Here is a 57,941-nt window from a genome sequence, read left to right on the forward strand (position 1 = left end):
TAAAAAATCCAAATATGTATCTCTCCCGGCAGGTGGCGTGAAAGTAGATTGCTTCTTATTGAAAAAAGGTTCTTGTTTATATTCATTTTCTGTTGATTCATTTTTTTCACTTTCGAAAAACTCTTTAAGTCTAAGGCGTCTAGTAAATTTGAACGAATTTTCAGCTAACTTAATTTTGTCATGACTTCGCGATTTAGGACAAAATGATAAGCCTTTACTTAACAGTAAATAATCAGTTTCCGTAAGTTTTCTCGATGATATGTTTAATACTGTTTCTTTACCTTTCGAAATTTGTTGTTTCCTTCTCTTCTGTTTTTTCCATTTGTTTCTGTTTGTCGCTCGGATAAATCGTCTGTTCTTTTTACCAAATCTTGCACTATTTTCATTAGATTTTGTACAGTCTGTTGGAGATCTTGGTTGCATACCCCCTGTTTTGTGGCCTCTGCATATGTTTTTCTTGTGCCTGGGGGCTTGAAGTTTTTTGAATTTTCTACATTCAAATCCTTAGAGTTTCTGCGTTCTGGGTTTTGAACTTGGTCTTTCTGTCTTTCATTCTGGTGCGTAGGAATAACTATCTTTTTGTTTACCATGTTTGTTTTTTTTTTTTTTTTTTTATATGTAAGTGTTGAAACTTAACTCTCTTAAGGCTGTACGTAGTATTACAAATTTCACTATTGCGTTAATTGAGAGAATGTTCTTTCTTTTGGTTCTTACGTCATGCCGACAGATTCATCCTCTCTATCAGATTCATTCATGTCCCTCTTTCTGTAGTAAATCTGAACACACAACGCAATGAATATCAAGACGTTCAAAGTTCCTCCTAGTCCCATCAACATTGCAGAGTAAAGAAAGCCAAGCTTGAAATCTGTATCTTTCTCCGTTTCAACCCATAATTCATATTCAGCGTGTACATCACTTGCTGTTTTACCAACTACTACCAATGCAAGAACACCTGGAAAAAAAAACACATTTATGTTAACTTTCTCGGCAAATTGCAATGTTGACCTTTTTGCAGCTGGGATGAAGTAACAAGAGAAAAGTCATTCAATTGTGCAAGCATACATGGTCGTAACAACTCATTTTTTCTGTCATTACTGGATTGATTTTGAAATTATGTGGCTTAATGTTTTGGATATATTAAAATGTATCGCGCGCACGAGTCAGGTCTCCAGCTTAATTAAAGATTAAGGTCACGTTTGTACAACCACTGTATTAATATCATGTAAATATTATAGATGGTGGTTTCGGGTCCATGACTGGCATTCATGATGCATAGATGTTTAGCAGATTGATATGTTATGTCGCACGCTAAAACAAAAATGTGTATACCAACAGCATAGGTCGCACTTCACTTGAATGAAAATTTTCATTTAAGCTGAATTTCATTACAAACTATACAACCATTGTATAAAATAAATATGCTCAAAATGAAAGCTTTTCAACAAATTGCAGAACCTAAAAACGCATTGGTTTTGGGAGCCTTATTTCTTAAACATGCATATATACGAATAAATATAATTTAAACTATATTGTGTGAAATGTGTTGTTGTAATTTTTGAAATGCGTGATTCAAATTTTAAGTTGTTTCTGTTACTTAGTTACCAGCAGCAAGGGAAAAAATCACATTTGTAGTCGCCATTGATGTTATGTCCCCTTGAAGCCGAATTTTCCTTAGATAAATAGGCAACGTGATAGGAACGGAAATACTGCTCACAACTGCCAAAGTCGCTATCAGTTTATATGTATCGAATTCTGTTTTATCATCTGCAAAAAAATAAGCAAAACAATGTAAATATATTTAAATTTCAGTATAAATTGATATATGGTTAAACAAACATTGTTTGACAGATCAGATTTTTTTTTCAAATATATGCCTTAAATTATCATAGTTCGAAATGTTATTCATAACCTAATGTGATCTGTGTAAGACTGTAAGTGCTGATTAACTATAGTCATGTCGAATCTAATTGATGTTTTCAATTGAAAGGTTTCAAACAAAACCTTCTTCACTCACTATAAGCCCGTGAAACTGTTAACCCGTGCATTTACTATACAGAAACACTCTGACTGGTGATATTTAAATACATGTAATCCATTTCAAGTAAACATTGGACAAGACAGAGTGTAAATTATATAGATGTTAAGTAATAATGCTCTTACTTGGTAATAAATAAACCAGCGATTATGTTAGATATGACTTTGACCCCAACCTTTTTGAATATTAAAAAATATGTATATAACATTGTAACATAGAATATCATTAAACAACTCAAACGATTTTAATCAGAGGGACTGTCGCGGCTCTTTGTGGCTTTGAGTTAATTTTGACATAGTTGGGGATAAAGACTCTAAGCGACGCGGACACTTTACATTTTGGGTAAACGTGTGGGGTCTTTTATCCCAGCTGTGTCAAAAATGACCCAAATACTACATGAAAGTACTGTGACTGTCCCATTGATTTTAATCAATTACCTTTTGACCAGAATAATGCGCTGTTAATATATCCAATTTCACAACTATCTGTACAAAATCTTTGATACCAAAACCCCATGCCGACAGAAAAAGACACATTACTGTCACTCGTCCCTGAAAAGACCAACCAACCTGGTGTGGCATAACCAACCCCTTGCAGTATCCCGGCTATTATCGCGACAACTAATAGCACTATAATTATTTCAGTATTCCTGGAGACGAGTCTATTCACGCGATCACGTTCGTAATCCATTGCCTTAGCGTAACAATAACTTGCAGTTATGTGCAGCTGCTATGAACCAAAAAAGTAAAATTTCGTTAACATTAACTTGATTCATTATTTGGTTGGTGACGCGTTGTGTATTATGTTAATTACAGTAAGTATGTAACAAGTTGTCATCTTGTGTAGGTGATTGATATAAATTACATTGCAACATGAACTTTGTTATATGTACGTATACTTTGAAACGTAACGCCATTGACATATAGTTTGTGTTTCATTAATTCGTACACTAATTTATGTTTATACATGTGTTTGCTTAACAAGCTTGCTAATCAAGATTTAACTACAATTAAACTGGGGTTCCATCTTTACCAGTGGGTGTATATTTATTCTTCCGTTGAAACTATCAAAGTGCTATATAAAAAAAAAAAACTGGTTGTTACTTTGATAATATTGGTTGTCCTTAATTATAGTGGGATACAAATCATCGATCTCTTGATAGAGAGGCAAGAACCTTAACCACTAGGCCATTGTGTATATATATTCTAAGAAACATATAAAACACATCGAGTATAAACATTCTGCTTTGTTTTTGATATGCATTAAATCTAACGATATACTGTGAATGTAATTACTAGTAGCATTACGACAGGGGCAGATACATGTAAAATCAGTGATTAAAGTAGATTTAGCGTTAGTAAACAAAAATGTACATATATATTTGCTTCATGCACAGCAATTTAATCAAACACAAAAAGAAACTGCGTATGTTTCTTATATACTTATATTGGTCATAATCGTTTAAAAAATTAACCACGTTATGCACGCGTGTTTCTCAATCAAACAATGGCTACATCCGGTCACTTTCTGTTCAAATTGTAGACTGACGGAAAGAGCCGAAAGCGGTACTGTTCTTGAGTTCCAATATTGTCCAACAATATTGACCTGGCACTTCATTAACTTTCGTAAAGGTCATATGAATAAACATTGACCAGTATCTATCGAATATATCGATATATTTGCTAACCTCACTCGTCAGTGATGTGTGGTGTATTGGTATAGATGTCGGGCTACCGATCTGATGGTCTCTGGTTCGATTCCTTACCAACACCACGTTATATATTTTTTTTAATTTACTTGCAAGAATTAATAAGGAATCGTTTTACTCAGAACACCTGACTTTAGAACACCTTTTAATTGATGTTTTATATACAATTACTTTTTATTCCATTACCGTATCTTTCTTTCAACGGTTCTTTTTGTGACATTATGCAATCGTATACATGTATGCTTTAGCGCATACACGCTATAAACGCAAATATATATTAAAATACTACATAGATAGTACACACAAAAAAGGGTTGTAATAGGTTTAAGAGAATGGCAATTTTAAAATTAAAATAAAATGAAAAAAAATAAATCGCTAAAATTGGGTTCGAACCTACCTTCTTCAAGTGAACCACCTTTACCAACTGCGCTAGAGAGATTTTTTAATTTACACCATTTTATTTTAACAATTAGATATTTACATTCATATCGTTTTACAAGTAAATAGTAACGGTTACGGAATATACCGACTACAGGGTCAAATGCAAGAGTGCCAGGTCAATGTTGTTGGACAATACCAGTGCACTGTATAGATAAAATAAAATGCGTAAATATTGTCTTCAGGGTCAGAATGAGAATTAGAAACACTACTGAACACGAAACATTCATTGTGGCGACTTTTTGAACGTGTTCATCATATTGAAGAATTGATTATGCTTGTATTACTTATGCAACAATAACCCAGTTGATGCTGGTTGGTAAGTAAGAAAGTAAGTAAATATTTTATTGTAGTGACAAGTGTATGACAATTTACAAATAACGAAAATTAATAATTTAACATAACACCCGCTCCAATTGACCAATAAGTCACATAACACCAGGCCCAATGGACCAATTAGTCACCTTAAACATATCTACATCATTAATAGTTCACATTTTTATTATTATTATTATTTACCAAACTTATATAGCGCCCTTTTCATATACATGTTCAAAGGCCTTTTTACAATGATATAAACTAATAACTAATTACAGCAATACAATTTAAAAACTAAAACAGCATTCACATAATAAATCTACTACATAATAAGAACAAAAATATGAGACAATCAATTAAAATGTGGTATTTACCGTTTTACAATGATATAAAAACTAATAAGTAATTACAGCAATACAATTTAAAATACTAAAACAGCATTCACATAATAAATCTACGACATACTAAGAACAAGAATATGAAACAATCAATTAAAATGTGGTATTAACTTAGTCGTTTAGAATTAAAATAATTGAATATCGACAACATACGATTAAAATATTCTAGCGAAATTTCTAAAACACTAAATTAGAAATAATGTATTTTATAATCAACACCTTAATTATTTGTAACTGTCTTAAAAATATTAGCAGAATTAAAACAAATTGTAAAATTATGGTTGATATCACACAGTAGTCACACAGTTTTCTAAAATCACTGTCTCAGATTTTTCACGATAAAATATAGGCTTGTTTGAAATAGTGTGTTTTAAGTGCACGTTTAAAAGAACACAATGAGCTCGAGTCTCTCACACCAGACGGCAGATCGTTCCACAGTTTCGGAGCTGCATATTCAAATCGTCGGTCGCCAAAGGTTACAGTTTTACTCGTTGGTACCACTAAAGTAATTGCTTTGTTCTGAGATCGTAGATTCCTTCGTGGTTTGTAAACACATAACATTTCTTCCATATATTCCGGCGATTTTCCATTTAAAGCTTTGTAGGTATGTGTTAAAATTTTAAACTGGATTCTGTATTGCACCGGAAGCCAATGTAATTCTTTAAGTACAGGTGTAATATGAAACATAAAATTATTATACTATACACATCATCAATATTGCAGTATAACAATGTACATATCTATATTGAATTGAATTTACATTAAATTTTGAATCTGAAGATATTCGGGAAAAAACTTTAGTATTTTGTTATAAACAAAAATATTTTAAGATTAAACAATGTTTATTTAATTTATTAGAGTTGATTCCGTCGATGTTGATGCACTGGCATTTAATTTTCACACGAGTTTTCCAAAACTGGCAGGTCTCGCTGACTGAGGACACGTACAAGTCTTCAATCCGAAACAGCAACTGCTACATGGAAAGAGGGTGAAATAGTTTGAGGTATATTCTTTATCATTGACAAAATCGTGCAATTGACTTCAAAAATCCAACTGTTATCGCAAGTAGAATTTCCATTAACACTTTTTGCGTATTTTACAGCCCCCGCCCTACTCCCCACCACACCAACCATCTTTATTTGATGAAAACGTCTTTAAAGAAACTGTTTTTCAAATACATTTACACATGTAGGTCATTTTGTAGGAAGTTGGAAAACTGAAGCTACAATATGGTGTCATAAAAAATATTTTGGTATGAAAAGAAAAAAAAACGATCCGTCAAACTTAACCTAAATGCCATGCATTCACATTAAATTTTGCGTTTGAGAAAAAAAAGCTCCGTTTGAATATTTATATAATCATTAAATAGGTACACTGGTTGAGATCCAAGGGCTTCTATAGATATAACATTTGGGAATCTTACATAGACCAGAGATTTATAATACAACTATGTGCAACATCTACTTGGCTATATGAAACATAAGAGAGAAAAAAATATATATACTCAAAATTAAATTGAAAATATGAATTTCGCTAATGAGATTCATTGCCCGATTTGAGTAAAAGGTTTATGCCATTTTGCACGATAGAAATTATTATTCTCGACAAATGAGGTGAGCGAATGATTAAAAATTTTGCATACAATTAAGTTATTGATATAGACCTACAAGAAATGTAAAAATGTAAATGTAAAAATATCTCGAAAAATATTTCAATGGCACTCCTGTCGTGCAAAAAGACCACTGCAATAATTTATATAAAAAGTAAAATGTTCGATCTGGACTTGGAGCGTCTTTTAAATTGAATGTTCCACATGTCTTGACATAGTCTTTGTCTTAACCTTGGACATAATTATCTCACAGTCTTTAAATAGCAATTAGATCTATGTCCCAACTGGACAGTCTGTATTTTAATTTGTTTCTAAAAATTATGATTTTTTTATTTGTTAAATTGTAACATTGACCAGTGTGCATCTTTGTTTATTTAATGTGATCTATGGTCTATGATGTTACAAAACAAAAAGAAAGACAGATGTAGTCAGCAGTTAACTGCAATCACGGATTTATAGCGAGCTCGACGAGCTGGCCCGAAGGGCCTGCTCGCAAAGCGAGCTTTACGGTAACGCGAGTACCTGCTAAGTGATGGTTTTGAAAACTTTCGTTCGAAGTACCGAATTGGACACATCGCAACTTTTCGAATTACAAGATAACGATAAAAACTGAGGAATTGTGACTGAAAACGGATGTGTAGACTGGTCACCTGCGCACTTCTATGAGAACCATAATTGGACAGGGAACCAGAATAACGGAAGCTGTGTATAAAATATCGAATGACAGTTTTAAAACGGAAAATGTAAAATGAAAATTGAACGCTTATTTTTAACCGACTTTTCCCGTACATAGGTTTTGCCGGATTTCATAAAATGTACATTTACCTCCTCTTTTTACAACAAACAAAACATTCTAACACTATCGGAAATTCTTCTATATAAACAAAGAAGGCCAGACAACAATGCACTCGCCGTTCTTATTATCTCCCTGTGTATTTTCATATTGAGGGCGCCATTTTGTTTGAAAAATCTGATAAATTAAAAAAAAAAATTGTCGAATTTTGATGTGAAATCTATCTAGAATGAAATAAAATGGTCTAACTAAGAAAATGAATCCGAACACCAATATCTTTTATTCAGTCGTTAACGCTGTATAGACGTTTAAAGTATTGTTTACGTGACGTCACAATGTAGCGCCAAACAGCACGTGCAAAACAAACAAATCAAGTACGCTATTTTAATGTCGCAAACGTGTTAAGTTTTACATTTATTTCACTTTTAATAATCTTTATTTCGCTTGAAAAATTATAGAGTGAAATAAAATAACCAAACAAAGTTTTATCAACGTTTTCAAATTTCGTTATCTACACGTAAGATTTAACGACAGTTTTTTTCATACCACTGGAACAGCCTTTATTTTCCATGCCACTGGAACAGCCTTTAAAGAACGTTTCTATTGGAAACTCTGAGGCGAAAACAAATGAAACATAAAGTCCAACATTTTAATAATAATTTGGATTATTTTGATTTAACCTAAAATAGCTTAATTATAAGGTTGAATGAAGTTGACCTTTTCAATGGGTTTTTATTAGTCGAATTTTGTTTATGGTCTACGTCAGCAATAAACATCTTTTTATTGGTCGCTTCTGATTTTGGCGGTAAATATTTTTGTCCATTTATTTCCTGGACATTTTGGTCATTCTGTATTTCGTTGACTAAGAGATCACATGTGTTAAAAAATTAAAAATTTCTATTATGTTATATGAAAATTGGTCAATTCCAGATGCTATTTTCTCAACGGACGCGTGTTTCACAGGATGTGGTGGTTTTTACAATGGAAACTATTTTCATTCTGATTTTCCTGTAAATATTTCTAATCAAAAATTTTCTATAGCAGTGTTAGAATTGTTTGGAATTATTCTTGCTTTAAGACTTTGGTCACATGAATTTAAAGGTAAAAGGATAGTCGTTAATTGTGATAACGAGGCTGTATGTTCAGTCTTGAATTCAGGCAGAGCCAGATGTTCAATGTTACAGGATGGTTTGAGAGAAATTTGTTTTTTAACAGCTAAATCTCAATGTGAAATAAGAGCTGTTCATTTGTCAAGTATGGATCGAATCTCTGATTGTTTGTCTCGTTGGTCACAGCATGATAAATTCAAAGATGAATTTTTCCAGTTAACAACTGGATTTTATTTAGAGTATTGTGAGGTGGTGGATCAAGATTTTGTTTTTGTTAATGATTGGTAATTTTTCTTTTCCTTGTTTTTTGTAGATCTACAGTTGAAGACTCTCAAGTCTGAGTTGAAACTGTCAAATATTTCAGCATATGCTGAAGGTAGTAGAAATAATTTAAAAATTCAGTGGAAATCGTTTATTTTATTTTGTATTTATTTCAATTATCTTATTTACCTGCCACTACAAACACACTTCAATTATATTCTAATTTTTGAGTCGTTCTTTTAAATCCATGAAATCAGTGTCTAGTATTCGTAATTATTTAAGTGGGATTAGAACTGTTCATCAGTTACTAGGATTTGATTTAAATGAAATGAACACTTTTTTGGTTAATTTTACTCTTCGTGGCATTTCCAGATTGAAATGTCACTGTGTCAAACAAGTCTAACCTATAACTCCTTTCTTACTTCACAAAATATTTTTGGCCTTAGACTTCAAAGATTCTGAGAATTTGATTTATTGGTGTCTATTCCTTGCATTCAGGAATAATGTTAGTTCTGATTAAATTCAGATTCTTGGAGATTGGCATTCCGACGTTTACAAACGTTACATTTCACTATCTATAGAGGATAAGTGTAAAATAATTAAAGATATTTCACATATATTTTATGTTTAAAAATATATATAGTTTGGCATTGTATTTATCAGAGTTTTTATGTTTTCAGAACATGTAAGTCATCCACCACTGCGCAAGTGTACAATAGTCTCCGACTCCATAGCGAAAAATGTTTCTGGAATTTGGGATACCAAAATTACAGCTTTTCCAGGGATTAATATTTCAAGATTAAGTTTTAGAATTTCTCAGGGTCAGGTAGATTTAAGATCTTCATTCATTATTTTACATGTGGGCACCAATGATGTTACTGGTCCCCGTTCAGAGGATGAGATTATTTCATCCTTTAATGAGTTGATATCTAACGTTAGACTTCAATCTACTGGTAGCATTATTGTATCTGCTATTATTCCTCGGCCAATTGATTTTGAGTCCACTGGTAATAGAGTTAAAAATTTAAATAATAAATTAGTTTTATTATGCAAATCCAGAAAGGTTTCATTTATTAGAACCTTCAAGCCGTTTCTAAAATGCGGTATACCACGTCGTGAATATTATGCCATTAAGGATGGGGGTTTACATCTAAATCTTGAAGGGACCCGGCGTTTAAAGGAATTCTTTATTAATACTATTGCGCACTTAAAATAATAAGTGTTGGATGACACTTACAGGAAAGATTATGTATTATTATAAATAATCTTAAATAAGTTGTTAAAATTAAGTTCTATTATTAGGAGATGCTGACTTTATGCCTTTGCTTGAGACACGTCGTTTCTCATGAAAGGCTTAATCTTACAATTCGGTATTGGCCGGCATTGAAGGTTATTACTACTAAGGAGATAATATGCAAGTCTCTTAGTGGGTTATTTTTTGCTACTCATTTGTCTTGATGAATAGTGAGTTTTATTTTTGATTCAGTTTTCTTGAATCTAGTAATGATTTGAATTCATTTACTTTAAATTATGTTCTTTGTCTTTGCCTGAGATACACTGTTTCTCAGGAAAGGCTCTATCTTGCAAGCTGGCGACGGCTAGTCTTGAAGGTTATACTACTAAGGAGGTAATAAGAAAGCCTCTTAGTAGGTTTGTTCATAGTTTGTTAAGTGTATTTATATGCTCTTGCTTACTTGTTTGTTATTTTGGCCGTAGGTTTGGCTTTATGGTAAATATTACTCTTGTAGTAATCATTATGATCACAAATAGACGTTCAAGCAATTTTTGATGTGAGTTATAAATGTCTTAAAGGCATAATATATGTGTTCTCATACAATGTTTGTATGAATTTGTTGATGCTCACTTGTATAAGAAGTAGATGAACTGCATATGTGATTTATGTTATAGATACAAGTACATGTGTGAATTTGATTCATGTGATCTCTCAATTGCCTAAAATATATATTCATATGACTGAAATTTTCTTTTGTTATTTCTTCTGATTGAAAACTGATAATTATATTTTTTCTTGACGTGTTACAATGGAAATATATATTAATTCTTTGTGCATAATAATGCACGTTTTTCGTTCAAATGCTTTGTAATTAATCACTCAGGCCTATGGGCATTCGTGATTATATTATTACGCATTTGATACTACGCATTTGAACTCAAACCGTGCATTATTCTACAACAATGCACTCAGAATTCCAAAAAAAACAAAACAACAGAAAAAATAAAGGGGCGGAGCCGATTCCTTCTTTCTTCCTGTAAATTAAGGTAATTCACGTAGCACAAATGATAAAATACATTAATTTTATTCATTTAATAGGAGGGAACCAGAATAAACGGAAGCAGTGCATAAAATACCGGAACGGAAAATTTAAAATAAAATTGAGCGATTATTTCATACTATTTCACGTTAAAAGTACATCGAGCTCGCTTTGAGGCTTTGCCTTTTTCATATTATTACATAAATCCGTGCTGCAATGTTTGCAAAGAAATGCTTTATCGTCAAAATTTATTTAGTAGCCTTTTACAATTCTTGAGTAATTTTCACGATTTGAAAATAAAATCTGGTCACAATAAAAATTCATGACGTCATAGCCCACGTGCCGACTGGCTACCGCCATATGCAGATAAATAATCTGTCAAATAATAAAAAGCAGTACAGAAATCTCTATGTTATGGTAGCCCATTAAAGTAAAATGCCTACATATTTTCAACGTCCGGAAAACGCCCTTAAAAGGGCTAATGGTAAAGTTCTTTATGAGTTTGAAAAGGAGCTTGAATAAGGGTGACATCTTGCATGATTTTCATGCTTCCTTCTATAAATTCACCATATTCTTTTAATGAAATAAGGTTGCCCATCTTTTTAAAGTCTTTCTATCACAGAATCTCGCCAACTGCGTGTGTGAGTGATACAGCAGTTCGAAACTCTAGGATCAGTCGGTCCAGAGGTCAGTCTGAAGTTGATATTGATTGGTCAAGATTTTGAAGATACAGAAAACAATAGCTCATAAGCTATATTTCGACTGGGACAAACATATTCAAATGTATTAACAAAAGATTTACAGTGTGAGACACAAAAATCGCACTCAAAACACCTTAAAATAAAAAAAGATCATCTTTTATTTGTAAGTCCCATTACATTTAGGTTAGTCCAACTAATTAGACTTGTCAAAGAGACACCGAGATAATTTTGGACGGGCGCTGTCTTTTTTCCAAGTCCAACCACGAACTGCATTTTTATGCACGGACGCTTCCCAATTAGAAGTTGTTGGGAGCGAAAACTAGAAAAGTTTCAAAGAAACGGTATACATTACCTGAACGAGAATCGTTTTTTATGCAAGGTTCCAAATTATCATACTTCAAAGTCGAACAGAAGTCTAAATATTCCACTTTAATTTTTTAATCGTTGAATCAGGGTTTTACATCTCTTTGAAATTTTAGGGGTCCAGTGGATGCACAGCCTAGAAAAGTAGGGGTCCAGGCCTGAATTTTAGGGGTCCAAAATTATATTCACTATAAAAGACTATGAAGACCACTCTATTTTGCTTAAAATCGTTTATTTACCCTGTAAGAAATATGCATGTATACTTGTACTGTTTTCATAAGAAGTATATGATTTCAATATCTTTTTATCACTAGGTTTTTTATAGCATTTTAGTAGCCCTTTACAATAATATCATGTGCTATTTCCAGGCTTATAAGTTTTGAGTGGCTGGAATGTCAAGTTTTAGTAGCATATTTTGTTATTGACAAGGTGATTACACCAACAGAGCTGGAAATTTTGTACTGATATTATTGTAAAATATTTTTAGCTTGAACAAGTAAACACACAATAGATATCTTTACAGACCAGTCAGCTAAATATGTTGCGTTTTTTAAAAATATCATAAAACAAAAAGGCTGACAAAACCGCTTTTGCACCTCCCCATAAGCTGGGACATACTTGATGTCCCAGTCATAAATTAAGTTCGCCGAAAACCATTATATTTATAACACCAACGATAATAACATACCCAGTGACTTAATTTCTAACACTTTTTCATATAACACTTTGCAAAAAGCACTGGATTTTTTATTTTCGCTGTTCATGTAACAAAATACAATCGCCGAACTGGCTTAGATCGACATTGGATACGCTAACCAATAGTAATTGCTTGTTATAAATAGTCCATCTAAATATAGCAATAGAAAAACCAAAAAAACAGCTACCAAAAATAGATTTTTACGGTAAAACGTCATCAGTTACTGTAGCTTGCACTATAAACGTCAATCAATTTCTGCAGCAGGGCACTTGCAAATAACATGCGCAGTAGATTTCAATTATGTTAACTTCCGAATAAACAATGCAAGCATTAGGTTTAAATGGAATTTTATGAGCTTCGAGAAGAAAGAGATAAAATCATGTCGGGTCAGAAACAATAATATCTATTGTCTAGAATTATTTTTGTGCGTACACTTGGACGCAAGTGGATAACTTATATGCGTACATGTCAAAATTTATGCGTATAGGGACGCAGGATTCTGCGTCCCGTAAAACCCTGTTGAATATTATTGAAAGCAGCCATATTGGAAAGCGGTGTCATGGTAAAATCCATGGTGTAACACAGGTATCGGCGGCAATCGATTGTATTTGCCAAGCTTTATTATACAATTTGTTTATGTTATTTATATGAATTATTGCAGGAATAACTCTTTTATTCACACACAAATATTTCAGCATTAAAAAGAGAATGTGAAAAGAAAATTCTGATAACCTTACTTACAAATTAAATAGTTTATGATGTCAGATTCATACTGCATTTAAGTCCGTTTAAATTGTCAAATTAGATATTATTAAGTTGGATTTTTTAACATCTGGATCATTAGGTGAAATTTCTGAACTACCTTTTTTATTTTATAACCCTGCCATGATTTCCCACATACGAAAATACAATGTAATTGTAGGTACATCTTAATGAATTATAATTATACTATACATGATGAATCAAAGAAGAATTTCAATTTATATTACACCCATATCAATATCTAGTTTATTATCTTTTAAACACAATTGAGGAACGGTTGTGAAGGGGAAGAAGTTCAAAACAACCAAAAATAACTTTAAAATTCCGAAAAAAAAAAATCTTAAAAATTTCAAACTATAAAATGGAATTTCAGACAGTCCTCAGTAAAATACAATTGTCGCACAGATTTGACGGGGTTTATGATAAAACGCAGCAAGAGGAAATTTAGTGACCGTTATTTAGACGTTGAATAGCATAACAATGTAAGACAGATGGGAGACATGTTAGAACGACTGTCGCAAAAGGACACCAAAACTCTGATACCCATTTTAAAAATTCCATGTTTGTCTAGTTCCCGTTGAACGGCACCTCGAATGTGTCACATTGAAAAGTTCCATGATTACCGCCGTATTATGTACATATTTGTGGATGTTGATTAAAAATTTCAACATTATTTATGTTTAAGTGATCAATTTCTGTTTAAACCGGCGAAAGGGAGCCACTTGCACCTACCAGAGCCGTCTTTGGCACTCCTGTGTATTTATGTTTCGATTTTGCAGTTTCAGGCGTTTTTGGTGGTTTTTTTTTCGAGGGTGGATACATGAATGTGGATAAGTTTTTTCTGTTACTTTACATTTCTTTGCTTGCTTGCCGAATCTTGTATTGATAATCATTATCTGTTTGTTACGGTTCGGTATAACATGTATACAATATGATAAACAAGATGAACAAGGAAAGGCGGCGTTCAATGAACGCAACTCCCACACGACCCAGGAACATGAACCATTGGCAAGGAGCCCAGGAGGATTCTAAATTAAAACGGGACAGGGCGCAAGGGAGAGCACGGTCAGGCTTATCACTAAAATGTAACTGAGAAGGGAAATCAAAGAAATAAATAAATGAATGATTAATAGGACCACTAAGTTAACGAGCACATGGGAAGGGGATAGGAAATTCGGGGAGGGGCGAAATAAAGAAATAAAAACTAGGGGCAAAGGGAAGATACTTACCAAAGACGAGAAAACAACAAGGGACACAAACAAAAGTGTCACCAAAACAGTATGAAACAGGACCACTAAGTTAACGGGCACAGGGAAGGGGATAGGAAATTTCGGGGGAGGGGGCGAAATAAAGAAATAAAAACTAGGGCAAAGGGAAGATACTTACATAGACGAGAAAACAACAAGGGACACAAAACAAAAGTGTCACCAAAACAGTATGAAACAACAAGACATACACCTTATACATTTATAAGTCTTAATCTGTTCATTTGAAAAAATCTGATCTTCTCAATGACTTTTTTTTAATATCCTCTACTTAAGATTTATTTCAATTAAAATATGTGACCCTTCCTTTATAGTTACAAAGCATATGGCTGGATCACAATAAAGTTCCTTTTTAGTAAATTAATTAAGTATGTCAAGAAGACATTTAACTTTAGGTTTAATATGGTATTATACATCGGCAATCGGTGAAAAAGAGCTCTTGAAATATTATTTGTACAAATACTGAATAATTTGAAGTGTATTTCAAATAGTTTCCTTCAATATTTCTTTTACGTTCTTAATTGTCATATAAATATGCATGTATAAATAAAGTCAGTATTTTATCCGAGAGTGACATTTGGCAGTCATTAGCAGTAAACAAGAAGGCAAACCACCAATTGATAAATGTTGAGTACATGTATTGAAATATTTAAAAAATATTAAACAACAGTACTTGTACGGAGCCTATTTGCGACCATTGCATTTTAGGTTAAATACAATGATACTTTTCAATAGTATTTAATAATGCACACATTTATTAGAAAATGATGAATAGATTTATTTCCCCCCGATATTTTGTTTAATTTAATCTTCATGCGTAACCCACACTTACCTGCTAGACACACTGGTAGCTACTACCAGCTTTCACGGAATCGATTTTTTACGATGACGTCATAACATGTCCGCCGAAGATAGAGTAGACAGTACAAATTTGAAATAAATCGCATGAATGCGTTAAGACAGGTACAATCTAATATTTTTTCTAGGAGAAGTTAGTCCTAAAATTTATATTCTATTGATCTTTAGAGGTAATTGAAGTTACTTTTAGGTTTAAGCAGTAAAAATCAATCCAAACTATCGATAGTGTTACCGGTAGATTTTCCGTGCGTAAAAATTACAGTTAAAATTAGGCGTAACGGTTTGACAGTAAGAAAAAAAGTCTGTAAAATGGGTCAAACCGATCACGCCGAATTAATTAGGCTACATTTAGGTTAAAGAAAAATTCAGAGCCACTCGTTCTGCAGGACGAGCAGCTTCAATTTTCTAATCGCCATGCATGATTTTCATAATAAATCTTGTTGATGCAATAGACTGCTAGAATACTCATAATTAGTTTGTTTACATTTAATGATCTGTGTTATGTGTAAATCGTAAATTTTATATCTAGAGCGTTGTCATCACACATATATCCAATTAACAATGCGTTTAGAGCTTTAAAGAGTGTGTGATTTTACTTTAAATTTAATTTAAAAAACAAAGTATGTGAAATAAACATTGCTGTTTTACAAAATCTTTCTACAAATCCAAATGAGGCTCTCGACTGTGCGGTATTCAAATGCCATGGGCTTTGTATGTAAGAATCGGCATATTCCTGAATAGTTCCATTTATTGCCATACTTGTTCAAATTTCGGCTCGCATTGGCTGTGATCTTGTTTTTATATAAAAATAAAACCATATTTGAATGCTGTAATAATCAATCTTCAGTATGCTTCTTGAAAGGTGGTCTGATTGTCAATTTAAAATTGTTGTACTTGTTTCAGAATTTATTGATGTGGGAAAGAAGCAGAGAGCTCTTGATGCCTTATATGATGTTATCAAGAGTAAGAAGCATCGAACATGGCAGAAAATCCACGAGCCAATCATGGAAAAGTATTTGGAGCTGTGTGTGGAACTTCGTAAAAGTCACATCGCCAAAGAAGGTCTATACCAGTACAAGAACATCTGTCAACAGGTATGTCATTGTTAATGAAACATGCTACATCAACCCTCTCGAACTCTTTGCATAAAAGTGTGTAATTCAGGCTTAAAATTCAAGTTTAAAATTATGTGTAAAAAAAACTAAATAATTGACAGCTATATGAAATTCATAATTAGATATGTGTAAAATTCATTTATAGTTATATTACATGAGATACCATTTAAATGATAGGACTTTTATACTGAGATAAAGAATTTGATGTTTGGTATATATAAGTAAATTGTGATTTAAAGTTATTTTCAGGAAACCTTTCATCACCTTCCAGAGGTGTACTAAAGATTAAGAGTATAATCTTTGGTGAAAAAATTGAAACAATATTTTTTGTAAAAGGGGAAGAAAAAACTTTAATGTAAATTGAATTTTATGGGGACTGTGATTTTATAGAATTTTCATGAGAAAAAGACGCCTGTTAACAGCCCCTGCTATGGAAGGGAAAAAGCTTGTTTAATATATATCTGTGTGTGCTTTTTATGCAGGTTAATATCAAGTCTCTGGAAGATGTGGTCAGGAAGTATATTGGTCTCGCTGAGCAGAAAACAGAGGAAGCTAGGCAAGAGTCTCATCAAGTTGTCATAGACGTAGATGATCTTGAAATGCCCGACACTCCAGAAAGGTAAATAAACCATTTTAAATGCCTTTGCCCGCTCATCCTTAGAGTTATAACTTGTACCTATTCTGTAAGATTTATGTGAAGTACAAAATATTAATCATTGTGCTTCTATATTCAGTGTTTTTATACCCCCGCACAACAAAGTTGTAAGGGGGGTATACTGGAATCAGGTTGGCCATCCGGCCGTCCGTCCGTCGGTTTTTTCTTGTCCGTCCAATAACTTAAGATTCCTTTGACCTTTAGTCTTCATATTTAGCATGGAGGTTAGTCATGATTAGTAGATGACCCCTATTGATTTTGAGGTCACCAGGTCAAAGGTCAAGGTCACAGGGGCCTTGACTATAAAAAGCTTGTCTGCCCAATAACTTTAGATGCCTTTGACCCACAGTCTTCATATTTGGAATGGAGGTTAGTCATGATTAGTAGATGACCCCTTTTGATTTTGAGGTCACTGGATCAAAGGTCAAGGTCACAGGGACCTAGACAAAAAAAAGCTTTTCTTCTCAATTGCTAAAGAATGCCTGTCGGCAGTGAATTGAATTTGACATTTTCACATTTGAATCGTGTAGAATACATAACTTAGCGATGCACTGGCTTAGTAACCTCAGATTTGGCAGGGAGGTTGTCCTTGAGCTCTAAATGGCCACTGTTGATTCTGAAAAAGTGGTATGCGGGGGTATTCTCGCCATGATAGTGGCAGTTCTAGTTTTTTCAGAGCTTGGGGGAAGCAGCCCTGCCCTTAATTTTGGGGGAAAAATTACACGGTATATTTGCAAAAAAAACAATTTTTGGGAAAACTCTTTATGATTTTCAAGAATTTTTCTTTAGGGACCAGCCCTATAAAGGCCCTTACTATAGAAGGGAAAAAAACCCTGATGTTGTACACAGTTTATATCTTGTCTTCATAATATTTGTCTCATCATTATGACATGACTTCCTGACTTTATGAATTGACCTATCATTGATTAATTATACTGACAGTTTGTTGTTGAAAGCTGTAAGTGGTGAAGATACCCAGGATCGTACTGATAGAGCTATACTTACACCATGGGTTAAGTTTCTCTGGGAATCTTATCGTCAGTGTCTCGACTTGCTAAGAAACAACTCTAAAGTTGAAAAACTTTACCAGGATATTGCTCAACAAGGTAACTATTAAAAGTTTAAAACTGTTTAACAGTGTAAGAAATTAGGATTTGAATCGACTAGTCTGGTCGGACTACCCGACTGGAATATTCACTAGCCCAAAAGACATTTCACTAGCATGATTCATTTGTTCAAAACAGTCGTTTATATTGCCTCTGAAAATGCAGTAGCCTGGTCGGGCTTGTTACTGTGAAAAGTTGGTAGCCCGAGGAGAAATTTAGTAGTCTGGGACTATAGGACTTCTGCTAATTTCGAACACTGGTTTAATTAGCTGAATGTGTTCTAAGTAATTTTAGTGCTTTTTATGCCACACCTCCTATCACTATTCTGTCCGTCAATATAAATGTCTCACACATGGATACTTAGGTTGTCGGGCTCTAACCCATAATTCCTAGTTTTGGAGGCAGATATCTTAACTATTTATTAGGCCATTGCTTCCACAGTGATTCGATTGAATCATTTTAAGCTTTAAAATGTATCTATTAATGATAATACACACTATCTTAAATGCATCAATGAATATTCATGAAAATACGACTTTTTTTATTCGTCACAAATCTTACCATTATTATATTTCTAAACTTTTCAATTCTGTTTGAAATTTTTGCAAGGGAAACTGAAAATTTCAGGGGAAAATTTTTGAAAAATGTAAGTATTTCAGCTTTAAAAAATAATATATAAGGTTTTTTTATAACCTTTTTAAAAATTCATTTAATCTTTTTTTGGAAAAAAGGGTAAAAAAAAAGAAAAAAAAAAACAAAAAAAAATTTTTTTTGTTTTTTTTAAAAGTGGCTCTCCCTTTTTAAACAGTTTAAATTTAAAATTTAAAAACAGTAAAGGAGAAAAAAAATGTAAAATTGGAAAACTTGATAAATTGTAGTTTTAAAAAATGGAAAATTTTACCCAAACTTCCCCTTAATTTTTCCCCATTTGTTTAAAAATTTTGGGTTTTAAAAATTTGATAATTTACAAATTTGGGAAAACAAAATTTTGGGGCATGTGACAAAGCTCAGCATAAAAGACCCGCGCAACCTAACACCCTGAGCTCAGGGCCCTTTCCCCCTTTAACAGGCCGTCAGCTTTATAGTCTATTAAAAAAAAGGAGCGTGGGGAAAGGGATGTAAACTCCGGCCTTTTAAATCTGTTTTGTTACTTTAAACCCTTTGGGGGCAGAGGGGGGGTTTCCTTTATTTGGGCGACATAAGAAACCAGCCACTAAATTTTTCCCCCCGCGTTTATCGAAAGGAACTTAATGGGTTTTGAATAACTGGATTTTATGCATCTTTTTTTGAAACCCGCCCGGTGGGGAGTTTTACCAATTTGGTTTTTGCTTTAAGTTTGTTACAAAAAAAAAATTAGCCAAAATCATCATTTCCTTTTTTGGGGCCCTTTTAAACCCATTTCTGTGTTGGCAGGCCATAAGTCTAACCAAACAAACATTTCAAATCTGTAGTATTTTTAGCTCACCTGTCACAAAGTGACAGGGTGAACTTTTGTGATCGCTTTTCGTCCGGCGTCCGTCCGTAAACTTTTGCTTTAAATGACATCTCCTCATAAACCACTGAGCCAATTTCATCCAAACTTCACAGGAATGTTCCTTTGGTGGTCACCTTTAAAAATTGTTCAAAGAATTTAATTCCATGCAGAACTCTGGTTGCCATGGCAACCAAAAAAAAAATTTTTAAATATCTTCTTTTAAACAACCCTAAGAGCTAGAGCTTAGATATTTGGCATGAAACATCTTCTAGTGAGTGTCTACCAAGTTTGATCAAATAAAAGCCCTGGGGTCAAAAATGGCCCCGCCCCAGGGGTCATTGATTTTCCCTATATGCATATAGTAAAAAACTTAAAAAATCTTCTTTTAAAGAACCAAGAGCTAGAGCTAAGATATTTGGCATGAAACATCTTCTAGTGAGTGTCTACCAAGTTTTGTTCAAATAAAAGCCCTGGGGTCAAAATTGGCCCCGCCCGGGGGTCATTGATTTTCCCTATATGCATATAGTAAAAAACTTAAAAATCTTCTTTTAAAAGAACCGTAAGAGCTAGAGCTTAGATATTAAGCATGAAACATCTTCTAGTGAAATGTCTACCAAGTTTGTTCAAAAAAAGCCCTGGGTCAAAATTGGCCCCGCCCCAGGGGGTCATTGATTTTCCCTATATGCATATAGTAAAAACTTAAAAAATCTTCTTTTAAAGAAACCAAAGAGCTAGAGCTAAGATATTAAAGCATGAAACATCTTCTAGTGAGTGTCTACCAAGTTTTGTTCAAATTAAAAAGCCCTGTGGTTATCAAAATTGGCCCCCACCCCGGGGGGGTCATTGATTTTTCCCTATATGCATATACTAAAATCTTAAAAATCTTTTTTTAAAGAACCATAAGAGCTAGAGCTTAGATATTTGGCATGAAACATCTTCTAGTGAATGTCTACCAAGTTTTGGTTCAAATAAAAGCCCTGGGGGTAAAAATTGGCCCACCCCGGGGGGTCATTGATTTTCCCTATATGCATATTACTAAAATCTTAAAAAATCTTCTTTTAAAAAAGAACCATTAAGAGCTTAGATATTTTGGCATGAAACATGTTTTCTAATGGGTGTCTACCAAGTATGTTCAAATAAAAGCCTGGGGTCAAAACTGGCCCCCCGCGGGGGGGGGGGGTCATTGATTTCCTTATATGTGTATAGCAAAAACTTAAAAAATTTCTTTGAAAAAACCCAAATAGCTAGAGTTTAGATATTAAGCATGAAACATCTTTAAGTAAATATCTACAAAAGTTTGTTCAAATAAAGCCCGGGGGTCAAAACTGGCCCTGCCCAGGGGTGTCATTGTTTTTTAACTATGTGTATGGTAAAAAACTTTTTAAAAATCTTCTTTTAAAAAAACCCAATGAGCTAGAACTTAGATGTTTAGCATGAAACATCTTCTTATGGGTTTCAAATAAACAAATAAAAGCCCCTGGGTAAAAATTGGCCCGGGGGTGGGGGGGGGGCTATATACAGGTGAGCGACTTCAGGGCCATCATGGCCCTCTTGTTTTCTAAATCGGCTTTATTTAAGCTCGGGGATATGTGATTTGTTGAATTGTTCAATATAAAAGACAATACACAAGAATTTAATAACTTTGCAGCATGATGTCATTATACAAACATACATAAAAGTGCATTATTATGCCCCCACTTCGAAGAAGAGGGGGTATATTGCTTTGCACTTGTCGGTCCGTCGGTCCGTAGACCAAATGGTTTCCGAGTGATAACTAAAGAACCCTTAGGCATAGGAACTTCAAACTTTGTATGATGATTGGTCATGACCAGCAGATGACCCCTATTGAATTTTGGGTCAAGGGGTCAAAGGTCAAGGTCACATTGACCTCTTAGGTAAAAACGGTTTCTGATCAATAACTAAAGAACGCTTAGGCCTAGGAACTTCAAAATTGCTATGGTGATTGGTCATGACCAGAAGATGACCCTATTGATTTTGGGTCAAGGGGTCAAGGATCAAGGTCACATTGACCTTGTAGGTAAAAACAGTTTCTAATCAATAACTAAAGAACGCTTAGGCCTAGAAACTTCAAACTTGGTATGATGATTGGTAATGGCCAGCAGATGACCCCTATTGATTTTGGAGTCAAGGGGTGCAAGGTCAAGGTCACATTGACCTTGTAGGTAAAAACGGTTTCCGATCAATAACTAAAGAACGCTTAGGCCTAGGAACTTCAAACTTGGTATGATGATTGGTCATGACCAGTAGATGACCACTATTGATTTTGGGGTCAAGGGGTCAATGTCATATTTACCTTGTACTTAATGACAGTTTCTGACTAATAACTCAACAACTCAAGTTGCCTTGATATTTTTATATTTAACTAAAAATGCTGTTGGTATACACATTTGAAGGTCTTATGTAATAAAACAACTTGGCTGTCATTAATGAGGCCTACATGATTCATAAAATTTATGCAGATATTATTTTATTATTATTATTTTACTGGGTCAGAAGTCATGCATAATAACCTGATCACATGACTAATTGGCTGCTGATAGGGGGCATACATGTTTTACAAACATATCTTGTTTTGATTGTGATACAAAGGCAAGTCAGTGTCAAGATACATACTCCTTTTTTTACCATACATCAACTTTACTAATACTTCATGGTTACATATTCAATATAACATGGTTTTATTTTTGGGCAATCATTTTGAGACATAGTACATGTATTTTCATATTTTTTTCTTTTTTAACAGGAAGCATTCAAAGCAGTTGAAGATATTCATGGATTGATCTGCCTGTCTAAGAAGAACCCAAGGCCTTCATTAATGGCCAACTACTATACAAAGCTCGGTCTTGTGTTCTGGAAGTCTGGTAACCCACTATTCCACGCATCCACTCTTACCAGACTGTATCATCTATCCAGAGATCAGAGGAAGAACCTCTCACCAGAGGAACTGCAGAAGTAAGGCTTAACATAATACTTAATAATTATGTCTCCCCCACCTCGGGGGGAGACATATTGTTTTTGCCCTGTCCGTCCGTCCGTCCGTCAGTCCGTCCGTCAGTCCGTCCGTCCATTCTTCGTTTCCGGACGATAACTAGAGTTCCTTTTGACCTACAGCCCTCAAACTTCATAGGATGATTAGTCTTATAGAGCTGATGATCCCTAATGTTTTTGGGGTCAGTAGGTCAAAGGTCAAGGTCACACTGACCGTTGGTCAATTTCTCGTTTCCGGATGATAACTAGAGTTCCTTTAGACCTACAGACCTCAAACTTCATAGGATGATTGGTCTTATTGAGCAGATGATCCCTATTGTTTTTGGGGTCAGTAGTTCAAAGGTCAAGGTCACAGTGACCGTTGGTCAATTTCTCGTTTCCGGATGATAACTAGAGTTCCTTTTGACCTACAGCCCTCAAACTTCATAGGATGATTGGTCTTATAGAGCAGATGATCCCTATTGTTTTTGGGGTCAGTAGGTCAAAGGTCAAGGTCACAGTGACCGTTGGTCAATTTCTCGTTTCCGATGATAACTAGAGTTCCTTTTGACCTACAGCCCTCAAACTTCATAGGATGATTGGTCTTATAGAGCAGATGATCCCTATTGTTTTTGGGGTCAGTAGGTCAAAGGTCAAGGTCACAGTGCAGTGGGGGAGACATGCGCTTTTTTACAAAAGCATCCTCTAGTTTACTAAATGTGTTTTTCTCATTAATTAAGTTGATGGCTAATCTCTCCCCAGAATAACTACAGAAGTATAGCTTTAATCACCTAACATATGATTTATAGTCAATAATTTACTTGATGTGTTGTTCTCAATAATTAAAGAGTTGGCTGTTACATGCAGAAATGCCTGTTAGTTTCAGCAGATTAAATACTTGGGTATTTAATTGCCTGCTGGTATATGACTGAAATGCTGCTATAACAGGGACAAAATCTGACTGAATAAAAACCACAGAAATAAAGAGGATTATGGTGAGTTGACTTAAGGTTATAGTAGGTTGGCCTAGGGTTATAGTAGGTGGTCTTGAGGTTAAGGTTGGCTGACCAAGGTTATTGTAGACTGACCCATCTAGTTACTTTTATCCTCTGACAATTAAGCTGGAAAGTTGCCATATGACCTATTCAATGTTGATGAGACATACAACCACAAAAAAGGCTTGTTACTTAGCTTTTTTAGCACTGACCAATGTTGATTATATATCTGATAATATCTTGTAGTTTTAATCATCAGTATAAGATAAAACTCATCTTGCTTGCAGGATGGCATCTAGAGTATTGTGTGCCACTTTGGCAATCCCGATTCCAGCAGCTAGGAATGCTATCGATACTTTACTTGAGATGGGAGAGGAGACAGCGGAGAAACAAAGACGTCTGGCTTCACTCCTAATGTTACAAAGTCCACCAAAGAGACAGGGACTTGTTTCTGATCTGGTTTGTACATTGTGTAGTTATAAAATTATTGATGTCATCATCTGTAGTAAAAATGAGGGGATTACATAGATGTACATTGTCTTACTATGTCTTGAGAAAATACACAATTTATGAAAAAAGAATGAAGATATTAACTTGTCTCTGTATTTATAGGCCATATTATACCAGGTCCCTCAGTTTTCAATTTTTCATTGGTAGAATGTTATGTTGCTAAGGTTAACCTATTAAAATTGAATGATATTTAGAAACAAACTAAACAAACGAAGTGTTTGTTACTTTTTAATGTTGGAAATTTCGGGTCATTGGAAATTTTGAATATGCAAGCTTTGATTAAATTGTTGAAATTTGTATACTTCGAATTCAATGTAAACCAGTAAGCTCTGATAGAAAATATTGTGTAAAATATGCTGTTGATGTTTTCTTTTCCACAGGCAAAACACAGTGTACCACAGTATGTTTATCCAGAGTTGAAGAATTTGTTTAACATTTTGGAGGTAGATTTCCACCCTCTGAAGCTGTATGAGAATGTAAAACCATGTATGGACTTTATTGCTCAGAATGATGACCTAGCCCAGTATGTCCCAGCACTGGAGGATATCATTGTTACACGCATTCTTAAACAGGTATTTATTTTGAAGAAAAAGTCGAGCTATCATGATCGGTGTGGCGTCATTGTCATTGTGCAAAGCCCATTATTCAAACATCTTTAAAGTTATAAACATGAAACTTGGAATACTTGCTCATCGTGGCAAGGTGCAGTTGTTAGACAAGGGCATAATGGTGAATTTATGCTAATATATTATAAATAATGGTCATTGGGCAGTTAGCTTAGTCTGTTAGTTTAAGATACAAAGTTCTGTTAGTATTTCACAGCCTGTTTGTGATGAAAAAATGTATTGATGGGCTTCTGGTAAATCTGCAAAGTTCCCATTTATAAACATCAGCTTATACTTAACATTGTTATGCAATATATTGTGATGTAATTTTATTAAAGGGGCGTCCGTGGCTGAGTGGTTAAGGTCGTTGACTTCAAACCACTTGCCCCTCACTGCTGTGGGTTCGAATCCCGACAGGGACTTTGGATTCTTTCATGTGGGGAAGCTATCCAGCTAGCTTACGGAACGTCAGTGGTTCTACTCAGGTGCCCATTTGTGTCTGAAATAATGCACCGAAGGGCACCTGGGGTCTTCCTCCACCAGTAAAGCTGGAGCGTCGCGATATGACCTATACTGTGTCGATGTGATGTAAAACCCAAAACAAAAAAAATGTTGTATTTTATGATTTAACCAGGTATCACAGGTGTACCAGACCATAGAGATGTCAAGATTTGCTGCCCTCGTACCATTTGCTACAACGTTTAGACTAGAAAGACTTATTGTGAATGCCTCTAGACAGCTAGAGCTACAGGTTAGTTTCTTTATTTTGTACTATATAATAGATCAGTGCCATACTGTAGTAACACAATTAATTGATGGAACATGTAATTTGTTACAATAGTGTTTCATTGAGCTTGATTCAAGATCACTTGTGGAGAAAATCTGGAAATAGTTTCTATGATTTTAATTTTACTTTCTGGAAACACAGATTATAATGAGAAAACAACCTCATTCCCATACTTTGCTTTATTTGTATAATGAGTTGTGCCAAGTTTAAAGTAAGAAAACTTTCTGTTGTGAGTTTGAGGGTTGTCAAAGTATCAAAACTGATCTACTGACAGTAGCTGTCCTGGTGAATGCATGTTTTTTACAGTCATTTTAGCTGCGGTCACTCTCAGGATTAAATAAATTATGTAATTTGACATTTGTTGACAAATGTTTTCAAGTTGTAATTTTAAAATATAATGATGATGATGGGTACAAAGGTCTTGAATTTAATCAGATGTTTACCAGTTAGTATTTGAGACAAGTTCAGAAAAGATGAAAGTGTGATATTTTGTTTATCATTTGAAATATAATTGATTTGAACATTTAAGAATTTGCAAGTAAACATTGAAGAACTTTTCATTGATTAAAGGTACGAATTGACCATAGAGAACATTCTTTGAGTTTCGGTACAGACCTTGGTGTGAGCCAAAAAGAGGAGGTACCGGAAGGTCCGTACATACAGCGCATGCCTAGTGAAGTGATAAGGATGCAGTTGACTCATCTGGCAACAGCCTTGCAACAAGCTGTGAGAACACTACAGCCCAGAGAATCTAATGTAAGATTTCCTTCTTAATTGTGATTGATTAATACATATACTGAGACCTTCTTTCAAAAATCATTTGTGAACAACCAAAGCTAAATCAATATTTTTTTCAAAATTTTGTTCATAATTGTTTGGAAAAATAACTTCATTTTTGTGACTGTATATATTTGTTTGAAATGAGTGTATAATTTTAACTATATTTATAGCTTTAATCTCTTGCCTTCCTTGTCATGTATTCTTTGTTTTGTCAAAACAAATAACATTTGTCATTATATAAATAAATATTTTCTGTTTTATAGAACCTTATGGTTCAGTTACAAGCCCAGAAAGAGGATATGAAGGCACAGATCATGAATAATTATAAACTGACGGCAAAGAAGGAGCACACTCGTATATTGCAGAGAAGATTGACCATCGAGCAGAGAAAAGAACAGCTAGAGCACCTCAATGACCAGAGAGTACGTATAGTCCACGAAAAGTGGTTCTTATTAGCATTATGGAATGGTGTTGGGGTCTGTTTCAGAAGGGAAAATATTAATTGTGTCACAATTACTATGTAAATTCCAAATTTTCTTACCTATATAGCTTCAGTTTGTATGACTCTGTTAACAACTTAAGCTTTTTTGACAGTTGCAAATGTATTAATGTTTAAAGTGTTATATCAACCGATGACAAATTGTTATAATCATGTTTATATACAAGGTTTATATACAGTTTGTTGGCTTATATTATATAGGAACGAGAAGAGTATGAACAGCAAGAAGAAACCAAGAGAAAAGCTATCGAGGCGGAGATGGCAAGACTGGACCGTGAAGCTAAGGAGAGAGAACGTCAGCGTATCCTCGCTGAACAACGTGACATACAGAAAAAACATGCCCTAGAGAGGATTGAACAGCTGAAGAAGTCAGAACTTGGAGCCAGGGTCGTGCAGAATATCGATGAAGAGGTTAGTGACCTACATGTAGATAAAGTAGAGCCATTTACAAGTTTTGCATTCACTGTAGCCTTGTGTAATTTTTTGTGCAAAAAAAAAAAAAAACACTTGAGAATTAATGTCTCCCATTTATGACAAGAGTAAGTTTAACCACAGGAAAAAGAAATTACAGAATTTTATTAGTGTGTTGGTCTTTAAGTGTCAATGTTAAACTGGCAAAATATAATATAGAAAATTTAAACCCTTCACAGTTGCGTTGTTTTCCTGTTATATCATACCTGGGAGATTTTTTAACAGGAAGTGACTTGGTCATGTAATGCACATAGATTTAATACGAAAATGGAATAAAATGTTTCATAACAAAATATTCAGTTGTCATTTAAGTAGGGTAAGGTTATATTTATAAAATTTGCAACCCTCTTTGTCTTTTAGAATGGGTAAAACTATGAAAACATCAGTCTGTAAATGCAAGAAAAGTATGGTGTTCACTGTTCTCTTTTCAGTTAATTTTGAACATTTCCCCTTAAATGATGAATGGTTTCATCAAGATTAAAAGATGAATAAGTATATTTAAGACTATTATGGTGGTAAGGGTTAATGGTGTGAAAACATTACGCATACTGGGGTTGTAGTACACCAACATCAAGTGTATTTTGTGTTACAGGACTTAGCTAAGATGGATGTTGATGATATTATGGCTAAACAAGTTGAACAGCTGGAGAAAGAAAAGAAAGATCTCAATGAAAGACTTCGTAACCAGGAGAAAAAGGTTTAATTTAATTTACTTTTATAAAAACGCTTACAAAATAAATAGAAAGGGGCGTCTGTGGGGGAGTTGTTATGGTCGTTGACTTCAAACCACTTGACCCTCATAGTTGTTGGTTCAAAGCCCAACAGGGACTTTGAATCTTCCATGTGCTAGCTTACTGAACATCGGTGGTTCTACTCAGTTCATACCTGAAATGATACATGAAAGGGCATATGAGGTCTTCCTCTACCGGTAAAGATTGGAAGTTGCCATATCACCTGTAATGTGTTAATGTGAAATAAAACCCCATAAAAAAAATTAAATTGGTTCCAAATGAGTGTTCATTGTTTGCGTTTCAAATTTTCTAGATTTAAACTAAAAGCCTCAACCAATATGATACAGTTTAGGATTAGAAAATTGAAGAATAGATGATGTTGAAAAATAATGGAAAAGTATGTGTAGTAAGCCAAATTATCATCATAATGCAGCATTACATCATAAAGGCTGTTTTTGAAAATGAAAGTAAAAAGTTCTGCACAAGAATTAAAAAACAGTATCAAGTTAAGGTGTATGTTAGTTTAGTGTGGTAAAATTTTGCTTTGATTTCTAACCAGAAAAATTTTGTTTAATTTTAGATTGACCATATGGCTCGTGCTAAAAGATCAAAGGAAATACCATACCTTGAGAAGCAGTACGAAGAGGAAAGTGTACGAAGCAGGGAATTCTGGGAGCAGCAAGAGATTACAAGGGTAAAGTTTCACGTTATTTTTTCAGTCTAGAGAAATTTTGATTCTTTTTGTCAGCATTACTCTTCTTTTTATTAACCAGGTTTTCAACGAAAACCGGGTTATTGTAATGCCGAAGTCGGCGGGCAGGCGTCAACTTTTGGTTTCCGCTCAATAACTTGAGTTTGCTTTGGCCTATTGACACCAAACTTGGTGTATGGATAGCTTATATCAAGAGGCAGCTTGGGATTGCTACCCAGGTGTCTGTGATCAAGGTCAAGGTCACTGTTACTAAAAATAGAAATTCAGTTTCCGCTCAATAACTTGAGTTTGCTTTGACCTATTGACACCAAACTTGGTGTATGGATAGCTTATATCAAGAGGCAGCTTGGGATTGCTACCCAGATGTCTGTGATCAAGGTCAAGGTCACTGTTACTAAAAATAGAAATTCAGTTTCTGCTCAATAACTTGAGTTTGCTTTGACCTATTGACACCAAACTTGGTGTATGGATAGCTTATATCAAGAGGCAGCTTGGGATTGCTACCCAGATGTCTGTGATCAAGGTCAAGGTCACTGTTACTAAAAATAGAAATTCAGTTTCTGCTCAATAACTTGAGTTTGCTTTGGCCTATTGACACCAAACTTGGTGTATGGATAGCTTATATCAAGAGGCAGCTTGGGATTGCTACCCAGATGTCTGTGATCAAGGTCAAGGTCACTGTTACTAAAAATAGAAATTCAGTTTCTGCTCAATAACTTGAGTTTGCTTTGGCCTATTGACACCAAACTTGATGAATGGGCAGCTTATATCAAGGGGTAGCTTGGGATTGCTACCCAGGTGTCTGTGATCAAGGTTAATGTATTTAGTTTTCATGTTATAACTTGAGTTTGCTTTGACCTTTTGACACCAAACTTGCGGAGTGGCAGCTTTGGATTGCCACTTAGATATCTGGGAGCAAGTTCAAGGTCATTTGCTTACAATAGAATTTTCAGCTTCTACTTAATTACTTCAGTGCACTATGACCTATTGATTGCTGTCACATCAAAACTTAGTCATTGAAAACCTGGTTTTCGTCGCATTGCGGCGCTTCTTGTTAAATTTATTTCTTTGGTAGACTTTCACATGTATGGGTTAAGTTGGAACTTGGATTGGGATAGGGTTTCAAGAAGTTACATTCATCTGTCATATCACAGTTAGATTACTGCCACAGATAATTGAATTCTCTGTGAGTCATGAAGCTTGCATATGGAAGTTCAGTGTTTCTATGCAAATTAATTCTGTGCCTAAAAATAGTACACAGAGGTCCATCTCGTAGTCTGCCTTCCTCAGAAAGGCATTAACATAGTGATGAATATTTGATTTGTTCTCCTGAAACCATACCTAAAATTATTTAAGATTATTGTAATTATGGCTGCCTGAAGTTTAATAGCTGTCTAAAGACAAATATGTTACTATAAATAGATAGAAAAATTACAAGAAGAGCACGAGCTAGAGATTGCCACACGAGACCGGATGAGAAGAATGAAGAAAGACACAACAGATTTCCTCATACAGCTCAAAGATAGAAGGAAGAAACAGTACAGGGTATAAATACATTTACATCTTTGAACATTAATATTTCTGTTGAAATTTTAGCATTTAGAATTAAGTTGCTTCTTCTTATTTGAATAATGCATATAATTATATTGTCATTACAAAGACAGAGTTACTGATTTTATTCTTCATAATGACAAAGTTTCATTAAACAAAGGTATAATGGTTAAAAGGTCATAGGACTCCAAAGTAAAATCCTAGGATTACCTCCCGTTTATTCAGGAAACCATCTAGTATGTGCGAGGGGTGTCTTTAACCAAGTGGTTAAGGTCTTGTACTTCAAACCACTTGTTCCTCATTGATATGGGTTCAGATTTTGCCAGGGACTTGAATTATTTTCAAGTGAGGAATCTTTGTAACATCTGTGGTACTACTTAAGTGACCCCTCGTGCCAGAGAGCACCCTGGGGTATTTCTCCACCAATAAAGCAGCATAGTCACCATATGACATTTTCATTGTTTGCGTATCTAAATCTAACAAAAAAAAAACAAAAACAAAAAAAGTAGGTTAAAGCTCATTACTGACATAGTGCTTTGTAGAGGCAATGAGAAAGTCAGAATCTACAAATGTGTGAAACATTCAACTGACGAAAAATACCTCTAGAAATAAAATAAAAGCATCTCATACACTGTTTTTGTGTCGCCTTGAAAAAGGCGAGATATAGGGCCATTCTTAAAAAAATGTTTGTTTGCAGTAACCCGACCCAGAATTTTCAAGGTGGGTAGGTAGGTCGATTTTTTTTTTTTTTTTTTTTATTGAACTGTACTTCAAAATAAACATGGAATTTCAAAATGCTGGACAATATATGCTTTGTTTATCTGGTAACAATTAATAAATTGATAACTGAATTCTAATTTAATAAGACCTACATTTTATTTCTTCTATTAACCTTTAAAAGAACAAAACAAAGCACAAGGCATAATTTTCTGATTAAAAAAAAAAAAATTTTATCCTGACCATGAAAAAAAAATTTGAGTAGGGGCATATTTTGTGAGTCGGTCGCGTTACTGCAAACAAACATTTTTTTAAGGATGGCCTAGGGGTTACTTTTGTCGGCGGTGTCGTTGTCGGCGTCCCCTAAAGCTTGTCCGGAGCATAAGTCAGTCATTATAAGTCTGATTGACCTCAAACTTGGTATGCATGCTTCTTATAATGACCCGAAGTGCAGTGCACAAGAACCGGTACTCTGCACTTATTTTTTGAGTTATTGCCCTTTGTTTATTTTCATACTTTATTTTTGTCCAGGCCATTTCTCCTAAAGTATAAAAGCTATGGACTTGAAACTTCATAGGATGATAGATCTCATTAAGAAGAAGTGCAGTGCACAAGAATGGGTACTCTGCATTTCTTATTTTTTGAGTTATTGCCCTTTGTTAATTTTCATACTTTATTTTTGTCCAGGCCATTTCTCCTAAAGTATAAAAGCTATGGACCTGAAACTTCATAGGATGATAGATCTCATTAAGAAGAAGTGCAGTGCCCAAGAACTGGTACTCTGCATTTCTTATTTTTTGAGTTATTGCCCTTTGTTAATTTTCATACTTTATTTTTGTCCATGCCATTTCTCATAAATTATAAAAGCTTTAGACTTGAAACTTAATTGGATGATAGATCTTATTGATAAGAAGTGCAGTGCACAGAAACTGCTGATCTGCATTTCTTATTTTTATGCCCCCGCCATGTAATGGCCGGGGCATATAGTGTTACCCTGTTCCGTCATTCCTTCCTTCTGTCATTCCGTCATCATCAGTTTCCGTTCATTATCTTAAGAACGGTTGCACACATTCAACTCAAATTTGACATATGGATATGTCATGAGAAAATACAGGTCAAGTTCGAATTTGGTCATGGTTCGATGATTTTTGGCAGAGTTATGCCCCTTTTACTTTGAAAATAATATGAAATTTCTGTTTCCGTTCATTATCTCCCCAACGGTACAACACATTCAACTCAAACTTGACATATGGATATGTCATGAGAAAATACAGGTCAAGTTCGAATTTGGTCATGGTTCGATGATTTTTGGCAGAGCTATGCCCCTTTTACTTTGAAAATAATATGAAATTTTCAGTTTCTGTTCATTATCTCCCCAAAGGTACAACACATTCAACTCAAACTTGACATATGGATGTGTCAAAGGAATGTGCAGGTCAAGTTCAAATTTGGTCATGGTTCAATGATTTTTGGCAGAGTTATGCCCCTTTCACTTTGAAAATAATATGAAATTTACAGTTTCTGTTCATTATCTACCCAACAGTGTTACATATTCAACTTAAATTTGACATATGGATATGTCAAAGGAATGGGCAGGTCAAGTTGGAATTTGGTCATGGTTTGATGATTTTTTGGCAGAGTTATGTCCCTTTCACTTTGAAAATAATATAGATACATCTTAGGAATAAGCAGTTTAAGTTTGAATTTGGATTTCAATGATTTAAGACAAACTTATCTTTCCTGAATGTTGGAAAAATTTTGAACTTTCACTTTCAGCACTCTTACTTTTAGCCATTATTTTGGCTACAAATATGCAATATGCTATTTTTAAAAGGTTTAGACTGAATAATTTCAGTGCCTTGAACATTGTATGAAAATGGTTTGTGTTAACATTGAAAAGTTTTAAGGGCTTTGAACTTAAAATGAAAAAAAATAATTAATGCACCATCTGAAATTTTGGCTGCATGCGGGGGCATCCGTGGCATGATGACACATTTCTAGTTTGAGTTATTGCCCTTTGTTGATTTTCAAATTTCATTTTTGTCCTAGCCATTTCTCTTAAACTATTGTTTACAAGGCGACACATCGGACTCACGGAGTTCTAGTACAAAATTCATGTAACCTGTTTCTCTACAGGAAAAACTTGCTGCATTTGAGAAGAAACTTATTGAAGAAAGGAAAGCTAGGTTGGCTGCCAGAGTGGAAGAACGAAAAATAGAGAGAAGAAATAAGTGGACACAGGAGAAAGAAGAAGCTGAACAGAAGGCCAGAGATGAAGCTCTGAAGAAAGGTATATATCCTTATGAAATGTTAATGATTACTATTTGATTATATTTTAATGGTTAGATGCATAGCTTTTTTGCAGAAGTAGATACTATTATAGTATACATTTTTATTTGGAAGGATGATAGTGCTAGTGAAGTGCAACTTGTACAGGCTACATGTGTACAATGTTTTATTAGGAAATTCAGGAGAGAAAATTACTGTTTTTCTGCTAATTTCAAATTGTACCGTTTACATATAATACATTTTAGTCAAAGTCTGGTTGTATTCAGGGCAAAAATTGATGTACAGCATAAGATGAAGGCCTGTCTGGTAAAGTAGGTCTGCAGGTTTCACCTTTATGGTTTCATTGCGCAAGTTTCATGGTTATTGTTGTCAAGTTTTGAAATGATTAAAATTTCCTACCATAAATCTGTCACAGCTGATGTATTAATATTTTGGAGGTTTCAGGTCTTTGAATTCTTGAATATTTTTAATGTAAAATACCTGGTGACGGGTCTCTGAGATATGACCTGGTCTTTGTGAAATAGTTAAAAAAACATGCCTGTTGTTTGGTCAGCAGGGGTGTGTAAATCCTAAGCCCGACTTGTCCCTGGGCAAGTAGCAAAAATTCATATTTCCACACCCGTGGTAAAGTAAACCTGTGACTTTTAGTCTTAAATGAACAAAATTAGTAGCATATGTTTCTGTGTATAAAAATCTTTATCTTTGTTTTGTTTGTAAAAATCTTGGCAAATATCTTGATCAGTCACTCTCTGATAGCAAGTACATTAAATTAAACACTCAAATCCCTTGTGTAATGATGTAAAATGTTAACAGAGCGTGAAGACAAGGAGAGGCTAGAACAGGAGACGAGAGAACGCGAGGAGCAAGAATATCAGGAAAAAATGGCAAGACTGGAGGAAATTGCTGCTAAACAGAAGCAAAGGGAAGCAGAAATAGAGGAGCGGGAAAGAAAAAGGAAGGAAGAAGCAAGAGCTGAAATGGATAAAAGGTAAGGATTTGATCAGTGTTCGTTATCCACAAGGTTTAACTAACCATTTGTATTTTTAGGAGGAAAATGATGTTCAAGTATGTAAAAAAGGTCACTTGGAGTACTTAATGTGGAGCTAGAAACGCCTTATGTGTAGTGTTTGATAGTTTAATACAAGTTTTGTTGTGTCTTACAATGTAAAGTCTGGTCAAACTTCTCAGACTGGACTGGGTTTTATAGGTTTGCAATGGCTGCTGTCAGAGTAGGGTTTTCTTTGTAGTTTTCGAGCTAGAAAACTGAGAGATTTATATATTTTCCCCACATGTACTATTAATCTTCCTTAAATAATACAGTTACTGTATTTAAGGTCTTAAAAGTATCTTGTCTTTAAAAAAGTAGCATCTTCTATGATAATTTTCTTTATGATCTTGAATTAGTCAATACTCTGCTAACAAAATGATAAACTTTATGTAAGAAAGCTAAATCCACTGGGGTTTCATTAAAACCTGTAAGCCATGCGAAATTCCTGAGAATATTTTATAACCACTCCGCTACTAACAGTTACTGCTTTTACATTCCTTTCTAGCTTATTCTTGCATATACCTGACTACTTAATAAATGAACAAGCTTTAAACGCCTACATACTGCCTCCGTGGTCGAGGGGTTAGAGTCGATGACTTCTAATTCAATTACATCTCTGGCGTGGGTTCGATCCCCGGGAGATGCTTTGGTAGTTTAGCGCGGAGGAAGGTAGTCTAGTACTGGTGTAACTCCAGGAACGATGGTTAGGAAACGACCCGCCTATATAACTGAAATACTGTTGGAAAAAGGCGTAAAATGAAACAAACACCTACATCCACCTAGCTTATCTAAAGTTCATTTAACATATGCTTACATGTTACACTGCGAAACAAATTATTTTATCTATGTTTCTATGGTTATTTAGCAGATCAGACAGGGGACCACCTCGAGATAGAGAAGACAGATGGCAGAGAGGTGGTGGCTTAGAAAGGCGTGAAGACGCAGGACCACCCACTGAGAGGCAACCTTGGAGACCTGCTGCAGGTGGTGGTTGGAGGGAGAGAGAAAAGGAAAAACATGACTCCTGGAAGAAAGACCCAGAATCTGGGTTTGTACTTAACACACTTATGTCAGAACATAAAAATTATCATGAAATAAGTTATACCTTAATCAAAGACAAAAGAATATTGTGAATAAAAAATTTGAACAAAAATTTTACAGTTAAAATTGTTTAGAAAATTATTACTTTGGATAAATAATTGAAGATGAAATATATTTTCCATGAACTCTTTTTTTTTGCCTTTAGTGCAATCGAGGTAGATTATAATTTATATAAATGATTGTGTATGATGGGGTATGATTTACAAGTTAAATTGTTTGTAACAAACTTCTGAAGTAAAAAACTTGAATATAATTTGATACAGAGATGATAGACCAATGAGTGAAGAACGTGTTAGAGATGATAGAGAAGAGCGTGGAGGCTGGCGTGACCGTGTTCCACCACGTGATGATCGACCTCCAGTAAGAGACGAAAGACCTTCTTTCAGAGATGAAAGGCCACCTCGAGACGATCGACCACCAGCTCGTGACTCATGGAGAGATCGTGAGGGTGGTAGAGAGGCAGGTCGAGATCGCAGGTTTGACAATAGAGATATTCGCCTTGACAAAGAAGAAATGAGTCGTTTAGATCGGGAACGTGGAGAGAGGGGAGGATTTGATCGTGGTACCCCTTCACGTGATGGTGGTGGTGGGGCTTGGAGACGGGGTGGTGATAATAAAGATGAAGACCGATGGAGAAGAGACGATGGTCCCAGAAGAGATGATGGTCCCAGAAGAGATGATGGCCCTAGAAGAGATGATGGCCCTAGAAGAGATGATGGACCTAGAAGAGATGACGGCCCTAGAAGAGAAGGTGGCCGAGGTGAAAGTTGGCGTGACAGAGAAAGAGATGGGGGAGGTGGTAAGCTTCTTGAATATCATTCATTATGAATTGATGGAAATGAAAGGATTCAACAAATATTGTATGATTATCAGATATAATGTTGAATGATTTAATGTATACTCTAAGGCAAATTGATGCAGATAAATATTTAAGTCAAGTAAAACTATAAAAAGTAAGTTTCAGTAAGCGGAGTGGTTGCCTTATGAATGCTAAGTTTTAAAATTTACATTGAGTTTTCAGCGCAAAACTGTTGTGCAATTTCATACAACAGGTTAAAGATTAATGTTCAATAATACCTGTAATTTAGGTGGAAGTAGCTGGCGTGACCGTGAAAGTGCTGGTGGTGGCGGAGGTGCATGGAGAAGAGGTGGTGATGACAGAGGGCCGAGAGATGATCGTGGTCCTAGAGATGACCGAGGGCCGAGAGAGGATCGTGGTCCTAGAGATGACCGAGGGCCGAGAGAGGATCGGGCGCCGAGGGATGAAAGACGTGGTCCTCCACCAAGAGATGACAGAGATGGCTGGAGAAGAGGTAACTGATTAATCAAACAAAAACAATTCTTCACTCTTCAGTTAAACATTTGTGATTAAGGTGTGTTTTCATTTTAGCTTCGCACCAGTGCTCATTTCTCTGCAATCTTATCAGTGTGTATTATACTGGATTTTTATGTCCCCGAAGGGGGGTATATTTAAATCACACCGCCTGTCTGTGCGTCCCCACTTCATTCGTGTCCAGACTGTAACTTTGTCATACATTGAGGGATTTTGAAATAACTGCACAAATGTCTACCACATCAAGACGATGTGTCGTTTCAAGATCCATGTATCTACCTCAAAGGTCAAGGTCATACTATCATTTTGAAGTTTCACATCGCAATAAGAGTAAAATGGTTCACACACTCGTGTTTGGACTGTAACTTTGTCATGCATTAAATGATTTTTAAATAACTAGGCATAAATATCTATCACATCAAGACGATGTGTCGCGTCCAAGAATTACATCCCTGCCTCAAAGGTCAAGGTCACACTAACATTTTGAAGTTTAACTTTATTAGAATTAATAGGTACACACACAATCGTGTCTGGGCTGTAACTTTGTCATGCATTGAAGGTTTATAGAATGACATTGCATAAATGTCTACTACATAGAGACAATGTGTTGCGTCCAATAATCACATACCTACCTCAAAGGTCAAGGTCACACTAACATTTTGAAGTTTCACTTTATCACAATAAGAGTTTATAGGTACACACATTTGTGTCCGGATTGTAACTTTGTCATGCATCGAAGGATTTTAAAATAACTAGGCATGAATGTCTACCACATCAAGACGACATGTTGGGACTAAGACCCATGTCCCTTCCTTCAAGGTCAAGGTCACACTTATAGTTTGAAGGTACTCATTCTCTGGAGAAAAGTTGGGAGATACACATTCATGTTGGGATTGTAACTTTGTCATGCATGGAAGGATTTTAAAAGAACTTGGCACAAATGTCTACCACATCAAGACAATGTGACGCAGCTAAGGCTCATGTCCGTGTGTGTGTCTCCACTTGCACAACAATCATGTCCAGACTGCATTGAGGGATTTTGAAATAACTTGCCACAAATGTCTATCTCTTAACAACATTCTGTAGCGTCCTTCTACAAAGGTCACACTTATATTTTGAAAGTTTACGCTATCACAATTAGAGATTACAGGTACAATGATACAAAGAAAAATATTAAGCAATTATTTACTTTCATTCTCTTTTCTTTTCATAATACCTGCATGCTTAAGAAACCTTTTCGGGGGCATTCGTCACTTGGGCGACAGCTCTTGTTAATTTTAATTATCTGTAATGTATATCTGAAATTGACAGTGACCAGTTCCAAACTTAAGTATAACTAAGTAAGTTATACAAGTGAAGCTTTGTGTAAGTTAAGGGGTTTTGTATAAAATGAGTAAAGATCTTAAATAAATGATTTAGTTTGCTCATAAAAGTTGATTTTCTTTAACAGATGGCCCTCCACCACAGAGAGAAAAACCTAGAGAAAGACCTGCTGGAGGAGGTAATTAATCTTTGATGTATTAAACCTTTACGCTTATAAATATTAGCTTGTATTTGTTATTTACTTTCAATTTCATTGAAGAAAATCATTGGCTAGAGTCTTAAGGAATATATGTTAAGTAGTTTGTTGTAAGATTACTGAATAAGTCAATTGAAGCATATCTAGTACAGAACAGGAAAAACTGGAACTAGAGGTTTTACTGTTCAATAGGACATGGTGTTCTGTTTTAAGTGTCTACTGTGACACAGTTTCTTAAAAATGAAACTAGTACTTGTAAAGTCATGGAAGGACTATAAGTTAATATCACTGGATTGAATTTGTTTGGTTTTTACGGCACATTAACACAGTTTAGGTCATATGGTGCAGTAACAGGTATGATTATTTTGGCTCACCTCCAGTGTTACAAACTTAGCAACACCAGGGGCAAAACTGGTTTAAAACTAATTTCCTATTAATACCAATATTTGTCAGCCATTCTTTTAAACACTTAATTCATTTCAGAAGATGATGGATGGACTACAGTCAAGCGTTAAAACACAACAACCTGAAAGTTATATACAAGTTCTTACTTCTTCAAAATCATGTTGTAAATTTCTGCTAGAATTCAGTTATATCAATTTTCTTGTTTAAAGCTTGGATTTCTCATGTTATTGGCGTTTTTTTTCCCTGCCATATTGGCATTATCATTTTCATGGGTTTATATGTTAATTTATAAGTTGGGTTATTTGTATAATGTATAAGATTCTGTGAAGATATACAAAGTGTGATCATTTTACGTTTGATGTATATGTTTGATTATTAAGTTACTTGAAATTTGCCCAGATAGGATTGTGTCTTATAGATATTTAATATTAAATTTGTATCACATTTGTGGAATTCAAAATTTGGTTTGAAGCTATTCAAATACATTTTGAAATGGTAATACGTGAGGATTTTTTATAGGATGAAAATAAAAAACCATGCTGAATTATAAAACTGTTAAAAGCTTAATGAAATTATTTAGTGCTATATTGTGATTATACTGGAGATAAATGTGAACTATGTCAAGTGGATTTGAAACTGAATATAACTTAAATGATGTAATAAATGGCTATAGGACACTATATTTAAAAATTTTCATAACCACAAAAGATGCATTGAAGGATGACAAGACTTTTAGTGCGGACATCATTGTGTAAACAGTACTAAAACATTGAAATATTTAAATCCAAGTCTTGTATGATAATTATTCATTTTGCTTTGTAAAAAGAATGGCTTATAAATAATAGATGCCAAAAATTGTAAAATCAGTTCTTCTAATAAATTATTGCCACCTGAAATTGGATGTTATTTTATTTTGTATCATTCTAGAAAAGACCCTATCTATGCTAAGGATTATGATATTTATTCAACTTCTAGCTTTGATTTGAACTTTCCTTAATTTAAAGATAAACTATGCTCATCTTTAAGTGAAAAAGTTTATGCACAGAAATTTATGAAATTCTAACTGAATATGTCTAACTTGAATAAAAGAACGATTAAACTATGTATGGCCATGGGAAGCTGCGTCAAGTAAAGTTGGTCTTTTCTTAAAATAACTGCCATACATTCATATCGTGACCACCTATAGTATATAGAATTTTAAACATAATATATCTAATTTGTACGAAGTCAAAACCTGTTTATTTTATGTTTTAAGAGACTGTGTTGCAATTATCAATAGTTTGGAATATCAAATTTGAGCATAGTATATCTTAAAAAAAAAAACAACAATGTTCTCTGTATACTCTTATTTGGTACCTTGATAATCTGATTGATGAAAGTTTAAAAAGGATACTGTTGCTTGACTTTCATTTATTGACCGATACTGGCCTTTATCCTTTTATGGTGGGTCTGTCTGCATAGCTTAATGGTGAGAGCACCGAATTTATAATCCATTTGTCACTGGTTCAATCCTGAATGGAAGCCAAACTTATCTGTGACAATAGATCTCGGACATTGAGTCTAATGGATCATTTGTCTGTCACTGCTGATTCAGAAATCATGTGGGAATAATAGTTGGTCATTAGTCAAGAATTTGTAATCTGGTAAAGTTGGTTAGGTGGACCAACCTCCAAGATACAACCAAAAATGTGATAAAATCTGCATAAAAGACCCTCTGAAGGTGTTTCCGGATGATTTAGTCAATGTAACAGAGGCTGAAATAGATCTTATGTCTTGCTCTCATTTAAATGTCAAAAAACAGCCGTTGGTGTTGATCAATATTCTTTAGCTAAAGCTTGCAGTCAAAATTGGCTAACCTGGATTGTGTTAAGTGTATAGGAACTACCTAGATGCTTAATATGATAGTTGGTCATAGCAGTATACAGGTGAAGTTACACTATAAACATTGGTACAAAATGTGACTATAATGTCTCTTGATATTTATGGTTTCAACCCACCAGTACTGTCAAGTGCAGCCAGATAGTGATCTTTCACCTCTATAGACAAGTGGCTGCCACCTATGTTAAATCACTGATCTGTAAAGTTGTTCGGATGGTTTCACATGAATGCAAGGAATCTTTACACTCCAGTGAATGGAAAGTGATACAAAATATAGGCTTTGTGAAAGTTGTTTTGGTATTAATTGTTGCTCATGGTACAATGTTTCTTTTAAAACTGAATTTGTATAAATGTTTGAATCTATTAATTTGCATTATCAATTAATACTTGTAAAATAGTTCTGTTTACTTAGATCAAGGGCCAGTTCAACATTTTTTATGCTGCCGAAGGGAGGCATATTAAAATTGCACCGTCTGTGCGTCCCCACTTCATTTGTGTCCGGACTGTAACTTTCTCATAAATCGCGGAATTTCGAAATAATTTGGCACAAATGTCTACCACAACAAGACGATGTGTCGCATCCAAGAACCACGCCCCTTCCTCAAAGGTCAAGGTCACACTATCATTTTGAGGTTACGCAATTAGTAATAGGTACACACATTCGTGTCCGGACTGTAACTTTGTCATGCATTGAATGATTTTAAAAAACTTGGCATAAATGTCTACCACATCAAGACAATGTGTCGCGTCCAAGAATTATGTCCCTACCTCAAAGGTCACAGTAACATTTTGAAGTTAACTTTATCACTATTAGAGTTAATAGGTACACACATTCCTGTCCGGACTGTAACTTGTCATGCATTGAAGGATTTTAAAATAACTGGGCATAAATGTCAACCACATCAAGACAACATGTTGAGTTCAAGACCCCTGTCCTACCTTCAAGGTCAAGGTCACACTTCTAGTTTTAAGATACTCGTTCTCTCAAGAAGAGTTTGAAGATACACATTCATGTCCGGACATGTCATGCATGGAAGGATTTTAAGATAACTTGGCACAAATGTTTACCACATCAAGACAATGTGTTGTGGATAAGGCTCAAGTCCATTTGTGCGTCCTCCCACAACAATAGTGTCCAGACTGTTAACTATGTCCTGCATTTAGGGATTCTGAAATAACTTGGCACAAATGTTCTCACATGACAACATTGTGTAGCTACCAAGAACCACATCCCTTTCCAAAGGTCAAACTTATATTTTGAAGGTTCACACTATCACAATGAGAGATTATATATGTAGGTACACACATTTGTGTCCAAACTATAACTTTGTCATGCATTGAAGGATTTTAAAATAACTCGGCACATGTGTGTTAGACCCATGTCCCTAGGTCAAGATCACTCTAATATTCTGAAGGTACTTCTGCTCATAAGAAGAGTTTGAAGGTACACATTAGTATTGTCATGCATTGAAGGATTTTAAAATAACTTCGCATAAATGTCTACCACATCAAGATGATGCGTCGCATCCAGGAGACCCTTGTCTCAAGGTGTTAAGTTTGCTATAAATAGCACTTCATTTCACAAGAACAATATTAAGCAAATAGTTACTTTCATTCTCTTTTCTTTTCATAATACGGTACCTGCATGCTTAAGAAATCTTTTTCGGGGGCATCCATTACTTGTGTGACAGCTCTTGTTTAATTCCTACAACTTAACAATCTTTGTACTTTCAAATGCAATGGGTTAATAACATTAGCATGTAATTTAAAACAGACCAGTTTATTTTCTCTTTTATTTACATTGACCATTTATCATAACCTTTACAGACATTAACAGTTTCTTTCTTCAAAATTAAACATATATTTCATGCTGCTTTTTCATATCAAAAGTCAAAACAACAGTACATGTATGTAATATTCTATTTAACAATATTCATATTATCTTATTCAGATATATCGCTATAAAATATACATATAAAATTTGATCAAGAGAAAAAAAACATTAACTATTTGATCTGAATTCTAGCAACTTTTAAACGAGTATCACCAACTGTGTCCTTCCACAAAAAATACTATCTGAGGTCTGTAAACATGCTATGAATGTCTGAAGTAAATCCATGTAAAACATGTACTGTCCTAGACTAGGATTTTCCAGGGGCATGCTTAGGCTTCCAGCTCTATCTATATATATTACACCATCCTGAAAGCCTAAATATCACTGTCCAAGCACTTCAAGCATTTGTTCATTTGCTTCTTTAAAACACCGAAGAAAACACCTGTGATCGTTGGATATAAGTAAATTTGATACAGGTATTTTATTATTCTCCCTGCTTCACATGGCACCTTGTTTGTATGTGTCCAGATAAAACAGTTATCTTCTATCCATGTATATCAAATATCTTCATTTAGCTATTCTGTCTGCTGTGTCAAGTTGATACAGGTATTTTCTGAGTGTCTGTTCTTATAGAGTTAATCAGATCTTGGTTTATTAGGAAAATGAACCGTAAACAAGAGATCTGAAAGTAAACAGAAGTAATTTGTAAATATTAAAATAAAGTGAGATATGTTACTTCCCTGTAAAAGCCTACAGAATTAAGGGAGAAAAAAATTACTGTATCATTTCAAACACAGCAGCAATATACTCGCATTAACATAAGAGTAAATCATACAAAGATGACTGTCACTGTTATTATTTTGTTTGTATTTGAGTTTATTTATACTCGCCACCGGTTGCCCATACATGTATGGGCGAGAGTCCTCCAGAAGAGTATTAGTCATTTTATATTTTGGAGGATAGTGTAAGATACAGATACAGAAAGATACCCCAATTCCAGAAGCTTCTCCTGGTTCTTTAGCGTGCCAATTATTTAAACACTCATACACAGAACCTCGATTTAAATTTGAATTCCAAAGACTGGTTAGTAATTTTAGTTGGCCATCCCGGGAATCGAACCCAAATGCCGAGATTTCAAGTCTCACGCTCTAACCAATTGAGCTTTGCGGGCTGGCCTGACTGATATCAGTACAATATTTGTTTTTATTCCACACCTTATAAAATGTGACCAATGAGCTTCAAGCATCTGCATCATGTGATGTTCTAATATAGATTTACCAGCTGTGTATTTGTGCTATTGAATTCAGTAGTGTTCAAGAATGTTCAATTTTTTGTTTCCATATTTAATTAATGCAAGTTAAATACCATATTTTCTTACCTAAAACCATGGTAATTTTTTGTTTTCAATTCATAATTTTAGGTTTACTAAACTGAATAACTTTCAGATATTGAAGAACCTCACCAAACCAGTATCAGGCTACGACCACTTACATTAAATTAGCAGGATATCTTCCCGTACATACAATTAATAAATAAAATACTGAATAGTGCCTGATAGGTAAGTTTTGCAAAGGATTTTTCATCAATTGCAATTTTATAAAATTCTTAGTAAAAAATGCCACTTAAATATATATATAAATCCTTGATCAAATATTAGAATTAGTATAACATTTTACCATTGTCCTACTAAATTACTTTAAGGAAGTTGTTTTGCTTTGAACTTTCATACTTCCTTTTTTAAGTTTGAGAAAAAGTTATTTCACAATAATAAAACTGAGCAGCCAAATCTGCCTTATCTCTTTGCTGGTGACAGAAATGCAATCATTGCAGATAAACATGAACTACAATTTAACATGAGAATACACAATTACAAGTTGTTCATACAAAAAAAAAAGTTCAATACCTCTACCACTGAGTTATTACACAATCTTTGTTTATTGCCGGTAAGAATTGGTTTTCCATCTATATAAATAGGTCTCTTTCCCTCATTAGCAATATAAAAGTCCCCATTGCCTCTCAGTTTGATAATACCCTGTCGCCTTGATATCTTCCATGCTGGACCTTCTAGTGACAGGTCAACATCTATCTGGTTGTCTTTTGTGGCACGTCCTAGAGTTATCTACAAGAGAAATTACAATATATAAATATATACAAAATATAAACCAGTATGGTAAACAGCTACTTCAAAAACATTGTAAGTAAAATTCTCTTATAATTAAGGAAAAGGCATTTTTTACCGACAAACAAAAATGTACAAGAATCTAATGCTTAAAACAGAAAATTGCTGTACCAGAAAAATACCTAACCTGAAAAATGCCTTACCAGAAAATTGCCTTACCCTGTTAAATTTCCATAAAAATTGGCATATCCATTCTTAACTTTGGCATATCCATTACTATTTCATATCCATTACTGTTTCAAGAAATTTTAATATCAAAATGCTGAAACTGACCAGCAAACTCTAGGATATCTAAACAGGTTTTCTATAATCAAGAATTTGCACTGCTGGAGTCAATGCTTGAATAAGAATACATACAAATCTTGTGCCATGCCAACTTCATTGTTTTGTTTTTGTAAATCAGCAGTAATGATAAGTGAGAAATTGTGACATGCAGGCTGGCATGGCACTAGACTGTAGGCAAAGGCTTATCACTTTTGGTTCCAGCAGGTTAATGGTTAAAAAATGGGTCAAAGACATAAAAGGGCAGGTTGCTTTGTATAGCAAATATCATGAGGCTGTGGTTAAATTTAAATTTTGTACCATTGACCATGAAATGTCGAAAAATTTAACTAAGTAGGTAAACAGGAAGTTGATGAGCAGCAAACCTGAAATTGAATCCCAGAGTATGGGATTATGTGTCAATGCAGTATACTTAATATCAAGAGGCTGTGATAAGTAGTTGACGAGAAAATTTTTATAAAAATTTCCTACCATTATAATGTCGATATTTTTAACTAAGTCAGTTACCAGAAAGTGGAAGAGCGATAGACCTGAAAAGGAATCCCACAGTATGAGACCACCTGTTAATGCTGTTTACCTAAAATCAGGAGGCTGTGATAAGTAGTTGCTGAGAAAACTTTTATGAAAAAATTTTCCCCACCGCCCAACATTCACCTTACTATAACCTGGGTTTGCACCTGTCAAAACCGGCCAATAAAATGAAGATGAAACATGCTGCTTACCTCCCTTGATCTCATCAGATATCTAACCAGTCTACCTCTCAAAACAGCCAGTGTCTGGTTGTCAAAATCTGGCGGACTGATTCCTGGTAAATATAAAATTTTATACTATGTAATAAACACTGTCTTAATGAACTGTCTAACTTCGGACAATAACTTATAAAGATTTTACAAGATTAAATCACTCAAAATAAAAACTTTTCAAAAATCTATTATCAATAATTTATAACCCTGATGACGACTCGTGAGAGTTCAAGTTGAAATTCTGGTTATCATCATTAAATAAACTTTAAAACTTACCCTGTGTTGATTTTTTGTTCCACATGTATCATTTTTCTTACTAATCTTTTATAAAGTTTAAAATATTTTTCACGTTTTGCAACTTCCAGCTTTACAGGTGCAGATAGGACTATGATGCCCCCTCCATGCATTATTTCAGCACCATAATAAGGCAACTGAGTAGAACCACCAACCCCCTGAGCAAGCAACTAGTCTAGATAAAATTTCCAGCTTGTGTATAACTAACAGAAACACCAGTTTGACATGCAACAAAGTCCAAGAAACACACTCAGAAGTTCCACGTTGGTCCAAATAATCTACAGCTTTCATCACATCATCAAGTAAACATGAGCATGTTTAACCATTACAATTTAATACAATGTAGTATTCCTATAAACTGAAAACAGTCTGAAAGTACTGAAAAATTCAAAAAAGCTTACATAAAGTGTAAGTACTCTGTTTAAACCTGTACCATAGTATTATGTTTATATAAATATGTTTACTGCAGTTTTCATTGTTAATGGTTAATATTTATGTTTAGTTTGTCATTGCATTTATAATTAGTTAATACTATGTTTTATAATATTACATTGTCTTTTGTACAATTATTTGATGTAAATATGTTGAAAATATGTTGAGGTACATATGGAAGATCGTTTTGGCAAATGTAGCCTCGTTAAGTAAAGCCGCCTTATTATTATTATTAGTAGTAGTATAAAAGAGAATATTTTTGTCACATCTGAAGTTAAAAGGGAATGTATACCTGTCACACTGTCCACTAAAACCTGCCATTTTGGTAACTCTTGTTCTAGATGACGTATTTCCCTCTTGTTTCTTCTGTCAGCCACAGCTAACTCTTGCTCCACAGTGTCATCTTTAGCTTCCTTCAATAAACCCTAATATGTCACTATTACTTAAAATTTGTACTCTCTAACATTTTCATGAAATATATTCAAAGAACAAAGACTATATTTAAAGTGATCCTTTAACAAGAGACGATCTGACAATTAACCTGTTAGAACAGCAGGTGGTTTGCCTCTGTCACAATTATAGAGCCAGGTCAGCCTGCACATCATGCTCTATTCTGTTTGCATCTCAGTTTTTGTACTTTGATAATGAAATCATTTTAACTTGGAATGGATTGTTCCAAATTCAAAGCAAGGCAAATTATAACACAAAAACAGCAAAAGGTTAAATGAGTTTGCCTATATAAAAACTGTGAATAACCCATTACATGGTCATGTCCTTTTATACAAGCACAAATGCTAGTTTATGGTGAAAACTAACCCTCACCCCATTAACCCCTACTTGATAAATTTGTTACATAAACAAACTAGACCTATCACTGAAGGTGATTAATACCCCCACCAACAACTTTGACTTTTTGAAAAAAAAGTAGTCTGAAGAAAAATTTGAACACAAACTATCAACTGTGTACAAAGAAATATTTCAATTAATTGTAATCGCAACTGGGGTCTCGAAATAAGCTTGCTATACACCAAGTTTGATTACAATATCTCATTCCTAACTCTAGTTATTGTCAGGAAACCATTTTTTCTATTTTTAGTAACACTGTAACAGTGACCTTGACCCTATTGGGTCCAAATGCAATACCAACCCAGGTCTTCATATAAGCTTCCTATACACCAAATAAGATTACAATATCTCATTTCTAACTCTAGTAATTGTCCGTAAACCATTTTTCGCAACGGTGAACTTGACCTTGACCCCAGGGGGCCCAAATGCAATACCAACCAAAGTCTTCATATAGGCTTGCTATACGCCAAGTTTGATAACAATATCTCATTCCTAACTCTTGTTATTGTCCATAAACCATTTTTCTATTTTTAGTAACACTGTAACCGTGACCTTGACCCTAGGGGGTCCAAATGCAATACCAACCCAGGTCTTCATATAAGTTCCTTTACACCAAATTAGATTACAATATCTCATTCCTAACTCTAGTTATTGTCCGGAAACCATTTGTCTATTTTTCCTAACGGTGACCTTGACCTTGACCCCAGGGGGTCCAAATGCAATACCAACCCAGGTCTTCATATAAGCTTGCTATACACCAAGTTTGATAACAGTATGTCATTCCTAAGTCAAGTTATTGTCCGGAAACCATTTTTCTATTTTTAGTAACAGTGACCTTGACCTTGACCCCAGAGGGCCCAAATGCAATACCAACCCAGGTCTTCATATAAGCTTGCTATACGCCAAGTTTGATAACAATATCTCATTCCTAACTCTAGTTATTGTCCGGAAACCATTTTTCTATTTTTAGTAACGGTGACCTTGACCTTGACCCCAGGGGGTCCAAATGCAATACCAACCGGAGTTTCCATATAAGGTTGCTATATACCAAGTTTGATTACAATACCTCATTCCAAACTCTAGTTATCGTCCGGAAACCATGATGTGGACCGACCGACGGACCGACCAACCGACAAGCTGACTCCTATATACCCCCCCTAAACTTCGTTTGTGGGGGTATAATAAATGTTGTTTACATTAGATATTTCACAATCTTTACTAAATTGATCTCACAATCTTTTTTAAATGTAGAGCTGTCATAGATTCAGTGCAAAGCATATTGATAAAATACCGATATCAGCTGACTATTTTTTTTCTGACCTCATTTTGTCATCACCGCTATGAAATGTGTCCATTATGTAACAACAGATAAGTGTTACACAAGGCCGCATGCTTTTGTATATATTTTTAGTGAATTTTCATAATTTATAGACATTTAAATAATTTATCAAAATAATCGATTTTTTTCAAATGTATATCGATTTTGATATCGTCTCTATCCATGACAGCTCTTTCTATATGCAACATGTTTAGTATATAATAAAGTATCTTAAAAGAGTCTTACTTTCAAATCTTCGTCAGTGAGCAGATCCTCGGCATCAGAAAAATTGAGCACATGATCACCACGGGGCATCGGCTGCACTGATTGGTCAGGTAACAAATGATATTGTTTCATCAGTAGCCAATGACTGTGTAGAGCTTTTGCTGTTCGTGTCGGGTAAAATGTGTCCGGATGATTATCTAATACTTCTTGAAACTTCTCCACAGTTGGGTTACTTGTCTAATATTATAACAACAAGAAATCATGCAGGTAATTATACAAAATTGATTTCAGACTTCAATAAAATTTGCGTTGTATTTGTTGATCACAATTTATTTACCTTTTTCATTTATAATTTAGATTTATTTTGAAGAACAACATTTTGTTTCAGGAATTCCAACATTAAGATATATTTGTTGTTTTTTTGCTTGTTTTTTTATATTTACACTGACATTGTACATGTGATTATCCAGCTTTAGACGCCTCTCGTTTTACGATTTAGGCACAATCAGGCACCTGAGTACAACTACCAACTTCTGTAAGTTACCGAGATAGATTCCACACAAATTCAATAGTAATGCAGATAATCACAACGGTCTTGCAATATACAAAAGATAAAGGTTTACCAATGACTTATGAGAAACTTATAGAAAACAACATGTAACTTTACTTACAGATGTTATTTTGCCTAACAAAGTCTCCTCAGATTTACTATATAAAGCTTTAGCTTGTACTGAGGCTAGAACATCTGGGTGGAATTGTTTCATGGCCTGCACTGATAATCTGAAATAATACATATACATTTAATTTATTCATCTAATAATTAAGTTTTCACCATTTGTTGACATTGGTTTTATAATGCACAGTAGAGCTGTCATCGATAGAGACAATATCGATGTATCGTTGATATTTTTTTGCTGATCAAAAATCGATACACATTTTAAAAAATCAATAATTTTGACTAATTAACTAAATGTCTAGAAATTATGAAAATTCACCTAAACATATACAGAAGCAGTTATTTATGTCTAACAATATGCTTTTGTTATACAGTGGAAATATTTCATAGCAATGGTGACAAAAAATATTGTCTGGAAAAAAATCATGTAGAGTACAGAACATGTTTTTAACTGAAATAATTAAAACAGGTATGAAATTGAATGACAGACAAGTTATAATAAGTTATTATCGATATATCAGTGTATCGTTGATTTTAGTCATCTGATATCGATATATAGTTGATATGCTTTGCACTGAATCAATGACAGCTCTAATGCACAGAGAAGTTCTTGTGTCATGACATATCTGTGGCCAATCACCTAATGTGACACATATCCATGACCAGTTTCATTCCAAGCAAGTAAAGGAAACTAAATCATAGAAAAACAATTTTTAATATCTAATTATTGAATTACTAATAACATAGATCAATGTGGAATTGTGGTTTAAATGAATTATCAAAAAGAAGTCCTGAAGCCCCATAGATCAAAAAGAAGTCCTGAAGCCCCATCGAAGATGGCAAAAATGTTATATGGTAGGTTACTACTAGTACAGAACAATAGATAACAGTTGTTCAATACATGAAATGAAATGCTATGTGGAAGCGAAGCTATATACACATGTACAAATAAGTAGATAAAAAATCATGAATGTATATGTACATTTCTGTTTACTTTCCTCAGTAACAAAATGTTAGAGATATAAACAGATAACTTACTTTGAGATAATTGGGTCATACAGCAGACTGTACCATCTTTCCTGTATCTCCTTCAACGTAAATTTACAGGAAAATTTTACTCCAAGGTATACTGCTGTAAGGTCATTGGTCTGCAAGAAAAAATGTTTACAAAAAAAAAATTATGTGTAGTTTGAAGGAACAATACAAAAATATTGCCTGCTTGTTGCATATTTGAAACAAGACTGACTGACAATCTTTTAATCTATTAAGGTTACCATTATATGGTGATTTTTTTAGCATAACTGGCAAGGGAAGAACGGAAATGTTCATACATAATTTATACATCAAACTAGAACTGCAAACTTTCTGTTAGTGGCTGGTCAGCTGTTGTACAGGGAAGAATTCAAAGTTCCTAATGGGATTTGTATACAGTACAAACCACAACAGTGTGTTGAAAGTGATTTGAAATTGAAGTCCGCAGCCTCAATCACTAGACAACAGATTGACAAATGACTCAATGGTGCTTTTATCTTAAATATTAATAAATACATACAATGTATGTATAACAATGGTCACTTACCTGTTGGACAGCTGTTATTAAAGCTAAATCATCGGTAGGTTTCCAGCGCCCAAGATCCTTAACAGATGCCGGTGCAGGTGCCTGAATTAACAAACATGGAAAGTTAAATTTGTCAAAAAAATATTGAATATGTACGACAGTGTTTGAAAAAATCATAAGAAAATCCTGACAAACCGAATTACTCTTGTTTACACTTGCTTTTTTCACAATATAATTTTTAATTTCAATTCCTGTTTGTTCGGGTTTAACAGCACATCAACATATAATTATTGGTTATACTTTGTCGAAAAATAAATAATTTTAAAGATTTACCCTTGGTTTCTGTTTCTTTGATCTGTTTCTAGATCTCGATGTCTGAAAAAAAAGAACACATTTAGTTTCTCTACTAGTTTTGAAATATTTAATGTCAATTTGTCCACAAATATTCACAGTAATCTTATTAGCACAGTCACTGCATGTGTAAACAGAGCTAGAATCAGTACTGAACTGCTTTTACTACAAGTGCTTGCTGACATCTTTATACACATTTACTAATTCACAATACACATTCAACAAAGCCTGCAACCAACCTTTAACAGATTGTTTGGGTTTTTCCATTTCACAGGTCTTGTCTTAATTTCTACTTTGACTTGATTGATAACTTTGTGGCAATATAGGTCATATGGCTACTTTCCAATTTTACTGGTTCAATCATCGGTGGACCCTCAAGTATAACCAATTCCATTAATCGTCTATATAAGTTAGTTTTATAGCCTTCTTTTGAAAAAAGTTCCAGAGAATTCGTACCCACCATGCACATTGGTAAGATGCAAAAGATTCAATCTCAGTGACCATAAACATTCAGCAATGATTGAAAGTTTATAAACTAGACACGTTATACAGTGGTTTTGGTCATGAACTTACCTTACAAACTTTACCAGGGGTTTTCTTCCTTTCTGTAGTAGACACAATCGTTCCAACATCTTTTTTACCCGTGGTCACTTCCTTTGTCTGACGATCTGCTTCTATTGTCACAGTCCCTGACACTAGAAAATACAGCCAATATAATTATATGATGTTTTATATATAATAATATTCCAAACAGCCAAATTGCTTATATGAGATATTCCAGTATCAAAAAGCCAGGCATTAAGATGGTGGCACAAGCAGGCTTCAGGGTTAAAATATTATGCTCATTAATTTATTAATCAAATTCTTAATTTAAGGATCAATTATTTAAACTTGACTGTTAAGAAAGTTTGTAGCATATATGAAGCACACTTGTACACTTTTCCTAGAACTAACCAGTACTGACATCATATGAGGAAACATGGTTGTGACCAAAATAAGACTCGAATCCATGTATTGCAGATAATAAACCTAACTGACAGTAAAACAGAATGTATTGATGATATTATAAATTAAACAAAACTGATACCCAAATAAAATAATAAAAACTTCAACTGATAAACATACAAAATTTTATTATCTCAAATTTGAAAACATTTTAAGAAATACAGACCCAGAAATGATAAAAGCTAAGTGTAAATGACATTAGCTTTCCTATCCGTGTAAATGACATTACCTTTCCTATCCCTTGAAGGTCTCTCCTGTTTTGGTAAACTAGATTCAACAACTTCATCATCAAATCTCTTACGCTTAATTGACCTTTTTGAACTTCTACGTTCCATAGAGCTGGACAAATCTGGAGTGGGTTGATATCTTGATGACACTTGGCTTCCAGATGCAGTTACAGACACTTTTGGAGTTTGTGGGGCTGGTAATGAAACATTCTGTAGAACAGGTTTCTGTGATGTGGATGGTGTCTCTTGTGTTGTAATATTTACATTATTTGTTGAAATCGGCAAGCTTACTGATGGAACTGATGGAATTGTAGCTGTACCATAAGTAGAGGTCAAGGTCATTCCAGTTGTTAGTTGGGCACTTGGCTGTGTTGCTGAAGACATTGATGCTAATATAGGTGCCACTGATAGTTGTGTAATTGGTATCTGACTAGATTCCATCTTGAAACCTAATGTACAAGATAATTATACTTTACTACTGGAACACTGAGAACTTCAGGTTAGTCGACAGGACTATATAAAAAAATGCTCTCAAGTTGATGTTGATCATTACCACAAAAGTAAATATGTACTTAAAGTTTGTGTAACAATATAAAAGTGTTTTGCATCAGATGAAATTAAATTATTGCCTTCTTTTGTATTTTTTTAAAAAGCCATGGGACATCCTTGGTCGAGGGGTTAAGGTTGTTGATTTCAAACCATTTGCCCTTCACCAAGATTGGGTTTGAATTCTGTAGGAGACCTTGGATATTTTCATGTGAGAAAGCTAACTTGTTAGCTTATGAAACATCAGTGGTTCTACTCAGGTGCCCCTTCATGCCTAAAGTAATGCACGGAGCTGTGAGGCCTTCCTCCACCTTAGTGCTTAAGCTGGAAATTCACCGTACCTGGGACACTGATGGGGAATTAAAATGCCCTAGGTATGGATAATGCACAGATTGATGTTTCTTGTCGTCCAAACTGATAACAATACATCTATCAATACATTATTATTGCCTATTAGAGAAGTATGAAAAACATTAATAATGAGCTCGAAAAGCTGGCCCAAAGGGCCTGCTCACAAAGCGAGCTTTACAGTAACGCGAGTACCTGCTAGATAAAGATGGTTTTGAAAACTTTTGTTGGAAGTACTAAATTGACAAATTGCAACATTTCAAATAACAAGATAACGATAAAAGCCAAGGTATTCTGATTGAAAGCAGATGCGAAGACTTGTGTCCTGCGTACTATTATAGGAACCATAATAGCACAGGGAACCAGTATAAACAGAAGCAGTGTATTAAATACCGAACGACAGTTTTACAACAAAAAATGTGAAATAAAAATGAATGATTATTTTATACTTTTTCACAGTAAAAGTAAATTGTGCTCTCTTTGAGGCTTTGTCTTTTTCATATTAACTTCATAAACAAACCTATAGTTAACTACATATTTCCTAGATCTTGATTAAATATTCACCATTATAGCCATAGGACTGGAAATTGAATTTTTATCAGATTCGGAGTATGTTCATAATATTGATATGATAATGAAATAATCTATGTACGTAAAATTTGACTGATTGAAATAAACTTAACAATTTTTTATTTATTACATTCATAATAATTACCTTTGCATGTTACTTTTTTCATAAGTGTGTCTAGGGATTAAACGATGATCGAGTATAATCGAAAATTGATCGGTTATAGAACCGATCGGCGATGATCGATTACAAAGTTAAATAATCGATCATCAGTAATTTATTTTCTTGCTGTTACTTAAGTGACTAACTGTATTATAACAACACTCTAAATTAAAGCCAGTTTTGTTTGAAACATTAATTTTCATTCAATTGAATATGAAAGCATACTGGTGACCATTGAGTTAATAGTTGACATCAGGCATGCTAGTTTAAAGGTATACTATGCTAAAATTTGACATTAGAAAATATTTAAAATTGCTATACCGTCTATTTGTAGATATAAAATAAACATGTTTTGACTTCACACAAAGAAGATATGTTATGTATAAAATTATTCTACACACTATAGGTGGTTGTTGCAATATCAATATATAGTGTCATTAAAAAAACTGGCAGTTTTGTTAAGAACAATTCGACCAACTTAACTTGTTCCCATACATAGTTTATTCATTCTTTTATAGAAAGTGAGATATAATAATTTCATAGATTTTAATTTATTTGATTAAAATATTTTACTCAAGGATGAGCATAGTATATCTTAAAACTAATTTATTTCAGTTGATAAAGTTGTGGTCACATGGAAATGGAATTCTTATAAATATTAAAGCATGATCCTTCTTCTTCTTCTTCCAATATACTGGCCACCTTCAACTAACTGTATGCCTTATTCTCATCGATTCGTGCCTTCTCATCGATTCGTGACCTACATAATTGTCTGGTATAAATACTTCTGCAAGGACATACACCATCCGAAAACTACACAAGTTTTATTAGACACTCGACTTGACAATTCTATCCAATCAAAATGCGTAATTGAACAGGTGTAAATGAGCTAACCCTACAATCAGCTGATGACCTAATTACTTTAAAATATTCGATATTGGTGTTTTAATTTATCAAACACACTTACAATTAAGCCAAAAAAATATTCATTACGCTGTAAGAATTTACTTAAGACTTTAAAACATATATTGATCAGATCGGACTGAAAATAAACATGCGAACATTTAGTGGTGTGAGCACCTATATTTTGATGACGTCACAGGGTGAATCGGATTTCACGAATCGATGGGTAAGCGTCCAGCTGAGCAAGACAGTCATGGTTGACATGTTCAGATGCTCTAATCTTTGAGCGGTTGTTTTTAAAAGTAATTTAAAGTTTTTGAACTTTTAGATAATGAATTTATTGAACAAATGCACTAATTTAACTGTATGTATGTCTGATATTTGTTGTGCAAGTGCAATTTTTCCAAATAAGAGTCACGAATCGACGAGAGAAAAGCATACTGCCAGGTGATATGTACATTATACTTTTTACTTTGTTATCATAAATGTTTCGATTATATAATCGATGACTGATCGAAAAGGGTTGTTCGATTATTTTCGATGATCGATTATGATTTTTGTCCGATTAAGAAACCCTAAGTGTGTCAAAGGTGATTCGGCCCTAAGAGCCGACCCCTAAGAGCTGGGGCCGAGTTTGTTACGAGTTTGTTTGTACCCTTTATTCTTCGGATATCTTTTGCTCAGTAAATAATCACTCAGAGTTTTTGGCTCTGAAAACAAAAGCTTACAATGTGACACGTTTTAAAAAGTTTGGCTTACATGTAACAGTACTATTACCTCTGCAGGAAAGATTTTTACTGAATTATTATAAAAGCTGTGCCATCACGACTCCATATTGTCTAATTTAATTTCGATTTATCAAAATGTCATTGTCATCTCGACGATAACTACTTCAGAGTATGCAGTCGTTTGTTTATATAAGCACGGGTAAAAATGTGATATATAGGTTTTATTCTTTTAAATAATATACAGAAAATAATACATTAATAAATTGAAATTGTCCAGTATCAAAAAGCCTTCTTCCATAAAAGCCTAGCGGACAAGGTCGATATCAAAATTTAGGGCACACACCAGAAAACTAAATTAGCTTCCGCATCGATCTTTATCTATAAATATGAGGTATTGGCAATGTAAAATTAAAAGCTATCCTGATAGACGACATTTAAGAGAATTTGTTGTGTTAAATGAATAATCCGTAGCAAAATAATTAATTTCGTTGTTTGTGATTCTTTTCATGTTATAGACCTACCCTTTAATGGATACGTATAAACATTACATTATGGCATTTTTAAGTCGAGCTACATGACTAGCTGTTTTCTGTTGTTTTAAGTAATCGCACCAGTGCGAATGGCGATGAAAGAGAATCTCACCTCAGACGTGATTGAACTAACGATATTCGTATATTTTGTTCTACCTCTACACAAATATTCCTCCAAATGTTGTAATTAATGTATTTAAAATTTTAAACTTTACCTTCGGCTAAAATCCCTTTGCAATTAAGAATCACAAAATGTTCGTTTGTTTATATTTCCAACATTAACAATTAACACAAATTGCTTTCAGCTTTCAGTGAATAACCCCTACATGCGACTTCAGTGAACCCGCGTGTTTAGATATATTATTGTTCAAACCAAGATTCACACTACGAAAAGAGTAAAGATATTTTTATGTCAGTGTTGAATGCCATTGCTCCTGTTAAAGAAATTAGATTAAAACAGAGAACTGAACCTTGGATGTCATCAGAGATTTTAGACCATATCAAAACAAGAGATCATTATTTATACAAGTTTAGAAAATATGGTTGCCATGAAGATTTTTCTTGTTATTGTAAATTTAGAAATGTTGTTCAAAGAGAAGTAAAACATGTTAAGTCTTCTTATTTTACTGATCAAATTGCTGAAAATAGAAATAATCCAAAAGGCCTATGGAAACATTTAAAACAATTGGGGTATAAATCCAAAACAACAGGGAATGAAAATATTGTTTTAAAAATTGATAGTGAAAATTGTCATAATCCTTTAAAAATTGCTAATCATTTTAATGACTTTTTTACTACTGTTGCTTCTAAGCTAGTGGATAAGTTACCTTGTGCTAGCAAAAAGTTTGACATTGACTCACAAGCTTTGTTAGATTTTTATAATGATAGAAATACTAAGAATAATAAAATGTACTTAAAACATGTGTCTGAGACATTTGTATATAAAGAGCTTAAGAATTTAAACTCATCAAAGAGTACTGGTTTAGATGAAATTCCTGCTAGATTTTTAAAAGATGCAGCTTCATTTTTGAAAATACCAATTACTTTTATCATAAATATGTCAATTTCAGAAAATTATGTCCCTGATGACATGAAAGTAGCTAGGGTAAAACCTTTATATAAAAAGAACAGTAATCTTGAAGTAGGAAATTATAGACCTGTAAGCATTTTAAGCATTGTTTCAAAAATTTTAGAAAAATCAGTGTATTCTCAACTTGAAAAGTTTTTAGTTGATACTGGTTTATTGTATGAATTACAGTCAGGTTTTAGAAATTCCTATTCCACTGACACTTGTCTTATCCATCTTATGGATCATATCAGAAACAATAA

At 34.1% G+C, this 57,941-nt stretch overlaps 4 protein-coding genes across 9 annotated transcripts; 2 read left to right on the top strand and 2 right to left on the bottom strand.

Moving 5' to 3' along the window:
* Positions 1 to 616: 616 nt before the first annotated feature.
* Positions 617 to 2,816, bottom strand: LOC132715297 (uncharacterized). Its single transcript, XM_060698293.1, has 3 exons — positions 2,473 to 2,816; positions 1,603 to 1,764; positions 617 to 952 (listed from the first exon to the last, which is right to left on the bottom strand). The coding sequence occupies exons 1-3, from the start codon at positions 2,723 to 2,725 to the stop codon at positions 711 to 713; spliced, it is 657 nt and encodes a 218-aa protein (XP_060554276.1). The 5' UTR covers positions 2,726 to 2,816; the 3' UTR covers positions 617 to 710.
* An 8,434-nt stretch (positions 2,817 to 11,250) lies between these two features.
* On the top strand, positions 11,251 to 18,490 carry LOC132715291 (eukaryotic translation initiation factor 3 subunit A-like). The gene is made up of 4 exons (XM_060698284.1): positions 11,251 to 11,426; positions 16,492 to 16,682; positions 17,186 to 17,322; positions 18,301 to 18,490. Exons 1-4 carry the CDS (start codon positions 11,378 to 11,380, stop codon positions 18,473 to 18,475), a joined length of 552 nt encoding a protein of 183 aa, XP_060554267.1. The 5' UTR covers positions 11,251 to 11,377; the 3' UTR covers positions 18,476 to 18,490.
* A 4,204-nt stretch (positions 18,491 to 22,694) lies between these two features.
* On the top strand, positions 22,695 to 39,875 carry LOC132715290 (eukaryotic translation initiation factor 3 subunit A-like). 3 transcript variants are annotated; one of them, XM_060698280.1, is made up of 17 exons: positions 22,695 to 22,911; positions 24,209 to 24,380; positions 24,812 to 25,003; positions 25,671 to 25,787; positions 26,394 to 26,579; positions 26,867 to 27,025; positions 27,304 to 27,513; positions 28,166 to 28,270; positions 28,885 to 28,998; positions 30,439 to 30,561; positions 33,421 to 33,574; positions 34,387 to 34,561; positions 35,487 to 35,669; positions 35,986 to 36,521; positions 36,811 to 37,035; positions 38,506 to 38,556; positions 39,058 to 39,875. In XM_060698280.1, the coding sequence occupies exons 1-17, from the start codon at positions 22,775 to 22,777 to the stop codon at positions 39,087 to 39,089; spliced, it is 2,871 nt and encodes a 956-aa protein (XP_060554263.1). In that variant the 5' UTR covers positions 22,695 to 22,774; the 3' UTR covers positions 39,090 to 39,875. The 3 variants fall into 3 exon arrangements, with proteins under 3 accessions (XP_060554263.1, XP_060554264.1, XP_060554265.1); XM_060698281.1 differs by having other exon boundaries at positions 39,061 to 39,875; XM_060698282.1 differs by having other exon boundaries at positions 35,490 to 35,669.
* A 2,761-nt stretch (positions 39,876 to 42,636) lies between these two features.
* Positions 42,637 to 56,218, bottom strand: LOC132715292 (microspherule protein 1-like). 4 transcript variants are annotated; one of them, XM_060698287.1, is made up of 12 exons: positions 56,132 to 56,218; positions 52,830 to 53,276; positions 52,169 to 52,290; positions 51,578 to 51,619; positions 51,266 to 51,346; positions 50,725 to 50,834; positions 49,682 to 49,790; positions 49,032 to 49,247; positions 46,914 to 47,046; positions 45,875 to 45,957; positions 44,595 to 44,810; positions 42,637 to 43,373 (listed from the first exon to the last, which is right to left on the bottom strand). In XM_060698287.1, the coding sequence occupies exons 2-12, from the start codon at positions 53,266 to 53,268 to the stop codon at positions 43,284 to 43,286; spliced, it is 1,641 nt and encodes a 546-aa protein (XP_060554270.1). In that variant the 5' UTR covers positions 53,269 to 53,276; positions 56,132 to 56,218; the 3' UTR covers positions 42,637 to 43,283. The 4 variants fall into 4 exon arrangements, with proteins under 4 accessions (XP_060554270.1, XP_060554271.1, XP_060554269.1 ...); XM_060698288.1 differs by having other exon boundaries at positions 56,114 to 56,203; XM_060698286.1 differs by lacking the exon at positions 56,132 to 56,218 and adding an exon at positions 54,437 to 54,473 and having other exon boundaries at positions 46,914 to 47,034.
* Positions 56,219 to 57,941: the final 1,723 nt, after the last annotated feature.

This window comes from Ruditapes philippinarum, unplaced genomic scaffold (assembly GCF_026571515.1).
Source record: "Ruditapes philippinarum isolate M1 unplaced genomic scaffold, ASM2657151v2 ctg4185_1_1_1_1, whole genome shotgun sequence".
Classification (NCBI taxonomy): Eukaryota; Metazoa; Mollusca; class Bivalvia; order Venerida; family Veneridae; genus Ruditapes; species Ruditapes philippinarum.

Coding starts and splice junctions, on each gene's coding strand:
- LOC132715297 (XM_060698293.1), bottom strand. CDS start 2,725: ATGGATTACGAACGTGATCGCGTGAATAGACTCGTCTCCAGGAATACT. Junction 1,765..2,472: donor CGCATTATTCTGGTCAAAAG/GTAATTGATTAA, acceptor ATTTTTTTGCAG/ATGATAAAACAGAATTCGAT. Junction 953..1,602: donor GATTTTTTCCCTTGCTGCTG/GTAACTAAGTAA, acceptor TTTTTTTTCCAG/GTGTTCTTGCATTGGTAGTA.
- LOC132715290 (XM_060698280.1), top strand. CDS start 22,775: ATGGCCAACTACTATACAAAGCTCGGTCTTGTGTTCTGGAAGTCTGGT. Junction 26,580..26,866: donor TACAGCCCAGAGAATCTAAT/GTAAGATTTCCT, acceptor TCTGTTTTATAG/AACCTTATGGTTCAGTTACA. Junction 33,575..34,386: donor AGATGAAGCTCTGAAGAAAG/GTATATATCCTT, acceptor AAATGTTAACAG/AGCGTGAAGACAAGGAGAGG.
- LOC132715292 (XM_060698285.1), bottom strand. CDS start 54,458: ATGAAAAAAGTAACATGCAAAG. Junction 52,291..52,829: donor ACCTTCAAGGGATAGGAAAG/GTAATGTCATTT, acceptor TGTATTTTCTAG/TGTCAGGGACTGTGACAATA. Junction 49,791..50,724: donor TATGACCCAATTATCTCAAA/GTAAGTTATCTG, acceptor GTATTATTTCAG/ATTATCAGTGCAGGCCATGA.
- LOC132715291 (XM_060698284.1), top strand. CDS start 11,378: ATGCCTACATATTTTCAACGTCCGGAAAACGCCCTTAAAAGGGCTAAT. Junction 11,427..16,491: donor CGCCCTTAAAAGGGCTAATG/GTAAAGTTCTTT, acceptor TACTTGTTTCAG/AATTTATTGATGTGGGAAAG. Junction 16,683..17,185: donor ACAAGAACATCTGTCAACAG/GTATGTCATTGT, acceptor CTTTTTATGCAG/GTTAATATCAAGTCTCTGGA.